Consider the following 71765-nt stretch of genomic DNA (forward strand, 5'->3'; position numbering starts at 1 on the left):
CGTTGCTCATTACTTTTGCAGCGCGAAGATTGGCAGGCGGCGATCCAGATACGATTAATTAAACGATCGTTATCCGTTGCGGTTCGGTGGACTGGGATGAGATTGATTAGAGAGTGAGTGGGAGAGAAAAAGAGCGAGTGGTCCAATTCATTAGGATGGGTGGGCTTGTTTTCTTTTCGACTGAATGTGGGAGAAAGTTACCTCCCATCTAAAGCTAGCGTCTTTGACTTACTTATGTGGTGGATTGAAGGGAGTAAGGTAATTGTTGATTTGTAGTTTTTCGGGGATTTTCGAATAAAACTCCCATTAGAGTTTGTTAATGATCTTCCCATTTTTCCGTTTTGACGTAATTTAGTGTGGGAAATGTTTAGCCATGTTTATTATGTGTGAATTTTGCTCCTTTTTTCTGTTTTGTTTCATTATAAAAGTAAAAATGTTGTGTGCAAGAAATGTGTTATACAATTTACACCAGTTTGGAAGTTTCGTGACTGTTGATGTAGAAAAATAATCCTTGTGCTCAAATATTAACGACATTTTTTTGCTACTTAAGAGGCAATCCTTTTTGTGGTCTTTGTGGAATTAGAACAATGAATTATTGAAATAAAATATCCCCCATTTCCCTTGCAAAATTTCAATAAGAAAAAAAATTAATTTGCATTATGAATAATCCATTACCATGTCTGATTAAATGTAAAGCTGCCTATTCTGCTGGACAGCACAATAGAAAGCAGCAAGAAAAAAAAAAATCCTTGTCTCACCTTAATCAGGCCTTGTTGTAGTTTTTGAACATCAACCGGACGCCATTACATCCCATTAATCATGTTAAATATCGTGCTTTTAAACTGTGGTGTTGAAATGCATTATCGATGCATAATTATCATTAGCATCTTTCGCCGACTCGAACCTACCGGAGAAGTGGAAGCCATCGTGTGCTATACTTGATAAGGAACTGGTTTTGGTTTCCTTTGCGTATTTATCGATCGGGAACGATTTCGTAAAATGATACGTGGCGTTATTATTCTTTGTTGTTTTGCTCTCTTTCAGTATTTTATTGTAAATCGCTTCCTCCTTTCATTTTATCGTCCATCCGAAGAAGGAAAACTCGGATGATTGCGGAAGTCTTTTCAGTTATGGACAGCATATCTTCCGTAATTGGCAATAGTATCAAGGGCAGTGGAATCCCGGGACTATACGAATGGGTTGTGGTTGTAGTTCTGTCATTGATGTACGTGTTCAATACTATGCGATTCCGCAAAATACGACTTCAGCGTAGCGTGGATCACGGCAAGACTGGTACGGAAACCAGTGCTGTTTTTTATTATGATAAGGAATAATTACATATTTAATGAGCATCAAGGATTACTGTTGATTATTGGCTTGAAACTCGTACAGTTTGAATTCTTGCATTATTTTTATAGTTCTCTGTAAGGAAAGAGTTATAACTAGCTTATTTCCCAAAACAACTTCGGTAATTTAATCGATTTTTATGTGAGACTTCAACTCAAGAAAATAATTGAATCCACACACAAAGTTGTTCTAAAATTCGCTGTATTTTGTAACAATGTTGCTCAAAAACGCATGTGAACAAGAATGTGCCCTCTCCACAATTGCGCATTCAACCGTTGAGTGTGATTATCGCTTCACTAGATGTGCAAAATTACATGGGTAAGGAAAACAAGCCGTCCAAGCTCAGTGAGAACAGATTTTCCAATAAGCTAATGCTGCCACATGCTATGGGTGCATAATTCTGGAAGGCACGGATGAAGACATTTCGGTGCTCAGCTTGTGTAGCAAATTACGACCGACTAGACAGGATAAATAGATGCAGCGTACACACCAGATTTGCACTCGCGTACGGCAGAGGTTGCGTGTCTGCCAGCAAAAAGGTTTACCAGAAGCTGTCACTGTCAAACGCAGGCAGCGAACGAACGAACGATCGGGAACGTCTTCGCCAATCGCTCGGCTGAAGCCAGAAATCAGCTTGCAATTTACCTAATCAATGTTGACCGGTTACAAATGATGGCTAGCCGCAACTGATGACAGGTTTGACAGTGGTTCATCATTCCGCTTGGGAAAGCGTTTGCGTGACAGCGAAATGTTTTAATCAGCACAAAGAAATGAACAGTAAATCAGCGCCTTTAATGGTTCGCTTGGGTCGGGGTGGAAGTGAATCTTTTATTCCCCCAGCGGGTGGTATTTTGTAGCGTTAAGAATATAAAAAACCCTTTCGCATCGTCACTTAACGCTCCGTTTGACGTGTTGCAACCACGGCCAGACGCATCCAGCAGGGTGACGCTTAATTACAACGGCGAACGCAGTTCCTTGGCCTCTTGATGCTAGCGATAAATTAACCACACCGAGAACAGTTTCACCGGTTTCAGCTCTTTTTGTTTCCTTTTACCTTTGTGGTAACAAAACGCACACACACACACAGGTGGACACCGTGTTTTACTTTTTTTTCGCTCCTTCCTGGCGTCAAGATCACGGTCGCCTGTCGATTCCACATAAATAGCAGCTGGGAGCTCCCGGAAAGGGGAGGAGTCTTTTAGGCACGTTGATATTTGTCTTTCCTTGCGCGCCTGATGCTGATTGTAATCAGATCGGGCAGCAGCAGCAGCATCAGCACTGGGCAGCAATAGGTTTGCCTTACGGTTTAATGGACATTAGCGGGCCTAATGGATCGATAAGTGAGAAGGCAATTTGTGTTGTAATTACGGTGCGAAGAGTTATGTTCCCGAGTATGTTGCAGAGCGTTCGGCACTTACCAGAATGGAGGAAGACACATTCCTGGTAGGTTTGGACTTTTATTTGCTTCCACGCAGGTTTGTGCTGCGGATCGGATTACGGTGGTAAACCAGGGAACGGGGGCACTGTACATGAGCGTATGATGTGATCTACAAGAAAAATGGTGTAGCTCATACTGTTACGATATAGATCGAGCGTGCACTGGTAACATGTCACTGTTTCCAAAGGGGAATTCAAACGGGGACCAGAGGTTCGTCACTTGTTTTTACTCGGCCCGTTGTTGCAGTCTTTTGTTCTTGCCCTTCATTTCAACACTTGTCAACAGCGTGTTGTGGTGCGAATAAATTAGTTTTCGTGCCAAATTTATTACCTCGTTAAGCGTCCACTTTTATGGTTCAATTCTTCACCTGACGCAAACAAAGAAGTGGTGTTCTGTTTTTGGCAAAAGGCCCATAAATCATGCAGAGTAAAAAAAGAAAATATTTCAATTTGCCAATCAATCTCGCATATGAGTTCAATGAGCGCATCTTATGGGGTTGATGACTTTATTGTGCCCGTTGGCAAAATTACTGCACAAAAGAATATTGTTTAAAGCTCGAGAACTCTAACTTCTCATAAAAAAACGGTTTCTGTTTATAGAAACCGGAGCGCACGATACGTAGCATACTGTGGTGTTCGTAGCACTCGCTCTTCGTAAAAACCCGTTCTACTCGACCCAACGAAAGTCAGCTGAGATCGACTTCGAAGCCTTTAGAGTTCCAGATGGTGTTAAAAAGGTTATTTCCCTTCTTCCCCATTTGGCATGGTTTGGCATTTGTTCTTTTATTTTATCACCACAGTTCGCCAGTGGACGGTAGCTTAACGAAACCATGTTCCTTTGGTGGCCGGTATTTTCGCTTCATGGGGGGCATGACCATGGCCATGATGCAGTGATTTTCCAGCATTTCTACTTCTCTACGCATTCCCGTTAATACCACCTAATGGGCCTGTTGGAATTATGAAGAAGATCGACCAATCCTCCGGCTTGCCAGGTGTGGAAGGTGTTTGCTTGGGGTCGTAAAATATTGCGAAATATCGGTTAACTTGGAATGAAATTAGGTGTTTGACCTGTTGCAGTTTGAAACAGCGTGGTGAATATGAAGTTTGACTTACAGAAGCAAACTTCGCTACAAAATGATCGTACTGGATCGTACGCAGAATTGGGTATGAGCTGTAATTGACACATGGTCTGTGTGATTGGCAGTGTTCCGTTATCGGTACGTGGTGTATTTGGTAATGGCAGGATTTTAAAGCTATGTCTCCTATCCGGTTCGTCGCTTAAAGGTACGCAACAAGTCCTTCGTTTCTTTTCAGTAACAACCCAACGCTGTCTCGCTGTTATACCGGCTCGAATCGTTTTATTATCTATCGACTATTCAATTGTACTCGAATTTGGATGAATTATTCATCTCTCGTTTGGTGCTCTCGGGCGAATATGTTTTACTTTCGCAACAATTTACGAGCCCGGTTCGTACCAGAACCATGAAAGAAATTCCTTCATACACTTGCGCCATTGCGTTACGCACATTACCGAGGGAATGTTGAGCCAGCTTTTTTTACATAGTGCTTTACTATTACGAACGAACTTTTAAGCAGTGCAACTTTTAATCATGTTTTCGTTCTTTCTTCTCTCTTCACAGGTGTTAACTTTCGCGACGTCCCTGCTTAGCATACAATGCCGTCCCCAGTCGATACAGTAAGTTTCGCGTTTTTGCCGTGTCTTTGTGTCTGTTTCTTTCAGTTTAATTTCTCAAGATAAACTAAACACAACAAAAAAGAAACACCATATTAGCATGCTATGTGTGGCTAAAAAGATGATTTTAGCGGTGGGCCAAAGAAAAGAAACGGGAAAGATGGGAAAGAAAAGAAAAACGAACGGAACATAAGAACACGAGGACGCCCCGAAAATTTACATTACAAAACTTAATACCAAAACGACCGGATCTGTGTGCTGGGTTGTTGCTGACGCCTCTCCGTTCTCTCCCAGCCACGCGTTTTCATGCTTTCCCTTGCTGTCCAATTGTTTTTCTCATTCCCTTTTTTGCGTGCCCCATTGTTGTGCGATTAAGTTACGAAAGAAAGCAATGTGATGAGCAAAATCAAGCATTCCTCCTCGTTCCCTTTCCTTGTAATAGATAGCTTTTTTTAGACTTGATATTCTATGTTTTTGGGGGTTGAATTCCTTTCTTTCTCGTAGATTTCTTTTAATTTTCACTGTCAATTAAATGCCAAGAAAAGAACTGCACCGATACAAACAGGCATGGCGAATGGCGATCATAGCATGATCGTGTTTGCGTGTTCTGATCGTTCGTTTCGTAATTGGATGTGTTTAGAATGTAAGCTTCTACATTACTCTAATGTAACGTATCTATTCTTTTCTAGTGTAATTCTTTTCTTCCTGGACTTATAATACTTCTCCTGCTTTATTCTTTGTACCGCTAATACTCTGGGGATGGGATGCTTTCTGTTGTGCTATTGGCGCAAAAGAGTTTCGCCCCGATGGGGATTTTCGATTCTCTGAAGTTTTTTTTTTCAATTCGTTTGTCGTGATCATAATAACATGTCTATCATTCGGGGGTTCGTCGTCTATCGTCTTGGCTGCGAGTTTTAAGTCTTCCCGCGTGGAAGCGCTTCGTGACTTTGCAAATTCACCGTATCCACCCTTGACGTCCGACGCAGAGTCGCGTTCCTTTAATAACCGTTAATCAGCAATAGGTAATCCGTCCACGGATGAAGTATCCATGGTGGAAGTATTTGGTGAATGGAGGCGCCCATACCGGGAGGTCTCATCGAAGCGTCCCGGAATCATGCCGAACGGGGCAGCTTCAGTTTGATTAAAGCGATACCATTGGAAGGCAGGAGAGCTGGTGGATTCTGTATTTCCACGGGCCTCCAAATGTGTGATTAGAACGTATGATGAATGGGTGAAGAACCGTTTATCGGCCAGCGCCATCTCCAAAACGGATGCGGTTGCCTTTGCGATTAACGAGCTGATTGATGCTAAAACCATGAAGCGAACAAAGGCTGCTATGGTGGAACTTTTGCTTTCGATCGAGATTTGCTTTTGTTTGCGGAACGGGACCCACCGAGGGAAGCGATAAGGATCTGCTCACATTTATGATGGTTGCTAACTTTGTTCCTCCCATTTTCAATGGTTGATCATCTGAAAGATAGCAACAGGGCTGTAATTAAAATGGGCACTCTCTTTTCGGGGTGCCTTCTGACACGCTTTTGATTGAGCCATTTTCCATGAGGAAGCGATTTCAATAGGCTTGATGTATCAATCAGCTGGAGGTGTTACTCACGGAATTTAATAATATCTTTGGTGCAGAGTGTTTTAATGTAGAACAATACATTTTATTCCAAGGTTAGTTTCTACTCGTTGGAGAAATCATTTCAAGTCAGCAAAAAACTGAAACATTTCCTCATTAAAATAATTTTTCCTGCAAAGGATTCATTATTACGCAATTGCCCAACGTGAAGGTGGCCTGTAACGACGCCAGCACGTCATGCGCTCGTTGCATCAATTCTACACCATCGATCTTCCCTACCGGTCGTTCAAGTGCGTGTTGGAACACTTCTGCATGACTGGCTCGTTAGACCAGTTAGATAACTGTACCTTTCGAAGCATCTTCCAACCGTCCGGACCGATCGGTCGGGCTGATGCTCGTTCTTCTCATCGCTTCATGGTGCTCTTTAACGCACCGAGCACCGTAGAGCTCTTGTTCGCTTGTTAGCGATCCCGGTAGCACCCTGGCTTTTCCAGCTGATTTTATGTGGCTTTTCATTTCTCTCGTGTATTCTTTGTTCAACTAACGCTATGTACGCTTGTTTTCAACTAACCGGAGTAGTGGCTCTAACTGTTGCTAATGTCTCTAACATAGCTATGCCTGCGTAAGTGCTCTCAAACGCACCCATCCTGTTCCACCTGTAGGCATCTGTGGTTGTTCTGCCGGTGTATTTTTCGTTTTATTGTTGTAACAGGGCAGGTTAAGGGGAATCTTCAGCTGAACAAGTTTAATGCGATACCAGTTGTCCAAGAGGTACAAAACCAGGCGTGACAGTCTTGCTTCTCGTACGGATTAATTGGGGACTCGCAGACGCCTCATAACGACTGGCATGATGCAGCTTGCCGGAGTTGATGTAGTTGGAGCCGATTTTATGAGAAATCATTGGTGTAATTAAAATTTAACTTCAGGCACATTGAAGCCCATTTTGTGTTACGTTTAATTGCACGGCATCATGCCTCCCATCGCCGCCGGGTGGGAGGGTCACGTAAAAAGTGCAGCATGGCGCGAATAGCCCGAACTAGGTGATTCTTCATTAAAACCGGTCACGACACGAAAACAATAAAAAAGCAAATAAAACATAGAACGCCGTACGCGATGTGAACGGCCATCAATCCAACCATGAGGTCGCGATCGATTGCTTTCGTCAGAAGTGTCCGTGTAGGATCGATTCAATTGCATGAAGTTGAAGTTCGAGCTCTCTCTTCGCCTAGGGGCTGTTTCCATTCGGCTTTCATGATCTTACTTAGAACAACGCTCAAATTTCCGTCTTTATTTAGTAATACGATCATGTCCGTGAGAATCAAACATACCTATCGGCAGTGTGTCTCTGTGTATGTGTTTAGCCAATAGTGGTTGGTGACTGTGATATTTTCTTCCACGGTGTGCAACGGTGCGTTCGTGATGGCGGGCGATAACAGTACGGCAAGCAGGCAGTGTGCGACCCTAACTCTTAAACGCGCCATAATAAACCCAAGCTCAGAAATAACACCAGCGTAGCTTCTAGTAACCAAACAAATATGTACAGGTATGTTTTACTGATCTCAATATTAATTCTAATAGCTTTATTTTACTTCCTTTCTCCAACAAAATCCTCATTATTGCCTCTGCTCTATGTGTCTTGCTGATTTCTTCTGTCTTCATTTCCTTAACGAATTTAAAACACTTTTCTTGAGCGTTCTCCTTTGATGGTGTGCTGGTTGTTTTTTTATAGAAATGTTTTATTCTTCCGCTTTTAAATCACAAGCTGCTGTTTGCAAAAAAAAAAAGAATTGTATCTTTATACTAGATCTAGATAAAATTAAGCTATTCAGTCCAAGATTATAAGTTTAAAGTTGCAAAAACCACACTCAAAAACCAATATAATTATTCCAAAAAACAAAAGCAGACCAGCACTCCGCCAGAGCGCGATCGCAGTTACTTATCGTTGGGCATTATCATAATTGGTTGGGATGAATTAATTAACCTTTTTTTCTCTCATTCGCCCTTCCCATACAAAGCTGATTTGCGAAATCTTTCTTCCTTCTTGATGATATTCGGAACTCCTCTATTGTCTGACTTTCTTGTATTCTATCATCCCAACCACCTCCTCATTCAGCCTTTCCTTTCGTCGTTCTGGTCAACTCTATTTTCTGCTTGCTCCGTTAATAAAGCCATACCGCCAACCATTAATGTGACGTTTCGTTTTGCTCTTAATTTTGCAGGATCGAGAAGCAGGTGATTCGGCTGGTGCCGGAGTCTCGTACTCTCGAACCATTGCTAACCAATCAGCGTGGTTCGATGGAGGAAACGGACCGCATCTTGCGCGAGATCGAGCGCATCAACATTGCGATGGGATACAAGAAGAAGGTTGATGTGGCGTTCCCTCGCAGTGGTCAAGATGCGTCGGGATATTTCTACCCGCGGCCGGCTTACTTCCCACCGTCGGTAGCACAGCTAAAGACGGCTCCACCACAGAAAGCATCCAAGGGTATTGTTCCTAACCCTTTCCACGCGCAAACATTCTTCTACCCAACGCCTTACCTTCAGCTACCAAGTTTGGCTACACCGCGAGCATTCCGACTAATTCCGCTAGAGACGGTACGAGCTAGCAAAGAACTTCGCACACCGAACCAGATCTACATTCTACCGATCAGTGTTCCGACCGCTGACGGACGATCGAACGAAATCCGTTTCATTCCAAGCACGATAAATTTCGGCTCGTTCACACCGGTACAGTTGCGCGGGAAGTCACTGGATGTGGATGGGACACGGTCCGCTGCGTTGAAGAAACCGAAGGGTGTGATGGAAGATGTGGCCGAAGTGGCCGATGCAGTACAAAGCACCAAGCTCGAGGAGGAACTGCTCGAAGAGATTGCCGATGCGGTGGACTATGAAGAGGAGGACGACGAGAAGCAGAATACGGGAACAGCTGCATCCGATGCGCAAGCCATTACAAACGACAAGTTCATGGGACGACCGGTAAAGACCAGCTCGGCGGAAGGCGAAGAAGAGGACGAGTCCGAACCGGACATTGAGCTGGTGATGCTGCAGAAGGTGGCCGGCAAGAGCTTCAACATCTCGAACGTGTTCAACAACTTTACGCACCGGTTCAACATTCTTTCGACGACACCCAGCACGGAGTTGTCGGGCTCGCAATCGGCAGATACGCTTCAGGATCTAAAAGACCTGAAAGAGAAACCCCTCACAGGGGAGGAAGATCTTCCAGCTCAGGATAAGGGACCGTTTGGGATCTTTGCCACCAAGCAGGCGGATCCTGGCAGCGGACTCATCATTCAGCGGCTACGCGTACGTCAGGGAGGTATCGCGATTGCCGGACCGGGTGGTGTAGCAACGGCAGGTAGCGGTGGTACGGCCATTGTCGGTCCGAATGGAACAGCAATCACACATCCGCGCAGTCTAACGATTGCTGGACCGGGTGCGAAGGTGTACGCTGTGCCGGAAACGGTCGATCTAGCAAAGACGATTAACGCTACCAAGCGAAGTCTTCCGCTGGATGCGGTTCTGGTTGCTAGTGGTCCCGTTGTATACTACCGGACATAGTCGGCGCAAACCTTCATGCGGGAGAGCGTGCGAATAATGTAAATATTGTAATTGTACAAAAATTCCTTCTTGCAAGCGAATTTGAAAGCAAAAGGAATTGACTTGCCATGGCGGTATCGAACGGCATCAGGAGTTTCCGTGGGCTGATGTCGGACAAAGGCTGCAAACGATGAGTTTCACAAGAATAAGTGTGGGAAGTGTGCCACTTCCACGATTTCATTCATCCACTAATACAGCTGTGCATTGTGTTAGCGTAATGTGTAGTGTGTAAGAATTTTAAAAGATCTTTGTTTGGGAGTATAATAAAGTGACAAAATTTTATTTATGAAGTAATTGCGTTTTATTTTTGGGTTCTAATCATTTCTAGTTGTATTGGCGTATATATTCTAAGTTTATTATTTATTAGTTATTACGGTTCTTAAGTACGTTACTTACCGATACTGGCTGCTGTCCATTTGAAGCTCCGAAATAGTAAGATCCCTATCGACAGGGAGACTATTTTAAAGCTCAGTGCTCAATGCTCAACACATATTCATATTTTCTTTGTCTTGTTTGCTAAAACCAAACATTTACTTACTAACGCATTGTGTGACAGCATCTAAGTAAGTGTTTTCCCTACTAACAACCGAGGAAGGAGATGGCCGCAACTCACCATGGAACTCGCTTGATAGGAAATGGACGCTTTACTATGCTAACAGCGGAGATGTATGAGGATGCTTATGCTTGTCGACCTGTCAATAACAGCCAATGCCTTAGATAACCTCTTCTCTCGCCATATGCGTGCTTGCCTGCTTACGAATGGTGAGATGAACCTGGAGCCTGCAGTGTGCAACATTCTGCCAACGCAACTCATCCTTCGTTCTATCCTCGTTTTTCCTTCTCCTCTACGAAAGCTTCTTCCCCTATCGACCGGCAGAGCTTCCAGCAGCGCCATATACATACCCTGCACATGGGTTTCCGATCGCGGGTCGGCAATATAGTCTACTACCAGTGTCAGTGCCCTTCCCGACCGGTCCATACCCACCTGGGCCGATACAAATCGGCCGGGGTACTTTGTCGGGGGCAGCACTGGAAGAGAAATCGTCAGAGATGCTACAAGAACCTAGTGCAATAAAAACGCAAACAAAAAACAAACCCGCACGGAGTAAGAAACCAAAGCGGGTTATGAACGCACCCTTCGTACAGGCTCTTCAACAAGCTGATGGGCAATTTAAGGTGCAAAAGTACTCGCTGGAATCGTCAGAAGTGTTACCCAAAAATGCTCCCCCGCAAACACTACTACCAACGCAGGAGCAGAACCGAAGGCCAGAAGCTCAGCGAGAACACCCGTCAAGTAATGCTAACCCAGTTGTAGTGACTGCTACCGGTTCTACGACAGCCGATGCACCAGTCGATGGTCGTGTACCGGTGGCACCGACCGTCTCTGAGTACTATCCCTTCTACGGTTATCCGATGACCGACAATCGAGAGGAGGCATCCCTCATACTGGAACCCTCGTCGAAGGCCATCTCCGGCAATGGAGGTACCGCCATCTCGACACCCGTCTCACACGCCATCCTGAAGCAGGGCAGCAGATCGAAGATTCTGTTCCGGCCCCAATCGGTTGCAATCGTCGGTGCGAACGGGCGTGCCCACGCACAGGCCGATCTGATTGTCGATTACGTGAAGTAAATGTGCCAATCCATTCCATTACACAGAGAAATCAACAATAAATCGCATACCAAAACATCCGCATCGCATCGTCACTCATTCGTGTGTATATACATATTAGTATACATATTATATTATATACATATTAGCTCATTTCATTGCTCCACATTTTATCCGATCGCTGCTTGGGGAATGGTTTGGAATTCCGTCCGCCATGCCATGTGTACAAAACAAATATTGGTGTTGAAATTGTCATCGTGTAAATAGCCACGACATCTTTCGAAACACAACCCCCAATCACATTCCTTCCTTCCGCATCTTTTGCTGCTTCGCAAAAGGTATAGTGCACTAGATCCTTCGTAGTTAGTATGCATGGCGTCTGCAGTTGCAGTTGCATCGACTTCCTGTCACACCTTCCTTCGACCCGTTTCCTGTGTCCATCCCGCTAGGTAAACTACATACATCCAACAACCTTGAAGGTGAAGTATTCAAGGTTACTGTAACACGACCGCCTAGCAGCGTCATCCTAACATTCGCATAGCTAATTGCAGTTGGTTTTCTCTCTCTTCTCCCATCGTGAATACCTTTCCGTTTTCAGTCCGGAGCATCGTACCGCTACCGATGTGCTAAAGCTGCCCTTCTATGGTGGCGCCCGTGGCCAGATTCTGGAGATACGCAAAAACAGCGACGGTACAGTGGTGAGCAAGATACTTCGCGGCGATGATGAAGACATGGAGCTGAAGGTGCAGCAGGTAGCGGACGAACCGACCCCAGTCAAACAGCTGTCCAACGAGCAGACGCTGGAGGCGAGTGACGAGGACCTGAAAGGGACGGATCAATCGTTCGGCGACTATCTGCTGAAGATACAAAATGCGGCCGCATCGCTCGTATCGCTGCAGGAAACTGTGAAGAAAACGGGCAAACTTTCCCCGGACCAGCGCAGGGTGTACACGGATAACCTGGAGAAGCTTGGCGTTGCCGCTCAGAAGCTGGCCCACATCCAACAAGCGGATGACGATCAGGACGCGATACGGTTCCTGTTTGATTGTAAGTATCTTGTGGGTGGATCGTTGTGTGTTTAGCAGTCCACATATAGTGCTGGAGGAGTTCCTTGTCGTCAACTCTAATGATCCATAAGTATCTGCTTTGACAGCCAACTACGAAACCACTTCGTCTGGAGACTCGCAAAAGAAGAAGGTGTCGGGAAGTAAAATTACTTCCTTCCCGGGATACAAGGGCAAGGAAGAAAACAAAAAGAAGGAAGAGGAGGAGAATGTCGGTGAGGATAGTTCCAGTGGGGACTCGGTGCAGGTGGAGACACAGGAGAAGGAGTCTTCCATTGCCGAAGCGAAACCTGTGGGTGAGTACGCTTTTGAGAGATGTTTGCTGAAGAACGATGTGTAACGCTTATCAATGCTGCATCCGTTTCAGGTCTTGCCATCGCTGGTGAGGGAGGCGTTGCGTCGTCTAAACCGGTGGCAACGGCCGTTGTTGGAGACGGTGGTCTTGCAGTAGCTCGCCCTGTAGCGACTGCCATCGCTGGTATTAAACCGAGTGAGTTGGGCAACCTGGGGCTCCCAATCTCGGTCAACAAGAAGGTGCTGACGAAGGGAAAGTACGGACTCGTTGCTGCTGGTGATGAAGCTGCCGGAGGAGTTCTCGTTGGGCCTGACTTTGAGGCACGTGTAGCACCGAAAGAGATCGAAGCCGAGATCGAAGACAATCGCCAGCAGGCGATGGCTAACTTTGATACGGAGAAGTTTTTGGCCAACCTGCGGCTGAAGACGGCTCCAAGTCCTACTCCAATCCCAAGTGCAGCACAACCGTTGGGCTCGTATCAACCGGCTTCGTACCTGCAGCAGACCGTGCCGTACATGTCAGACTATGGCGTTAGCCAGAATGCTTACCCGGTGTACACGCCAATCATTCCGTACTATAGCTGGTCGCCCGGATACTATCAACCGTACCAATCGACTCTGAATGCACTGACCGCCTACCAGCTAGCAGCCCTGCAATCTGCCCAGTACAATCCGTATCTTTACGGTGGCTATCAGCAGACACAGCTGCCACAGTCCATCGGAACGCAGAACCCCTTTCAGCAGTATGACTATCCTCAGCGAGCCCTCTACAACCCGACGCCAGTTGTCAGCGCGGCTTCTGCCTACCCGAACTATAACAATTATGCATCCTTCAGCAACCCTTCGCCATACCGATTTTTCTACTATTAGTCTGCTCATCGGTAGCGGCCCCGACGACCACTTCGTACTGAACATCGTCTCGAATGGGCCCGCCACCCAAGACTGATACGTCGGCCGACCGTTTCGGTCACGAGCATCTCACAATCTCACGTGCACGCGATGTGGCAACGGGAGATACACTCCATTTTAGTACCGTAGTTGACCAACGATATTTTGTAGGTCTTCCGATTGGCGACCGAGCAACCGACAGCGTTGCATACACCCCCTTCAACGGCTAATCCTAAGACTTACGAGACTGAACTGAATGACGATTATGGTGTTAGGTATCTAGGGAACAGCGCCAACGATGATGCAAGCCGAACCTGATCCGAAACCAGAGCTTTATTGGCCATCTCGGGAGTGCAGGGATCGGTTGTTCGGTTTCATCGAATCGATTGGTAGCAAACAAAAGCGTAACTAACGTACGATAGCTTATGGGATAGGACGTCCCGATCTGATAAGTGCATTTCTTCTAGCGATTAAGAGTATGAAATAAAAGCAAAACGGAATAGCTTCCAATTAGTGATTTACGTGGATAACGAAGAAAATTGCTGCAATGGTCGTATATTATTTTAAAGAAAGAAAGAAAGCATATATGTTGAAGAAATACCGTATTTTACTAACAAACTGGGAATTCTACAAGTATTTAAACTTGTAAATTTAAAGAAGTACATGGGGGCTTGAAGTTTTGCAATCGTTTGTCCTGAGGATAAACTTTGGGCTTGTCAATATCTTTACTAATAAACTGAATTAGCTTAGCACTGCTTATTTCAAGTAAATTCATGACAGGCGACAAAGACGCCAGATAACATAGGCAAAATGCCTGCTGAAAGTCAAAACATTAAGGGGGGCAGAGCAACTTATTGCTCAAATACCAAATAGCAAAGCCATTCAAAGAGCGTTGGAGAGATCGACAGTCGGTAGGCGAGCATCAGCGAAATTAGTTGTCCATCAATGCGAATAACATCAATGCAGTCATGAATGAAGAAGATAAAGAGGATTGGACTAAGTGTACTACCCTGAGGAACACCAGGCAAACCTTCAAATAATATCGGACAGTATTCCAATTTAATTGGATAGGGTCTATTCGATAGAAAGTATATAATCCAGGACAGCATTGGTCGTCAGGGAGACTAACTCCATGTGATGCGTTCAATACAAATGGTTTATCAAGGTCGCTTTCATACCTATCCTAATTACCACAAGTGATAGTCAGACCCGAAGTAAAAATGCATGAACGCATCCCTTTATATGCAGCAATATTGAAATTATTATGAACCTCCCATGTTATCACTGTGAAAGAAGAAGTAGACTTGTTGATTCGGCTTCGTAAAGCTTTGAAATGATAAACTCCAAAGCCACTACACACACACGATGAGGAATAAAGTGTTCTGTTTAGCTTTATTGAAAGGCTACACTACAGTCATCAAGAAATTAACATGACTGTTGCGAAACTTTGACGGTCGAGGAAGACACTTGCTAGATAGAAGGCAAAATTTTCTATAAAATCACCATACAAACGGATCTTGAAGTTTAGATCTCAAATGTCTTTGAGTTGTGAGTGAAGTGCGTGTCCTTGTGTCGACCAGACTAGGAAGACGCGTAAGTCAATGACAAAATTTAAGAACACATCACCTCACCAACTCACGTTGTTTGTTAACTTTCTTGTTAATTAACTAATTAATTTAGTCATTTTAGTATGAATTTGTATCTGTCACATTAAAACTCATTTCGAGGCTAAATACAAATTCAGCGATTCAACCGTGCATTCAAGCGTTCCAAGGAATAATGGGTGTAACGCTAGTTGTTGGTTGATTGCATATCTTTAGGCGTATTTCAATTTTATGTGCATAATGCTCTTCCAGCAATGAAACATGAATCGACGATAAAAGGACGAGAAAGATTGAGCAGTATCAAGTATTTATGAGTCTTCGTTTAACACTATTGAAAGTCTGAATATTCTTTTGTAAAACTAAATCATCGTAATAAATCAATTTAACAAGTACCAAGAAGCAATAATGAGTCATTTTACTGTCAAATACTTTTAAACAATCCTTATTGCTTCCTTGATCTCTTCACTTGATATTTAAAGTGTGTCGTCGACTATGAAAATGATTATCCTTTATTAAATTAAATAACATTTTAATCACATCATTATTTGAATCAATTGATTCTTCTGTGAATATTCTTCCGCGTAAAACAGCCCTAACACACTTTGTACACTGTACAGAAACATAACATTCTCGAAGGAACAATTATCAGCTTCCCATTTACTGCTCTATCATTCGCAAACAATTCGAGCATCAGAAATGAGCTGTCGTAAAAATGCAACCCGTCGCTCGTAAACGCTTCACACATTAGCGTGATGATTTTATCTTCGCCCAACGATGTGGGTTGGTCGTTTGAAACATCAGCCCGAAGAGCTCGGAAGATGGCTTGTACCTTGCAGAAGTCCGGTGACCAACAAAATCGATCACCTTGGTATCAGCCACTTCGAAGCCACCGACACTGTACATTCTGCATGCAGTGCAGGGAAGTTCACGCAACATAAAATAAACGCCACCGTGTCACCCCTTGTCGCACCCCTTGCGCCTTGTGTTCGGAAAGAAAACAAAACGAATCGGTAAAAAGTGCCCTCACCAGCACCCGATCCAAGCATAGTTGATGCTCCCACAAGCCCGCAACAAACACGTCCTGCAGTAAGTGCATTTTTATTAAGGTAAGGTTAGTGCTGCTGCCGTATTGCTGGGTAGGGATGGGAAGGGTGGTGACGGTCGTTCCGTTCCCTTGTATCCGATCGCAACCGGAATGCAATTTTGCACCGCTTTCGGGCAAAAACACAGGGGCGTGCACCCGCTCAGCTGATGATGTTCTGGGCAGCGGGAAGGCTCGACTACACGGGGACAGTCACCTTGACGGTGTGGTCAAGACTGCAATACCAGTGTATAAAACATTTTATTGACCGTTACCGTGGGTCTGGTAGCACAAAACGGGGCCGTCGCAATTTTGAAATATATGCAAATATACCGCGGAGGGTGGTATGTGGCGTCATTACCGTTTGCTAGTGCGTAGCTGATTCTTTTTGTGTTAAAGGTTGGTGTTTTTACTAACTGCAAGACACATGCAAGGATTTTTGCTGCATATTAACAAGCTCAATTAGGTGCACCATACCAAGTATTTTGAGCATCTACAATAATAACATTCTTCTGTAATAGCTCCAGATAAAGTTAGCAAGTTGTTATATGCTGTAGAGATGCAGGAAACAATTTTATGAATATTAAAATTGGTAGAGATACAGGAAAAGAAGCGTTATTAAATGTTATACTTCAATGATAACATATTCGGTTTTGTTCGGTTTCCTGAGAGTAGCGCTAGGGCACCTCAATACGAACATTTGCAGGTGAACATAGCGCACTGTACTATGGCTGTTCCTGGTGAAATAAAATAGTCAACTGAACAACAGTCCTATTTCCATACAATTCAGGTAGTTTGTAAAGGTTTGGTCGAAAAAAGTTATATAAAACCATCCTCAATCTCAACAAGCACCGTGTAGTCGCATGCGGCTCTTGAGTACTTTTGTTGTGGCTCTAAGTCGGAAACAATCCCAAAATGATAGCCCCTTTCAGCCTTTACCATCTGTGGCCAAGATAAAAAATTGGAAAAATTATTATCTATAATATAACAAGTATTTTTGCACATTGAATCGAATGGAACGTACTTTTTTTAATAAAAAATCTAACGAAAAAGCAAGTATATCCGTCGAAACAACATGCGAAACGTTCAGCGCTGATAAGCCATGATACGAGAGATTTGTCGGCTGGGTTAACACAAATATATAGTAATATATACCATTAGCATCTTAGAAAACCGTTTGAAGACTGGTCTTATCTGATGAAATCTGATCCTTCCAGCCATCAGCTTATTTTCCATCAGGATAACTTTTCCGTTTTCTTTCCCGAAGTTTCCCGAACTCTGGACGATGAGCATTCAAAAGAGAAATCATTTTCTAAAAAAAAAATTCTAGAAGAGATCTTTCGAATCGGGCAGCTAATAGTTAATAAACTAACCAGCTGTCTACAAACTACTACCAATAAAAATAAAGACACTAATTCTAACCAAAATGTGTTAGTACATCGACAAAAAGATTGCATGACTGTTCAACTCCGTGCATCTTTTGTTTCACATGGTGTAAACAGACCTAATGGATGAGATCGTAATATCTAACAAAGAATCCCTTGACTATCCGTGTGATAAAACAAAAAATTATAAAACATTACACTAGAAAGGTTAAATCAATATTGTTGCTACTTTTTTATATTAGATAACCTACATAACTGGCCTATAATCGAAAACAAACAACAAAACCATTTAAATGTATTGCATTATAACTCCGCAATCTAACTGCCGCTCATTAACAGGCAAACGCAAGGAACATTAATTTATAATAACCCGCTCAATCTGCCCGAGGTCCGGTTTAATTGCATACCGTGTCTTCTCCAGACACATCCGCATCCATCCCTTTCGCAGTCGCAATGCAACGTTCCCGAGATTGCATGGAAACGAGTTTCCCCAGCCGAAGAACTTTTATCACCGGGAAGCTTCAGCATTCGATCGAGCATTAACGATGTGCTGGATGATATTTCAAATAAAACTGCAAGCAGCAATATCAAAAGACACAAGACAGCACACGTTCCCTTTGCTGTGTCAATCAAGAACCGTGCGGTCAGAAATGGGCAAATGGCAGAGGCGAAAAAAAAACCGGTTCACTGTGTCCAGATGGAAATCTATCGTTCGATCGATCGATAAGTGAACTGGTTGAAAGGAAGCGAAGAAAAATGGACAAGCCTCTTTGGCCGGGCATAGGCAGGCCCACGATTGACACGAATGGTAAATGGGAAAACCCTTTTTTATGGATTATTTTATTCGTGCACGTTAACTGAATTGCACCCGGCTGGAAAGCTCCGTTAGAAAAAGGGGCTCGGGATGGCTCGTGTCCACAACGGGGTTTCCGGAGGTCCCAAAGGATAGAGAATGTTGTCTTAAAAAAAATACCCTGCATAGAAAAAAAGGCGTAGGCTGTACCAAACTCGGTGTGTTTGCAATCAAAACAACATATACGGGAAATAATAAAATATGCATTACTTTTTACTGTGGGAACAAGCGCAAAACAAGATCAAGCAGATGATCAACGAGTACCACCCTTCCAAGGGCTGTTGAGAGCGCGGGGAAAGCCGAAGGGGCGAACCACGCACCTAAGGGAGCTGCGTGTCGGTACAATTTATGGCGTGTGTTCTACCTGAAAAATGAATCTCAACAATGTTCCACGGGGGGAAAAACGAATAAAGCAACGATAACACCGTCCAAAACGGATATTGCATGAACGACTGTGTGCTGAGAAGGTGTTTTATTTTGCCCACATCTTGGTGAACCTTACACAAAAAAAACACCATAATCGGGAGAAGGAAGAAGCAACACGTCGACTCTTCCACCATCAACGCTGTCTTTCTATGCACGCCAAATGGTTAGTTTGTTTATGGTCAAGTTCTAGGTTCCATCTCTTCCATTTCCATGCGGCAGCAGCAGTACTATTTTTCATACCTCTTCCAGTTTGAACTGACCACCGCTCCCAAGGTGCGCACCAGTGCACCACCATTCATTGTTCTAGTTCGGAAAACGGAGCTCACCTTCACCAACACACCGACGGATGTGCGCATACCGATACACCAACGCAAAAATGGCAGCTGAGTTGAAGCGGGATGGAGCGTCAGATCTTTAGCGATCGTGTGCAGCTAGGCAAAGAAGTCACCCCCTAGACACGGCAAGCTTATAAAGGGCGTTCTCGGACGGATGCACCCAGTCAGTGTCTGCTAGGCTCCGGATCTAGTCGATAGGCTCTAGGCGTAGTGCAGAGTGCAACAGTATCAAGTGACGGTTGGCGAGAAATCAGTTGAGGAAGTGTGTTTCCATTTCTTCTAGGATTTTCCACAAACTCTAGTGCTCGTTACGTAGAGGGCGCGTACAAGAAAAACGTGAAGGTAAGTAAGTGATTAAAATACTGAAAGCGTTGTATGTGAGGAAAAGAAATTGTTAATGAGATTCAAAAATAAACAAAATCGAGGGTCTGTTGCTGTAGATAAGGCTATTAAATCCTTCAGACAGAAATATTTAAGAGTGTTAAGTTAAGTTAAGGAGTGATAATAGATTATTGTTGATTAAATGGTAAAAAGAATTTCCCTAATAGCTTTTTTATGTGCAGCTGAAATAAAATTATCCGCAATATACATTTACATTTAATATGAAGGAATACTTTCGGCAAATACCAATAACAATATCGTTTTGATACATTGTGAAACGAACTGCTCATTACATTCAGACCAAAAGATATGCAATTTTCACCACAAAAAACCATTGTTATAACGCTTGAACAACTGTTGGAGAAAACATTTACTTTCTTTAGTTAGTTACTTTAGAAAGTTCTCTAAGCAATGAAATAATTGCATTATTCGGGCATAATGACGCCATTATGAATTAAGCTAAACAGATTGTTAAAAAGGTCTCGAAACTATTTTCGTACATTGAAACATACAATGTCCTTGTGGTGAAAGACACACCAACTCGCAATCAAACGCCCTGCACACTGTTCATCCATTTCAAGCCACCTTCTGTTGGTGTTGCTTTCTTTACTGCACCTCACCTTCACCGTGAATGCGTGACTGCAGTTCTTGACCTTACCCACGCCATTCGATTACCAACCGCTCGGTACAGCTTCACCCAGTCGGTCTCATTTTTATTCCGACCGGAGACCGGTTTTTCTGCTTGCCAAACGGCAACGACCGAGTTCAACTTCTTCGGGCGACCCCTTTGCACAGATGCTGCAAAGATGATGATGCTGTGAAGTGTAGGGAAAGAGGCAAATGGAGGCTGGGGAATGAGGGGAGGGAGGTACTTGCTGTTCACGACTTGCCTGTCCATGATGGCGGAGGCCAAGTTCAATAGCGCAAATGGTAACATGTTGTTGTGGTTTTCTTTCGCTGGTACCATTTTAACCCGTTTTCTTTGCTTTCTTTGCTCTTCCCGCGATAGTGATGGGTCATCTTAGCACCATTGTGGTAGCCCTGCTGGGCACATTTGCCGTTTGTCGTGCGGCGCCTTCAGCTATTCTGCAGCCTGCCGCTCAGTACTACCTAATACAGCCACAACCCGCAACGCTCAAGATCCAACCACATCTGATCCAACCGATCCAGCAATTGAAACTGGAGCCGAAGCAGTACGTCTACTATTATCCCTCGCTACCGTTGGCTACCACCACGACCACCACCCATCAATACACCGAGGGTAAACCGATCCGGCTGATCACGCTGAAGCAAGATGAGGGCAATTGGTGGTCGTCGGTGTTTTCCTTCCTGCAGCCGCCCGCGACCGAGATGCCAACGTCGGAAGGCGAAACGACGGAAGCGCCCGCTGCCGGCGAAGAAGGATCCGGCGGCTCGAAGGCTCCCGAGAAGAAGCTGATGTTTATGGCACCGGCCGACGCTGAGAAGGGTCCAGAAACACCTGCCTCTACCGCCGCACTTCCACAACCACAGCGCTACTACATTCTGAGCGGTGCGCCTCAGTTCTACGGTAACTTCGATGCACTCCAGAATCCGCTCAGTCCGCTGTTTAGTCTGCAGCCACTGCAAGCCATCCACGCACGTGCCAACTCGGACATTCAGGCGGAGGATGGGCTCCAGCCCAAATTCCAAGCACAGATTGTGTCCTCGCTCGCCCCTATCGCACCGGTTCCGGCAGCCGTTCCGGCTCAGCTGAAGAACGATTTGCTGGAGTCGCATCAGGACAAGGAGCAGACGATCGATCGGGCCTGGGCACGATCGCTTGACGATGAGCAGCAGCCAGAGCAGCAACAGCAGCAGCAGCTGATGGTCATGATGGAGGACGAAGAGGAACCCGCAGTCGTCGTGCAGGGACGCTCGAAGGCTGCTGTCGATGAGGAGGCTCCCGAGATTCAACCCGTCCACCTTCGTGCCGCGGTGGAGGAGGAAAAGGACGGCAAGCAGGAGGGTGTGCAGCGCAGTGTCAACGATCCAGCCATTGCCGCCGTGAAACCTTCCGGTATAGCACTGGCCGGGCGTGGTGGTGTGGCTGCTTCGGCCCCCACCGGTACGGCGATCGTCGGTAAGAATGGTTTAGCGTTGGCTTCACCGTCGGCCACTTCCGTTGCAGGTAACTTCTTCGATGAGGACGAGGATGAGGAAAAGAAGAAACCACTGTAAGGATGGCGCTCGGACCATGGCTGAAGACAACTCCGCGGGAACTTCATGCAGTTCGCCGGACAGCAGGATATATTTGTATACGACGATCAAAATTACGACCAACTGTTCTCGATACCCCCGGCAACACTTCGTGCACGGCCTCTGGAGAATTTTCCTACCGGAGGCTTAGAAGAAGACCGGTCAAAAAGTGATACATTTCCTTCCATTAGATTATACATTAGCCCTTAGGAGAGAAGCGGACGGACAAAAGCGGACTGAAAATGGAAACCCACCTTCAAGAGTGAACAGGGGTTTTGACGGAACGGGTTCGGTACACCATATTGGAACCGGTGAAACCGTTCAACCACTAAACGATCATCCTTCATTATCATCAAACTCATGCATCACTCATCGCAAAACACATCATTAACATCACAACAAAAAATAACACTCCACGTGGAATAAAGTACGAAAAATGAAACCGCGACAGCGTCGCTAGTATTTCTTTCCGAAGATACCGCATGTTCCACCCATCGGTTTGCTCTATTCTCTCACACGCAGAATCAATAAGGGTTCATTTATTTGACGGTCGTTATACTCGCTTGACGTAGTTTAGCTCGATACGCTGCGGTACGTAGCGTACATAGAGTAGATTCAGATCGGCATAGTCGTAATACACAAAATCCGGATAGTTGTACAGTATGTTGCTGTAGATCATGATCAGCCCGGTCATTAGATCGGACAGTAGGTACGGATCGATGATACGGTAACTCTGAAGGTTTTTGCCACCGTGACCCTTCCCCAAGGGTAGTGTAACGTTTGCCGCCTGTATGCGTTGCTCGACTTCTTCCCGTATCTGGTTCAAAGATGGATTTTCCGCCAGGGTAACCGACGCCAGAAGTAGTACGGCAAATGCGACCAGGGACGATCGTTGCATGGTGGTATGTTTTGGATGTAGTTAGGTTAAGGTATTGCTTGAAGAAGATTATACTTCTTGGCACGTCCAGATTCGATGGCTGCTGCACACGGACTATCGTGGTTAGGTTTGGAGCAACGAAATTTTAGGTACCGTACCAAGAACTCTCCAGTCCAATCATTCTCGCCGAAAATCCCCCACTCTCGGTTGCTCGGGTTTGAAAGTGCAAGAGAAAGTCCCCACCGACCAATCGTGGTGCAGCATTCTTGCGGTTTGTTTTGGTGAACGGTGGACCGAGCGCCTTTCACTCATTTCGGACTTTGGGATGAAGAATTTTCATCAAGACGTCTCCATATGCGTGCATATCAGTGCGATTCCGACCGGTCGCGTAAGCAGACATATAGAAGAACAGAGTTGCAGGCACATTGTACCAAGTCCACGGTTAACACGATCATGATGATGAAGACAAATCTAGCCATTGTTCTGGTAATGCTGGCAGTGCTCACCAGGAAGCAAGTGTTAGCGGCGGCACCTGTAGCATACGACGGATATGACACGGACGGCGCGAACGGCGATTACGGAGGTGACGGATCGTACGGCGGATACGGCGGTGAAGGATCGTATGGCGGATACGGCGGTGAAGGATCGAATGGCGGGTACGGTGGGTACGGTGGGCACGGACGCAAATGGAACGATGTGGAGATGTTCCTCACTATGCGCGACAAGTTGATCCAGGCGGCGACGAACGCGATCGGTTTCAGCCAGCTGGCAGCGTTGAATGAGTTTAACTTTGATGCACTGGGCTTCTATTACGCGTTCCCGGGCAAGCTGAGTTTGTATGTGAGAGATTTGGAGAAGGTGCCCCCATACTACAAGTATGACTATCTGTACAAGAAATCGCCCCGAAGCGATGATGACTAAATGAGCTGAAAATAAAAAAAGGACACGGTATATTACTAGCGCAATCATCGCGTTTGTTTGTGTTTTATTGTGTATAGTCAGAGGAGAACGAGAAAAGTGCATTGTTTGTTTTTAAGATTCGACCCCACAATCAAAATGCTTTAGCGATTTGTCTTTCAATTTTTGGTTGTAGTATTTAAATTGGTTTAAAAAAATACTCTAATGTATTCTTTATTTATATCCTCTGGTAATGATTATGCGTCAATACCTGGCCGACTGGTAACGCGCAAAATTCCTATGCCTAATAATCTCTTTATCGTTAAGGTTTTCTTCGGAGAGCTACTTATTTGATGTATTTTGATTCGCCTTAGGACGGCAATAATTTATTTGTTAACTAATAAAGGTAAATAAATTTAACGTTAACAGTGTAATTATCATTGCTTTGTTTAATCGCAAATGATCTTTACATTTTTAATAAATAAAAAAACAGGAGAAATACAATACAAAATAATGTTTAATTCGATAAACGAAGCCTTTGAAAGTAGAAAGGCTTCCGTTGCCGTTTATCGAATTATTAAATAAAAATTATATAAAATTAGTAGTAATGAAGTAACAAATGAAGAGTATGCAAATTAATTCAATATTTTGGTCTCAATCTCCCTTGAATGAGTGTATCAGATAAACATTTTATTTATGATTGGACCAAACAGTTTTACTACATTTCATTTACAGGTGAGCATTAAGAGTAATAACGGTTTGTGTGTAAATATTAGAGCTTTTTTTGTTTATAAAAGCCTACAAAAGATTATTGATCTGCTGTATTACGATAGTACTTTTTGCGGATTAGGCGTTCTAATGATTGAAGAACGATATGAATGACATGCATAAAATAATGCTAATGACCGATAGTAACTGTTTAGAGGATTGTATTTTTTAACACTTGCAAAACATACAAGTCGGTTCAGCTTGGAGAATAAAGATTCCAATGAATCATGAATAAAATAAAAAAAATCTTTCATTACAGTTTGGCCTGTAAATCTAAATATATTTTCTTAGTTCAAATAAATACAAAAATGTTTAGATATGGCAATTAATTATTTTAGAAAATGGGTATTTCCTTGAATTATGTATAATAAAATATCGGAATTGGATATATCTTACGGTTTTGCCGTTTCGACCGGGTCGAATAACTTGATTTTAAAATGAGACTATAAAATGTCGCAAAAAACTATGTTACGGTTCAAAAACCGTTTCAGAGCAATAACTTATTCATTAGCTAAACAATAAAAATATTCAACAAAAATATATGAATAGCAAATACCTGAAATTGCTTTAATTAGATATAAAAAAATAATAATAATACATATAAAAGATCCAAAAGATTTCTAGTAAGCTGCAACGGGTGTTCAAATGTATGTAGTTACAGTTTTATAATATGATTCAAAACATTCTAATTTACAAAGAGATAAAATGAAATCGCATGATGGACAAGTAATTTTGACCTTTCCGTTTGAAATTTCCAGATTATGGTCTTTCGAAACTCTAATGAAATACTTTAACAAAATATACCGAGTTAAAATGATTTACAACCAAAGAAACTACACATAAAACAAAAATGGGGAACAATCATAACATATATTGATCATTTTAGGGTTTCTATATCAATTTTAACTTTGGTGTTTCTCACAATATGGAAATGGTAGTTAGTAATCGAATCATGAATTAGGCTCCGTTTTCTTTTACTATCATCCGTTAGTACAAGCAAGCGGTGAAGTAGAAATGTAGGTGTTAAAATGGGTTCGACATTTTGAATATTTTGCAGCAGAATTCTTCAGGCCGATGAAACCCTGGAATACAATCCAAAGTTTTGTTCCAGTGTATCCACCTGGGGTTCAGTTTGAGGAGAACATCTCCGTAAGCTATTTTATCGTGAGATGATAAGGTTAGGAAGGATTAAAGCCGCGGTGAGCTGTGGTTCATCAGTACAACATGAATACTCGATTATGTGATATCTGTAAAAGCCAACCCAAGGAGCCAGACGTAGCTGGAAATGTGATATATTGTCATGCACAGTAAATTACAATCACTGTAATGTTCGTATAAAATAGTTTATTTATCGCAATGTTTGAATTTTCCCATATCAATTTCAGTGCTTTCCAAATGGTGGAATACGTTTTCCGGCAAACTGTTGCACCGTCTTCAGCGCACTCTGGAATACATCCTTCGAATAACCAGATCCACCCCCCGGCTTTGGCTTGTCCTTATCAATCGGTTGCTGGATGTCGTTGTCGTAGAACATATCGATGCTGGCATATCCCGGCGGATAGCTCTGTATTGTTTCGCGCAGCAACTTAACGCGTTGCAGCGCGAGTTTGTAGTGATCGTTCATGTTATTGGACAGATTGATGAGAAACCGTAACACCAGATCGGTTCCTTCCGGCAGCCAAGCGATCCGGTTCGGTATATCGATGTACTGGACCACCTCCTCGGCCGGCGCTGGAACGGTCCACAAACCGAGCAGAACGATTACGGCGAGTGTGTAGTGCTTGAACTGCATCTTGTAACGGGCGCTTGCAGAATGGTGGCTCTTACCGTCCGGTGGCTTGATTTTGTTCCATTCCTGAAGCTGGCTGGAACTTTCACCGAAGATGGAAGTGTTGAAATGGCGTACGCAAGCAGCGCGCTAGTCAATATTCTGAACGGGTAAGAATGGAGCAAAACAGAGATAGATATACAAAATAAAACGGAGAGAGATGTTAAGAAAATTAAAACAAACAAAGCTGCTTTGTTTGCAAAATGTTTTAATATTTCGGATGGCATAAAATGGAAGGTCAACTAATTTTATTAAACTTGGGTTTTTAAATGCATTTTTCGTTTTATTTCCATCATATATATTTCTTTAAAATCAAGCAAACATTTTACGTATAGTATGCAATGTATTCCTTATCCCCGTTCTCGTTGTGTTTCTGTATGTCATCCACGAAACCGTTCGACTCTAGCTGAAGCTCCTGAAACACTCGCAACAGTTCCTCCGTCTTCTGCAGCAGTTCATTAACCAGCGGTAAGGTATGTTTGTTTGGCAGCTCCAGGGAAGTTTGCACCGAACGCCAATCGATTTTACGCAGGTTCTCCACCGTGGCCAACTTTGGACGTAAAGGATTGCCCAGGATCAGCTTGGCAAAGATGGGAACTTCTCCCGGTTCACCCGTCTCTGAAATTCCGCCCGATTTGGTTTTGACTTGAATTTTGGGTTGTTGTTTCTTGTGTTGCTTCACAAAAGCTTCTTGCAGCTTTGGCAGATTCAGGCCCCCGTCGGAAACGGGCGGAACGGCCTTAACTTTCGACAATTCTGCCAACGGCTTCTTGGGTTCCTCCGCCGGTTGCTGGAGTGGTGCGGCATCGGGGAAGCTTCTCGCGTATTGGTGGTTCGTGAACGGATGCTTTACGGGTGTCGATTGCAGGGGGGTTGAGGCCAGCCTTGACCACAGCCCATCTGCTAGCCCGGGAAGACCTTTCACCGTGACTGCTGCCATGCTCACGAACAGCACGATACACAGGCAGGATTTCATCGTTGGTATGCTTGGGACACGATCGACTGAGCGGATCGGAACAGAATGAAGTGAAACTCCATCAAATAGCCGCTTATATGGACCACTCCACCAAACCCGTCTCAGCAGGCTCGAATCGGGTAGTCTCGATGCTATCGCCTCGATTTTTTCGGCAAAGAGGCACCAAATTGTTTGCCAAAAAATCATATAAATTAGGTAATATAAGAATATTTTCGCGAATATGATCCAATCAACGAACGAGAACAAATTGTAATGAATAAATAGTCCCTAAAATAAAATAATTTAATTTGTAAAATTAATATACGTTTATCAAAATTTACAAATTACGATTGGACACGAAAAAATTTAGGTGTGGAAAGCTTTGGAAATTTAAACCAAACAATATTCTAAGCAACATTCTGTGTTTCAAACATTTAATACAACATTAAGCTACAAAAAGTACAATAAGTGCAAAAACGAATTTAAAATGTTTTCCTAAAAGTATTAAAAATAATGACTATCTAATTTTGTAAAATGACACTTTAAATTTAGAGAAAGCATTTATTTTCGTTTGTTCATGTGGAGAAACCTATTCTTTTTCATAAGAAAGACAGAAAAAAAGGTACACATTTCGTTACTTATGTGGTATTTCATTGCGTGTAAAATTTATTTCTTATTTATATTGTGGGCACATGTCTATTCCTTATCCTTCCGTTTGTTCTACAGGTTCCGGTTCCACCGGTTCCTCTTCGGTATCCGTGATATCAACCTTTGTTGCTTCGATAATTTCGGGCTGCTGATTGTGGAAGTACTGCACCGTACCGTAGCTTGGCGATACATCCGAAATCATCGCCAGCAGCTCGTACAGGAAAAGATTCAAATTCACAATGTCCTTAAAGTTGGCGAACTTTTCCACAATCTTGTCCATCCGATCGTCAATGATGGGTCGCTGGAAGGCTGCACTCAAGTTGCACAGTGACAACACCAGCAGAACACTCACTGACACGGCGCAGAACTTCATGGTGCTTGGTTAAATCGTTGGTCTGTTGCGTTTCGGCTGTACCTGCAAACTGCCTGCGTCGTTGCAATCGTCCGATTTGCTTGGCGGATCCTTTCTCTCTTGCCCGAGCGCTTTTGATGAACTAAAGCGCGTTTTGGGTGTAGATTCGGCTTTTGTTACGAATGGTCGAATGGTGCATCGTGCTGCGCAGTGGTACAAAGTGAAAGGCTTTCATGTGTGCGTTGGGAAGTTCTTGTAGCTCAATGTCGTATGCATTTCGCATACTTGGTATTATCACGTTGTATGTCCGTGTGTAGCACAAACCATATCCAACATTACCTTACGATGTAACTTTATCAACAATAGTTAAAAATCCAACATTTCCTTACTATGTAACTTTATCAACAATTGTTTACACGATCCGTCGTGTGAAAAATGTTGGCTATACCTGCCGCTCGATACTTATTTTTTTCCTCGTAGTCGGATTGTCAATCTTTGCTACGAGGGAACGATCCGGATGGGATTTAGTACCGGTCTAGTCGTGTAGAGTTGGCGGGGCTACCAAACTCGGCATGATTGCTCCATGCAGAGTAAATACTAACAGAAAGTCATATCGATGTAATTAATTAACCATAAACAATCTTCTTTTTTTGTTCTTTCTATTTCCTTTCCTCTGCTTTATTTCAGTTAGTTTTAATTCATTAATTGTTTTCTGATGACTTGTACTGTCATTTCGTTTCTTTTTTTTCAATCTGGTTATAAATTTTAATAATCTCTTACTAGGTTCGATTATTGTTTTTCTTTCTTTCACTTAATAGTTTGTTATACATTTGAACCTGTAAGAAAAAAAAAATTAGATTCGAATGTATAACAAACCATGAAAAGAAAGAAAATAGGTATATTTATTGAATAGAAACAAGAAAAAAATAAACAGGAAAAACATGAAATAAAACTTGATCATAAGTTGAAAGAAGTAAGATGTATTTAAGTAGGCTGTTGAATGGTTAATGATGATAACATAGTGCGTATTTATTTCGTCATTTGTTTTAGAATAGCATGCTGTTCCTGGATGCTTTATGCACCATTTTAAGGTTCCCAAATTGTGATAGGCAATTTAACTCGTAAAGCATTCAAAATGCAACACAAAATTTTAATACAACGTTATGAAACTTTATTCCTTGTTTGAGGTAAAAAGAAACGTTGCCCTTACCTCAACCATTTAAAAATTCATTCTTAGTTTATAATGTGGTACCATCTTTTTGCTTTCTTTCTCAACCAATTCCTGATCAATCCCAAAATACACAGATTGATTTGACTTAATCTAGCAATTTATGTTTATTTCCAATACAACAAAGATACCATTTGCTTAAGCTTTCTTTTCCGCAATGATCTTGAACGCATCCTTAATCTCCGGTGTTAGATTCAAAATGTTCTTCACGCTTCTCTTCTCCAAGGCCTTCCGCACCACCTCCTCGACCGGTTTCAGATTCACCCCATCACCGACCACCTTTACGATTCGCAATTTCTTGGCCAAATCCCAATTACCGCCGTAGTACTGCAGGTCCGAGAACCCTTGGTAGTAGAAATCGATACCGTTGTGCATGTCGGACAGCTTCGCTACCTCCGTGCCTAGCTTCTTCAGCAGATAGTTCGCCTTCTCGTAGATGGGGATACGTGCCTCGAACCATTTGTTCAACTCCGCCAGCCGATTGTCGATCTCTTCAGGGATACGGCCCGCATGGGAGGGTGAGCTAACAGCGAGGACAACCACGGCCACGAGCAGAGCGGAGATGTAGGAACGCATCGTTTCCGGACGTCTTGATTGTGGGATGGCTCGAGAACTTATGCCTTTGGTTGGTGAAATGATCGTTCATGAAACCTTCGGATCGGACGAAGAATCTTTTTGTGGCCGTCGGTTGAACACCTTTCACCAAGGGGGAGAAAGTGCGAATTTAACTTAAAGAGTGGGGATGATCAACTTCTCCTGAGCTGCTCAAACTTTTTCGTAAAACCATGGGTATGTTGCTTTTTTGTATGTTTATTCGTGAATTAATTCGTTTGCAAAGTGGACAAAATATCAGTATTTGTTGTGCAGGTAGGGATACGAGTCGTAAATAAATCGGAATTCCTTCTCAAAGCCCGACGACAGCCGAGTGCGTTCCAGGAACAGCCAACGGAACAGTGACTTGCGAGGTAGTTGTGCCTCCAATTCCGCCAAAACCAGCTCCAGATAGTCTAGCTTCTCCTCCACGGTTTCTGGAGGGGGCGGTGGATCCGGGAAATCAACGACGGCCTTTAGTTGCAGGACACCTTTCGGGTTATCTTTCGTTCGTTTCGGTCCACTGATAATGTAGCCCGACGATACCTGCTCGATGCCGACGAAGGCCACCAGTGCCAGGGCCAACACGGTCAGGGATGTGGCGGATTTGAGCATCGTGGTCGTGCTGGTGGTTGAGTAGGTTTTACACCGGGAACGGTACGTTGCAGAACTTCGTCTCGGTGGTTTCGGGGGTCGAATGGTATGGTTTAAACGTTGGTGATGGCCTTTATATGTGCAGTGGGTTGAGTTCTGGGCTTCTCCAATAGCTGCCCGGAGAGATTGGTCTGATTGGTGGAAGCGTACGATTGGGACTGATGGACTGGAGCGTGTTGGTATATTGTTAAATAGAGAGTTCTCAAGTTAAACAGGTTGCCGAACTGTGCTTATGTTGACGGTAGGCTCTTTGTTGCTGTAGGCTTTTCATTGTTCGGTTTGGATATTATTTCGAAATTTTCTTGTGTTTCGTACAGATATTCTGTTGATTTTTCATAACAATAATATGGTTTGAATAATAGGAATAGCATATTCGGAATATTCATTGAATAAAGTTAGTTATTATCAAAAAAGCAATAAAATTTGAAGTAAAGATCTATAACAACAAGACATATTTCAACAACTACTTTCTCTTTATAATATAACTTAAACTTTAACAGTTTAATAAGTCTTCCAAAATTTGGGCTGAACTTTATCGTAAATCAAAAGTGTATAGATCTTAAATCTAAACTTTGCAAAAGAATGCTAAAAAATTGCTTCGAGTTTAAGCAAATGACAAATAAATGACCAAATATTTTATTTTACACACTCCATTCAAATCGTATCATAGTCGTAATAGACTCACGTATCCTTTGCTAAATATCCTTCGATTATGATCTAACTACTTTATCCAAAAAATGTGTTACATAATCGTTTATGAGGAACTTGACATGAATGTTTGTTTTAGTTATTTATATTATATTTATTTATTTACCAATTAAAAATGTCTCTATCAAATATTCAGCTACCTTGGGAAAAAGCTTTTTATCATATTGAAGCCTCGTAATATATTATTGGAATTAATTAATAAAATATTTTACTAAGTCTACAACGAGTGATCTATTATTTTAACAAAAGCATATAGAACTCAACTTACATAAATTGCTAATTAAATGACGATAATTCTTTCAATTTCCCGTATAGCACAATAACACTAATTTTGAAGTAAGCATTATGGGTTAAGAGTTTATTCAAAGACGATGATATACTTGTTGTTCGCATTGCGGACGAATCGTGTGTAATTGCTCAGCAGATAAACGGACGAGTAGGATACATCAACGGCAAGATCCAAAAACTGCTTCGTGTACAACTCGAGCCGGTCCAGATTATTCAGGTCACCGCCCGGATAGTAGCCACCCCCGTGAGCATCCCGACCCTCGACACTGGACTCTTTCTTCTGTGCCAAACGTTTCGCAATATCGAACAGCGCGGAATGTTCCGAAACCGGTGCTAACGGGTCGAAATTGTTGTCCTCCTGTAGGACGTCGAGATTATCCATCAATCGTTCGGTGGAGCGCACCTTCGCGATCGGTTCGAACGCGAAGGCATCCTTGGCGATGGCAAAAAGCACCAATGTGCATAATAATGCGAGTGACTTCATTCTAATGCTGCCCAGAAAGGATTGGAGAAAGGGAGAAGGAAAAAGAGCGATTATTTCGAGTTACAAGGTAGACATTCGATATCACAAACAAGCGAGAGATGGCTTTAAACAAAACGACTGATGCTTACCGTGATGGGTCCGTACACTTCAGCGATCGGATGAAAGTAGAATGAAAGAAGTTTGCAACATGCTCACCAGCTTTATGCACTGGACCCTGACCCTGCTACCCGAAGTTGGGCATAGCATTCCGCTTCGGGTTGGTGCACCCGAACCTTCGTGGGCCACTTTTTTTTGGTAGTGTTCTTGTAGAAGTTTACATTAATTACACGTGCGTCCACGCGGTATCAGGCGTGCCTCTCACTTTTTGCACCGATCACACGCTACGACCGGTTGAAGGTTCATTCTATCGCCGAGTGTATATTCGTACAGAACGATTGGTGTTTTGTGAAGAAATCCAGCGTCTTGGAAAGTCATAGTAAGTAGCCCACCTCAATAGCGTACAACATTTGCTTCAGCAAACATTATTATGTATAATTTAACTATTTTTTTATTCAAAGATGCTAGCAACTAAGGAGTTGATTTTATGGATTGTCCTAGGAAGCTTTATTTGCACGATCGCTACTGAAGAAGTTGAAGCTACGACTACCCTGTTCGAAGGTCAAAACCTCACCACAACTTCCCCCACTACACCGAGTACAACTTTCTCCAGCACCACCACTAGCTCATCCTTCCCCTCGTCGAAAGCAACCACAAATGCTAGTGCACCGACAGTTCCTATCTTGGCACGAGCCAACGTCATCTCTAGCACCTCTACCATCAGAAGTATCATCAGCACAACCACCGCCGGAGCGACGACAAAACCTTCGGCAAAGCGTCAGATTAGCTTGAATGAGTTCCAACAGCTGGTGGCAAAGGTTAACGATGAGATAAGCATGCTACGCAACCAGTCGGCCAACCTTTCCCAAACGTACGAAGAGCTGATACGAAGATACAATGAGCGAACGGCACAGATCCCGATCGTACTGTACGATGTGACTGAATGTTCTAACAGCACTACGCTGCAGGAAGCTAGCACAACTCAGGCTATCTACACAGAGAGCACTGTCGGGTCGTCTACGATTTTATCGGATGTTACTAATGCTTCTGTCACAACAGCAAGAGCTACCACCGCTACGGACACCACAGTTACTACATCTACTACGATTGCACCCACCAGTGCTAAGACAGCTCCAGAGCATTCAACGCAAAAGATTACCCAACCGGAAACTTCTTCAGATCGGACTACAAATCTCGAAACAGCACCTCAGAACTCAGGATCTTCTCTTACACAAATCTACGGTAATAAGTACTACAACTATGTACACTACTTCATGTATCCACCTGGCGAGACCCAGCTCGAAGAAATCAATAATCCACCCCACGTTAACAATCGACGAAAGGGTGGAAATGATTCGCGGAATGTTGCACCAGTAAAGCAACGCAAGCAGGTTCCATATCTGAAAAGAAACAAATGGCAAGCCGATTCGCGGGAAGAATCGGAAGAGCTCGAACTGGATGTGGAACAATCGTCTGCTACTTTCCGTAGACGACCGCAGGCGTCAACGGGTGAGAATAGAATCAATCTTAGACCGAGTTCAATAGAGTCAAAACTACCCTTTGGAGGTTCGCTTCCTGCGATCGGTGGACCGTACCGTTTGGGTGACTCCTTGCCAAGAAAACCATTCACATCACCTAGCTTGGTTCCACCTTCGAAGATATTACAGTATCCCTTCGTAGAAGAACGAATTCCACCGAGAGTTTTACCTCGGGAAGAAAATGTTGCATCCCTTTCGGAAAATCAAAAGCAAGTACCACCGGAAGCAGCACCCAGAGCACAAGTCGATAAAATTGCCGCCTTTTTAGAACGTCGAAGCATCAACCGTAATGGTCCCACTCAGCGAACAACGATACCTTCGGCTAGACAAATGACTTCCTCAACAACCGTCACTAGAGCACCCGTAACACCGCCATCGCTCGACAGTATATTTTCGTTCAGTATGAAACCGGTGAACTATTCGATACCGACCACCGTGAAACCACGGACCGGATTCGTACGCAACGGTTGGGATGGATACGATTTTTCCTTCGTACGCAAGGCGCAGGAAGCAAAGAAACGGCTGCAGAGAGAGGAACGATCATCGCCACTGGACATGCGTGACTTATGATAGCGTTGATCGAGGGTGCTTGGGTTGGGTAATTCTCAACCCATCAAAACAATATGCTATTTACAGGTTAACAGGTATAATATTAAGACAAACAATAATTACGATCAAATATACTTACAAATGTGGAAATCAGGGTCGATATATTATTTTAAATAAAAGTTAAAGAAACCTTTTTACAGTAAATTAAAAAGTCAACATTCATTTGTAAGCCGGTTTAAAGGAAAGAAAAATGAAAACATTAAAGAGAGATCAACAGAAGATGGTTGCAATATTCAAAATAATTTAAAAAAATGGAATTGTTAGTAATAAATTTGTATAAATGACGTTTCAATTAGATTAGGTCTTAATCACACTAAAGAAACGATTATCAAAAGAAAAAGCTTCTTTGTCCACGAAACGTAAAGAAAACAATATGAAACGATAAGTGGTACATTTAAGCGGACATTTAATAAAAATCCGATTATGCAAAACAATGTTTTCTCCATTTGCTGCTCTCAATTCCAAAAGACTAAAGAAGCTTAAAATAATACAGCTCAATTGTTCTGTCGTATCATTTGTCCGTTAAAGACGTAGCAGAAAGGGACAATCCCTTCAGCTACCCCGTGTTATGATTGAAAATAAAGAAATAAAGAATAATTGAGTACATTCCTTTTTGGCAGCAAACAACCGCAATTTCGCGTTCGCAATTCAGGTTTGGCATGCACGAAAACACTAATTAGTGATTCTTGCGATAAAGCACGCGTTCTACATATTTTAGAAAGGAGATGGTCCCTTTCCCGAAACCTGCCCGATCATCCGATTTTTGTTGTTCAACTCGCACGATGATGGTGGTTAAATGAATAATAAATATAAAAAAAGACCTCAACTAACCGCTGAAACAATTGAGATGCCACCGAATGCCCCGTTATGTGCCCTTCTTCTTTGATCAACAGAAATCCAAGAACAAGAATCCGAAGAAGATCCGAATGTTTCCCTGCCAACCGATGTGTGCTTGCCTGTGGGCGCCTTTCACTTCCAGCGAATTTGTCCTGGCGGTAAGAACGCTATCCCGAACACATTAAGCTAAGAGCAAAGAATAAAAGGCGCTCATCAAAGCAAACGATATGCACTTCATTTGAAAGGTGTGAAGGGATCCGAACAAGAACCGCATTCGAAAAGAGACTGCAAATGTATCAAATTATCGTAATGGATGCTTCCTGTTCGTTTGCGGCATAGCGGTAAGAACGCTGCGAAGAACCTTCGCTTCCCCAATTCGGACGCGCTTCATGGGATCTTGTTGCGTGGTTATTTGTGTGTTTTTGGGCTCTTTCCAGCGTAACCGCGAGACCAGCTGATTTTCGCACTGCATCAACATTATGGCTCTTATCTCACCGCGAAATGTACCGTTCGTTGGGACCTTTCACTTGCACGCGGTTTTCACGATCCGTAAGGGATTTGGGCACACGTGTTTGTCGCCGCATGGTCAAGTTCATAGGCGCACTCGAACGCTTTAAGGATCAGGCCGGTTTGGTTGTTATTAATTTTTTAAAGGGTACAAGAACAGGATTGAACGGTGCATTCTTTTCGCACGGCTGAAAGTCACCCCGAAATGTAGGTTAAAGTGAAGGGCTTTCGTCGTTACTTTTGGCAGCAAGTTCTGCATTTCGACATCCACGGATTCGGGATTGACAGGATGCGGTAGGTAGAGATCAAAACTGAACTGTGCGCATATCGAATTTTCTCCATAGCCGCAATGTTCTGACATTCTCTTCTCGGTGCATGCAGCCAAAAAGGAACCGTGTGTATGGGAAAAAAGCCTCCAAATAAAATAGCTAATTAAATGCCATAAATATCCGACCGGTCCGTCCGGTGCTTCGCGAAATGCAGATGGTGAAAGAAAACCCAATTTGCAACCGCTGAGATAAGAATAATTTCGAGTTTACGGATCGTTAGCAGGTTGTTTAAGGTTGCTTTCAAAATTTGATCCGTCTCCATGGGTGATAGGGTGGCATGCATCCATGCGGGATACTTTGCTTTACTTTATGATCGTAATCAATGCATTGTAAAGAATGATGCCAGCAAAAGGCTATTAAGTCGTATTTTTGGGTAGTTTTGATTACTGTCAAACAGTCATTAATTTGTTAAAACTATTGATGAAGTAAAACTTAAATCACTAAACGCACAACGTCGCTGTGAATTTGGAGATGTTCGTTTCCGGTCCGACTTCAGTTTACGCAAACATTATCGAATACAGCGAATAGGAATCGAGTTTGAACCAAAGCTTCTTGAATCGACAAATGATTTCAATTATTCAATTCAATTATTAATTTATATATGCTGAATGAAATTCCTAAGCTATTTTTTGCATTGTTTTTTCAGTGTCCACGGTCTTCTGACATAAGCTTCTTTGTGAATTTTTCTCAAACTAAATTCGATTCTTTGCGTAATACAATGTATTTAGCTACCTAGTACTCCCGGGATAAGGTGCATCCTAATGGGGGAGATACAAATTTCTAATGGAAACTGCATAGTAAAGAGTATCTTTTGTAAGATATACGGGGCAGCCGTTCATCCAGAATAAAAAAGAACTTGTTTTTAAACTTAGACGTCTAGAGAGTTTACATAAAGCTGGTAATAATAGTGTTTATATTGGAAATAGCAGATAAGTGACACTTTCAATATTTTCAATCCATACTTAATCGTTCATCGGTAATACAAATTTATATCCATGAAATTATAGACCAATCCCATCGTGTGTGACCTGCTCCGCTACAAAAGTATACGACTGGGTTGCTCCTACGCTTCAGTAATGTTGAGGTTCGTAGGAAGGAAGACTCTTGTATTGTAAATCTATATGCCGGTTTCATAAATCTAATTCTTGGTTTACATTGATTGTACGTCAACGATATTTCCTGTGTTCTACTTGACCGTAACTGTTTAATGTATACAGATGATGTTAATTTTTTACAACCTTTGGTGACTGAGTAATCTGTCGGACCTACAAAATGCTCTCAACGTCTTCAGTAAACGGTGTAGTTAATGATAGGTTACCCATATGTGTACAAAATCTGTTTTATTGTATCGTTCTCTCGTGTTCACGTACCTAAGAATGTCAACTACACGCCCAATGACGACATCATACAGAGAAAAGACGAAGTTTTCGATCGAGGTGTTATGCTCGAGGTGCATCTCAATTTCGCACAACACCGCGAAGTCATGATTTCGCGAACAAACATAATATTAGGCATGATATTTTACCTCACCAGAGACTTCAACGACATGTGTTCATTTCGATTTAAGAATACGGATCAGTAGTATCGTGCACATCTGAAACAGAGCATCGAGAGCTTAAAAAGATAAATGACTTGTTACGCTATATGTAAATTACACTGGAATGATTATAGCACACTGTCACTTTACATCAAGAAACATTTCTAAGGCTAGGATTTATAAACACGCGATACGGTGCACATGATTCTATAGACAAGTTAATAATGTATACAACATCTTTGACTTTCACGAACCCCTCTCGTCTTTTAGGGAGATTGCGTTACCGTTGTGTAGGTCCAATTTGACGCTACTACTTAAGCACACTTTACTTGTTAAAGTGTTACAAATGTGTTCCTGCTCATATGCGTTACATGCAGCGCTTCTGAAACAAACCAAGCACACAGTAAAAGTTACACAAAGGTGAAGAAAATTTTGTAAGTGGGCAAAAATGTATTTAGCCTTGCCCAGTTAATTCGTCTACTAGTCGAACATTTTTACGCCTATATGTATGCAATGCGAGGAACATTCATCGCAATATTTTAAACTTGTTTGATATTTTTATAAGAAAACTGACACTGAATTAATGTAGGATTTGTCTGAATCTAATCAAAAACAACACAAATCTTAAGGCAAACTGAACGAAGATGGCTGAACTAGGTAAAGATAAAGCGCAGGGTTTCTATTATAGAGGAGATACGATGTAATGGTTGCACCACGTTTAGAAGCTAGCGAATGTTCAAAGTAATCAATTCTATCGTCCTTAAATGTTTCTATTTATTTTTCGTTTTAATTTTTTTTGTGTTCATCATCTCCAAGAAATCATGCATCTTAACCGCCTTTAACGTCTTGGGCGGAAGTGTATTGGTAGCGGCGTGGGTCTTCACACGGACAGGACCATTCCGAAATCACATCCGGATCTTTCCCCCGTAGGAAGGACCGACTATCAGGCTAAGTGATAAAAAAAAATCTAGTAAACCAGAAATGGCATGCTTGTCCTCGTAGTTCTTTACGCCAAGAAGTATATAAACCACCTGGCGGCCTGAATGTTTTATGACTGATTTTATATATCACTTCATTTCAGAAGTTTATGGGAAAATTTATATTAATATGCTAAATTTATTAATATGCTATCAGAAGCAGATATGGCGATGAAACCTAGTTTCGTGTACTCAAACGTGTATCATCTAAAACTAGTGTACTAAAACAATAGTCACTCGTCGTTTGTGTCGTCTGACTCTCATCGTTTGCATAATAAATACAACTTTTCTTTGATATAAATGTCATGTAGTTATGATCCAGCTGTAAATCGAAATTAATCAATAATTAAAGTGAACAGCGAAATACTTCCCCTAAACAAAATCCTCCCAAGAATCGTGTTACGACTCAACGTTGGATATGAATTGCAATGAAGCGTTCTTTCTCACGCAAACGGATGCACAAAAATAACTAACAAAACCACTTCAAGTGAAAGTTAAAGTAACGTTCGTAGTAGCGAAAGTTAAGATCCCGCGCGTTTCAAAGCTTCAGTTGCACATCATCATCTGAACCAGCGCAACGATATTCCCGCAAACATTTCCACCAGCGTCATGCGTGTGTCGACTGCCATTTGCTGTATTGTGTTGCTGCATTTGATGACACCTTCCGAGGCGATCGACGATGCAGCACAATTGGGTACGAAGCAGCTGATCATCATACATCCAGCCATCGACACACTGACCGGACTATGGAGTGCATTCCAAGGTGAAACAACAACGCGCGGCCCCAGTGTGCAACGTAGACCGATCATCACCAGCACCGAAGTACCGCCAGGACATTATGAAGCTTTGCTGGACCTTTTAGCCAGCCTGATGGAGGCAAACAAGGAGGTGTTCGCCAGTAAAGATATTTCAAGCAAATAATATAAGAGAACTGGATGTGAGACTTCATTGTATTGTTGATTTATTATAAACGGTGTTTTGTGCGTATGATCGTGTTTCCAAAGGTGTTCCTAATAAATAATCCTAGATGTTCGGGTGTGTTTCGCAAGTTTCGTGTTCCCTACTGTTTCGCCTCGGGCAGCTGGTCTAGCGCTTCAATTACGGCGCTTTCCTCGATCGGATCCACAGCTTTGACCTGCGCCTGTGCTGTTTCACTGTCCGTCTGCTTGGACACGTCTAGTTCCCTTCCGTATCGGCGGTTTCCACCTACCGGACGATTCCGCGCATAATAATCGTCGTCATCATCTCCTCCATGACCATACGACTCTGTGGTTGGTCGCCAGCTGGTAGTTTCGGGCTCCGTTGGTCTGTATCCACCTTCATAGTTAGGCCCATATCCTGGACCGTAGCCTGGTGGACCGTACTCACCATACGAACCCCCGCCATAGCCCGGTTTGCCGTACCAGTGCGGCTTGATGCGATCATTCACCTCGTCCATCAGGTTGTGGGCCTGCTTAAGACCGCTGCTCAGTGCACCCATCTTCGTCTCTATCGACTCTCTGTAGCCAGCAAGCTCCTTATCCGAGCATCCTTGCCAGTACGGATCCTCCCTGCCGTCCGCATCGAACTCCTCGCCGTTGAGGCTGTAATGAATCTTGAGCAGGGCACTGCGGATGTCACGCTGGGCACGCAGCAGCTCGCGGATGATTCGACGTTTCTCTTCCGTTGGCAATGAGTTAATGTCGTCGTAGTTCAGGTCACCCCCAAACACCGCTCCACACAACAACACCACGCCAAACAGCGGAAGTAGCAGCTTTCCTGTCAAACCCATCGCAACACTAATGCAGATTGGCAGCGTTAGTGTAGGGTGGGCAAATTAGAACAAAACACGAAAAAGAAAGCCATTAACATGTGTGCTGTATGAAGAATAAAATCGCCAATATGTGCCGTTCGTTGTGAACGTGTCTCACCTCATGCACTCCGTGGTGACAGAGAGTTCTACTAAAGCAATAAGCGTATTGCAGCGTTGTGCATTCGTTTTTATATGGACGTGCATTCGATATGCAACAAATTTCTCCAGGAGAATGTTCTAGCTCCTCCCATCGTCGAAGTTTTTGGTTTGAGGAGAAAGGTGATCTTGAACTTTCACCAATCAGGGTGGAAAATTAGCATGATCGTTGTTTTGGAAAAGAACCTTTACACTCCTTTTTAGCTGAAGCTGAAGTCTCTTTTTGAATTTTTAACTCTCTCCTGTCTCTTTTCGATGTGAGGGTCTGTTTTGATAACACATCGTTTGACAATAACATTGTAATCATCTTATTATGTTGTATATAAAGTTACATAAGTAAGTAAAGGAATGAAGTTACATAATAATGACATAGCAATTCACTATTACTTGTAGCAAACTTAGAAAAATTAAGGTAATGAATAAAAGAGAACTAAAATATGGAGAGGTTACAGAAATAAGACACAGAGAAAAAAATGGAAATTATTAAGAATCATACTGTTCATATGATTTAATAATTGTTTGATAATTGTTATGCCTTATTAGCTCGTTTAATTGAGTGGTTATTTGTTGGACTATTTGTATTTATATTACTGTGATATATATGAAGTAATTATCTTATTTCTAACAGTTTTTTTTATGTGAAGGTCGTTATTATAACATACTTACCATTAATATTAACGAAAAATATTGAATGAATTGATGTAAATAATGTTTTTCAAAGTTGTATAAAATAACAGCTTTGCTGTTCTACGGGATTTGGTTTTGAATGGGATTTGCACTTACACACATTTTAATATTGTTTCCACAACGAAACCGTTATGTCTGATGCATATCACCATTTTAAGTTTCGTTAAAGATATCTAAACAACTTAAGATGTCAAATCAATGTAAATCAATCATTTTTGAACAACTTAATAGGAGTTTGATATCTTCTATCATGTATTGAAACAAAGGTATAGCTTTAGAAATTTAAGTGTATAGTTTTGAAAGAAATTAAGCCAGTTGTAACATCAATTTATAATAAATAATTTTAATAATTACACGTTTCGATTACACGATTTAATTGAGTTCTGATTGTTTCCAAGTAATAATATACTTTTCAATGATATTATTAGATTTAAAGAAGTACTTTCAGAGAGTTTCTTCACTTAGGTTTTGCAACAAGCTACATTCCACTTAAAATTGAGTAAATTTCTTTTATTGTAAAAATAAAAAGGCTATGATAGTACCGGGTTAGTAATATTTAAGACACTATTTAATATGCACAGGTTAATTAACTAATTTCGGAAATAATTTCCTTTGCTATTTCAACTATGAATACTTAATTATTGATAGTTGAATAACGTTAGTTATTGATACTTTTCTTTTTACAGCATATTTACATCCACTACAAATCAATTCTTCATACGGATCTTCTCGTTGGGCTTGTTACGATGTATGTTTGAAAACAAAACAATAACAAAAAATCTCTACATGTAAAATGCATCGGCATTTAATGTCAAACCTACCATTTTACACATTGTAAAATACCTTCCAACTTATTTACTCCATTACTGACACACCATCGCTTTAATAGTTGTATAATTATATTTTTACTTGTGATATAGTTTTCGAAAACATACTCTTTCACACCAAATGCATATTACGTAGATTTATTTTTTAGCATGATTTTCCCTCCTTATAACCATTAACAACCTAAAAGTGAAATACTTAAATTTAAAGGCGAGTCACATCCGTTTCTGTAATTTCGTACAATGGTTCACCTAAACACTTGGTCGTTCACTACGAAGCGCATCCAGGGCAGCCTTTTGTTGGCTTAGCAGTTTGTGCATCTGCGCCATATCGTTGTAATTATATCCACCATGATCTTTATCCTTCCGGTGGTACAATTTCTTGTGCAGGGTTTCGATTTTCTCTCCCAGCGCAGTGAACTCTTCGAGGTAAAGGCGCGTAAACTCATCCACGTCTTCCACCAGCTTCTTGTACGAGTCGTTCGGTTTCGGCTGGTATCCGAAATATGATTTAGCCACCGATTCTGGATCGTTATTCGTAACAGATTCACTAGCTGCTGCCGATGAGACGGACGCAATCAGCAACAGGACAGTGCAGGCTGCTAAAAGAACGAGATGCTTGCAGGACATATTTATAGTTGTTTTATGTTTGTCTTTACAAAGAGATAAAATAAAATATGCACAATTATTAATACATTGCGAAAACACAACCACATCTGCGAAGGTTCCCAAGGATGCCGGAGGTTCTGTACTCACCGGTTGTACGGTACGTGATTCAATAACCCATTCGCATGCGAAGAAAATCTCCTTTATATGAACTTTTCCTTCGGGAGCGTCTAAAGTTTACTCCTCCTACGAATCGATTGACAATACTTTCACCAATCAAATTTGGTTGGTTGGGACTTTCTCCCACAATTCTGGCTGATTCTTTTTAACGATACCTTCTTATAAATGCATGTTCTAACTGTTCTTGTTCAAAAGTTTTGTACAAGAGTTGTGCAGGTTGGTAATGTTTGTAAATAATGTGCAAGATCTAAACATCTTAAATTTGATATAGTTTCTCTTCTTCAATTTGCATAAATGGTATATAAATTAACCACAAGCACTGAGATTAGCTAACCAAAGTATGTAACAAATCAAATATACCTTTTTTAAACATTTATTTACCATTTAAAAATTATTATATTATTATTCATATTAGGGTTTTAAAGATATCTTTTAAACATCATTGTCTGCTTATCAGTTCTATTTGTAATATTTCAAAATAGTGTTTTTCCGGTTTGCTCCTTTGTATTTCGATTTAGGTTTCTTTCTTTTTCTTTATATGACTGAATACATTTCTCTAAAATGTGTGGTCTTCTATTAATTAATTAACTACATTGCTTATTAACTACTTAGTTATATATATCATTAAAATTATATGATTATTATTCTATTACTAACACAAAAATACTTATTTATTTTTGTTCATTACTTTAAGAAGCATAACAGAAATGTGATATTTCGATCCATAATTTGTGTAAAAAGTACAACACGTAGTAATCCGTTCAGTATAACTTATATATTTGTACTGCTTTATTCCTTAGTTGCAAACTTCTACCACAAATATGGTGCATTTTCATAAAATAACCTTTCATAGCTTTGCCACATCGCTTTCTCGTGAAGTTGCTCAAGTTGTCGTACAAGGTGTGCAAAGTCCAGTATCTGCACGTTCAGCCGTTTCGATACCGTTCCCATCAGCCGCTTGTAGTCCTGCTTGTAGTCTTGAAATTCGTCCAGAATGCGAAACTTTTTCGTCTCCACCAGAACGATGGCAATTATCAGCAGGGTGGCAAAATGTGGCCAACCAACGACGGTGCACCGCATTGTCGTATGGTGTGCTCTGGGACAGGTTCTTCGTAATACTGATCGGTTCCAATAAGAAGATCAGTTCATTTATTTTTCAGACCACAGAGCCTCGTTTTGTTCTCCGCTGTTGGAGTTCTGGGGAATTTGTTCTCCGTTGATCAGTGAAAGGTGTAATGTTTTGTGTGCAGCAAGATGTATGAAAACGTTCGGTAAGCCGAGTTTGTAACTGGAAGGAATATCTCTGTTGACTGTTGAATCGTTAAAAGTTCAAAGAGGAGTATTTATGTTACCACATAACATTAATGAGTGATAAGGACCAATTAAGTATCTTAGCAGGATAGATTTACACACATCGAAAGACGTTTGTTTGCGGGAACTCCATGACTGTCAGATCGAACAGTTAGCTCCGCACTTGCACGAAACTCCATCACAAAGAATATTCTTGGATAGCATGCACACTCGCTTATTCGCTGTTCAGTTTGCGAAGAAAGTCGCTCAAAGCAAGTGTGGGAAAGAAATGATGTTTCATCACAAGGCAAAGAAAAAAGAGAACATTCTATGGCACCGGGCACTCCTTACGGAGCCTGTTACTGTAACCGAGCTTTGGAAAGCATCCCAATCCTGTTACCAGCTACCAGAACCGTTGCGTACGTGCTGCAGGTAAGTTGAAGTGCTTCGTTCTTCAGACGGTGGAAGCTCAGTGTTGGAAGTTAAAAAGGAATTTCTCGACAAAAGCAATGAAGACTGGCGTGTCAATATCGCTCCTCAGTTTTGTGTTTGTACTGATACGGCCGGGAATTTGTGAGGGAATAGAAAAAGTGTCCTATCTGCTACAGTACGGACCCGGTGTGCATACGGTATTCGAGCAGGGAAATTCACCCGAAAAGGTTACGGCGAACGTAAAAGATAGAGTAGCACCTTCCACAACGCCGTCGACCTTAACCTCGAAAACTACGACCAACAGTTCGGTCGAAGTGTCTGCAAGCACCACTACAGTGTTACCGCAGCCAACCACAGTGTATCACACCCTAGCCAGTGTTGGTAGCTTACAGCTTCTTTCCGACACAGCTGTAACGGAAAGCGTGCCACACACGACCGGCAACGTGACTCGCGCGATAGTGGGAATGCATTCGACTGAACAAAATAGTGACATAAGTTCTACGATTTTTACCAATGCGCTCACGCCTCCACACCCTCTCAAGCTCGACATCACGAGCGAAGAGAAGAAACGCCCTACCGATGCCGGATCATTGGCCCCGGATGATCGACGACGTAATTCAGTGTCCGGTGCGTGCCGCACCCCAGTATCCGTCCTTCAAAAGCTTCATCCCTTACCGCTACCACCACCGCTGCCCACCTTCGGGGCGATCCTCCGTTCGGATGTGATGGTAAACCTCAAGCCGAAGGAACTGCGCACACTAATGAGCACATACATTGGGCTGATCGAGGCGTACAAGAGCTTCAACCAACAGCAGAAGCGAAATATAGCCCACCTGGAGGAGGAACTGGCGCGCCACGAGCTTATCACGAACAGGGCAAATCGGTTGAGAAACACCAAGGTTGAAATATTAAACAAGTAACCAACAACGACCTGCAAAGACGATGGCAAACAAAATGGAAAAATGGGAAGGAAATAGTAGTTGGTGTTCCCTTTCTTCCCTTCCGATGTGTTTAACGCTTTTACTTTTTATCCGAAAACGATGTCACCTTGCAGGTGATAAGCGCCTCCAGTTGTGAGCGCATAAGGGTGTGCTTTCGCAACAGCATCAAGACGGTAATGTATGTATTTTACGGTTGGTGGTTGGAACCAATGTTTGCACTACCGATCAGATCCTCAGGCGACGATGTGTATCGTGATGGTTAGGGGCTTGGTGTTAATTTAATTTTGTAATCACCTTCACAACGGAGTGAACTCTAATCGTCTCGTCTAAAGCATTCCTACGAGGACGAGTTTTGCTTCTTCTTTCTCTGTGAAGGACTCGTGCGAACGTTCGTTGCGCAATTATGCTGAGCTCCAGCAACAACAACAGAGCGATCTAATAGAATTAGCATGCCCAATCCACCGGTGTTCCAATTCTTGGTGGTCAGTTTTGCAACATATTTGGCACAAATTATTCTTAAAGTTCTTGCTTAAAGTATGTTTGCATGAAGCAAACCCCACTATAAAACGGATATCGATTGGAAAAACTTGTCACTGCTTGGGATAGGTAAAGTATTTTTACTGATAACTTAAGTTTAGAAGACAAACAGACTAATAGAAACACCATACAGTGATTTATTTAAAGCTTGGAGAATCAAAATTATCTAATCGGACCGAATTGCAAAAAAACAACAACTCTACATCGTACCCGGAAATATCTAATATTCTCAACCGGGCAGTTATTTCGAGACATTCATTTATCGGAATCTGGTTTCGTATACTGTACACGAGTTTCACCATTTTCTCTTCTGCATGCGTTGCAGAAGGAACGTTTCGTGTCCAAGAAAGAAAAGAACCTGTTTATCTCATTTACATGCATCATGATCCTCCTATCAGTGGAGCTGCCAGTTTTTTTTTTTGGCAAACCAAAGAAAGTCTGCTAAAACATCTTCTCTTCAAAGCCGGTTCGTTTCGGCAGTTCGTACGGCAAACGGTACCGTCCTCAGAAACACCCCATTTGCGTATTCTTCCGCGTTCCACCAAGAAGAGGGAGAGTGACACATGTTCTCGAACTGCCGAACCAGTTGAAAATCCGTTTAGTAGCAGATTACCTAACGATCGCCTGGTTCTAATTTGTTCCGAAAACGTCCAGGAATGGCAACATATTCTCAGGTGCTTCAACTTCTTTTTTTAGCCATAAACAAATTTCACATCCAACGAATCTCAGAAATTATGGTCAGCTTGAACGATCTCCCGCAAAGAGGAACACGATCCCTACACCAGGAATACCGGGAACCAGGAACAAATGCGACTACTTTCGGCTTTGGTCGGCTGGACAACGTTGGATTTTTTTTTTTGGCAGAAAATGAATCGAAAATGAAAAATTAGCATAAGTCTATTGCCATGGTCCCGTGGGGGTCAGTGCTTTGGTGGGGACTGCGTTCTCCCACCATTCGGTAAGAAACGATGTCTCCGGTATTGCTTAACCGATATGGTCAATGTGATGGTCTTGAAAACGGGTTTGAGATCTCTCATCTGCCGGAGGCTGAATGTCTCGCGACGTGTGTTCTTCTACTCCTTCCTCCATTTTTTGTTATGCCTCTTTATTTTGCGGAGTGGGAAGACATGTTAGATACAGCATTAGATCGGTAAGCAGTAAGGGTGGTGGTAGTGTATTGGTGTGGCCATTGTGGCCAAGAACTGTTCGGGCAGTGCCGCTGGCCGGTTGGTAACAAAAAGACCAACATCCGGCTGGATAGTTGTCAGTCTCGGTACGGTCACGGAACGCGTCTTACACGGTTGTCTAAACAGTGCCTCAGGAAGGATCAGTTCGGTTGTAAGCTATAGCTCGTCCAGAATGAATCGTGTCATTGCGGTGTTGTGTCTGGTGGTTGTGGCGGTATCCTTTAGTGATGCGACGTTTGACCTGCTTCATAAGAAGAAGGAGCTGTTCGAAAAGCTATTCAGCAAAGGCAAGGGTGGTGGACATGGCCAGGCCTATGCTGCACATCCGCCACCACCGCCACCACCACCACCAGTAGCATATCACGCAAGTGTTGCCGTGTCTTACCCTGCACCGGCACCTGCCCCAGTGCACTACTCTGCTCCAGCACCTGCCCCAGTGCACTACGCTGATCCAGCACCTGCTCCAGTTCAGTATTCCGCCCCAGCTCCAGCCCCAGTACAGTACGCTGCCCCAGCTCCAGCTCCAGTTCAGTACGCTGCCCCAGCTCCAGCTCCAGTTCAGTACGCTGCCCCAGCTCCAGCTCCAGTTCAGTACGCTGCCCCAGCTCAAGTGTACAGAGCGCCACCACCACCACCGCCACCAGCTCCTGTGCAATACTCTGCTCCGGCACCAGCTCCCGTACAATACGCTGCTCCGGTTCCCGCACCAGTTTACGGTCCACCAGCCGCAGCACCAGCACCGTACCCGGGATGTGATCATGCAAGTAAGTACACGTGCCAGAGAAAGATTGAAAGAATCAGAGTTCCTGTAGAATATGTATTAACGCACCTGCTGTTATCTATTTCTCTCCTCACTAGGTGGCGTTCGACTTCATTAAGTAGCAATAGGGCAAACAGTGAATAAATTAGTGTACGAGAAGAGGAAAGCATACTACAGAGCGCCTACAGAAGGGGTACATATCTTTCCGTACACGAAGCGTGGGAATAAAGCGTTTATCACTCGAGCGTACAAAACAAGGAATCCTTTCTTCATTTCGACCGTCATCACGTTCGGTTCTCGGTTTGTGAGAGCGGATTGATGGGCAGTCTGCAATCCGGCCAGAGCTGCTGCTGAGCTCTGTGGATACTCATTGGGAGTGTGTTCAAAATGTGCAAGAGAAGCTATAGTAGATTGTTGGTGTATTATTTTTCTACTAGATGGTAAAATGTGACGCATGACAAAACAGAAATAAAGTTACAGATACCGAAAAACGATTTGTAGTATGGTATGTTGTTATCAGACTCATATTAATATTATTCAGAAAGAAGATATTCAGATCATTGATGCAGAATGCATAAAAATCGGTCAAAGATAAAAAAAATAAAATTGATTTAATATAGGATTTTATTTTATTAAATTCTTAAGCGATATTTCCTAAGCGAACCAAATCAATGACAACGACTCGTGATCATAAAATTAACCAAATCAGCCAAAAAATCCACATATCTGCTCAGATTCAGATTGTTCGGAGGTGTGAAAAGTGTCACAATCTGATTGCCACACAACTTACTGATGACAATCGTGTTCTTAAACTTTAAAAAAAATCCACCACCGACCATCGAAGAAGGAGTTGTAATGCTGCATAAATTAGCATCCCGCTTGTACTTGAGGTAAGCGGGAGAAGCATTTATCTTGTTTGACTGTTCGGTGTGATCGATACCTCGTGTGGACATTAAACGACTCCTCTGATGAATGAACTCTTCCAAACGATGATGTAATGGGCCGTGCCGAAACACAAGGGCTTGGCTGTGAGGTTGATAAATAGATAGCTTTAATGGTCGCTTACATTTGTCACCTGAGTAACACGGATGTAGAGATGGGCCTGTCGACGTCTGTGTATGTGAGTTCAAGAATGATAAAAGCAAACGTACGGCTTTTTATGCTAATGAGTGTGCGTGTGCCAATATCGATTGATTTTGGATCTCTTTTAGTCCAGCGTTAAGAGGAAAGATTGCGAAACCGGGACTCATTGTTGTGAAAAATGTCTTGTCTGAGAACACTCACATCCTCATTTCATATCGAGCGATTTTGGTGGAATATTTCCTTGTTGACTTCACCCGGCATAGTTACCTCAGAGGTTCATCTACACCCGGGAGGATCCAGTTCCTTATGTTTGCATTCAGCATGATGTAAAGCCTCAGCGGCACCGATTCATTGACCACTCACGAAAGTGGATACATGCCCGAAGACGCACTGGGCAAACAGGTATATTGATAGGTCAATATTGAACCATACCTTTGAACGAAGTGGACACTAGAAATTGAGCAAATTTTTTACCCCCACACCTTGAACTAAATCAATTGCGGTCGAACAAGCGGATGGAAGCTAGACTATGAAACGGATACGGCTTATGCTAAACGAGTGCTTGGAATGCTGACGGTATGAGGGAGGAGTGGTCTGAGCAACTTTGATCAGCACCGTAACACTCCGTCTCACTGGTAGCAGATCCATTTGGCACACCTTCGACACTTACCAACTCTTTGCCGGATTCGGTCAAGTTTCGCCAACACGTGCGAAATGAGCGTAGCGTAATGACCTAATGCTTGAACGACATCCTCGGGAATACATTCGGGTTCACGACACTGACATTGGCCGCGAAATACAGACATCAATGCATGCCGATAGATTTCTCACACATTCAACTTCATCCGCTGAACAAACGGTCTAGCATGCAGGACCGATTGGCATGCGACAACATCGAAAAAAGGGGAAAAGAAATTAGCATATTCATACGCATTGTCAACCCTGCTTCGAAGTGTGAAGCGACTGACGAAGAATTGGGTATTGCATTGCTAGTCTCGGATTTTTTGGAGCCGGGTTGTGTACGACCTTCATTCCCAATATCTCTACAGACATTTGACACTCCTAACCCGACCTGGTGTGGGCTGTTTAAAACCGAAACCCTCAGTATCTACGATGACCGAGAGCATCGGTAGTATAGTGACCTCGAGAAGAAATAGGCGTCGTGTGGGAAAATGCTGCTTTCTATTCGGTCAGTCAAGGGTGCACAGCATGCATATAAATTTTGGTTTGATGAAGCGAAGGATATCGGTTATCATGTTGCGCAACAGTGAAACATTTCCAGTTTTCTATTCGTTATGGAATGGTGGAAGTTTCATTCTTGAAAACAGAAGCGTTTGACAGGATGGATTTACACGAGCGATACCTCAGGAATTGATCTTCCATATGAGTGTCGCTTTGTTCTTGTTTACGATCGCTTGTCATTGACGTATCCTCTTGGTTTTCATGGTGAACACCTAAATCATAGTATTTATAGAGAACTAGAAGACCATGACTTATGGGGAGCAATTTTGATGTGACAAGCTTATTAATATGAATATTCATGTTCTAAATAGCCGTATAATATCGTGTCCATCAGCGGCACGTGGTGGAACATAATTGTTTTAGAACAGGTGTTTGTTACAGTAGCACGGAAGTAAAAAAAATATCAGGACGGACCGGTGATGTGTGTGGTAGCGGTGACGGTTCCAGCTGAAAGGTTGTCAGACGATGGCTATGTAGTCAAATTTTGTCTAGTAAGCCAGAAACGGTAAGCATAACCTATAAGGTGACTATGCCAAGAAGAAGAACGAGTTGATGAAACAGAAGAAAAGAGGAGAAGAATGACGAATTATAAGATGAAGAAAAAGGAGCCGAAAAAGAAGAATAATAGAATAGGAAATATTTCACATTTACAGTGACGTACAAACGACAAGACAAAACGACAAGACCTTTTTTCACATTAATTAAAATTGTGAAGAGATAAATAAAAACAGTGTTAGAAAGGCTAATTTATAATGCAATTTAACGCCTTTTCATATTTGTTCCAACACCCGATTATAATTTTCCTACCAACACACGACACACCATTGTCCATTCACTTTAGAAAAAAACCTGCTTAATGTATGAAACACGGACGTAGTTTCAGTAATCGAGAAGAATAGCTATATGGTGTGGTGGTAAGAAAACTATAAACAGGTAAGGATAACATTCCTTAGCTAAGCCCAAATTCTAATATAATGTTTTGGTTCTTTTTTAATTTAATTTCATTACCTTTCATCTACTTTATCGGCTAAACCTAGTATATGTTGCATGATAACTTAGATACTAATTTCAAAGGACAAACTAAACAAACAAAAATAATAAAAAATCGTAGTTTGGAGAGGGGAAGACAGGAGTAGTAATGTTTCTGTGTTGTTTATAAAATATTCTTTTTAACGAAAGAACACTTTAACTTTTTAATAAAGAACATTTTAATAAAATATTGAAAATAAAAATATAATCATAAAAAATACAAAAAAAATCTTAAAGAAAGCGTTACAAACATCGTGAAAAATATTGCTGTAGTGTCCGCTATTGTAAGTGTTAAAATATATTTAGCGTAATTTAGCGTGTAAAAAATAAAGTTATATGTTACTCGTTATTCATCGCAGATAGGATGTTAAAAAACAGTTTTTGTTTGTTTAGGATCTTTTTTTTTTAAATAAGCATGTTACCAACAAATATATTGTAAAAAACAGTCATAACCATACCTCGAACATTTCACGGGGTTTTTCGTACACATGAGTTTTTCTGGTCAATTATTTTCAGTTTCAATTATCAGTATGTAGATTTCATTAGCTTTAATAGTTCATTTTAGTAACAAATTAACAGAATGTTACTTGACCAGCTTTACATTAGTAAAGCATAAAACTTGCAGCGAAACTCAAATATTTTGCGGCGAAAACCAAACCAAAGGGAACAGCTTTCGTTGAGCTTTTTCGCCGTACGTTACAAGCGTTACGCACGGAATGCTTTGAAATGCTTTAAAAAATCGTTAAAATTAACGATGTGAAGAATGCTGACGTTATTCGAATGGATCAGAGATATCAAATTTGAAAGGGGAATAACATTATACGTGTCTTACGGATGGATTTTAAAACCACTGTAAGTTAGTAGTAAGTGTGTTAGGTAGTAGTAGTATTAAACAGTGTAAATGGATAATGTAAATATAATTTCTAAACCAACATGCATTAATTTTAATGTAATTTAATCTAACATCGTTGCGTTTCTAAAACGGATTTTTAGTTTTGTTCAAATAACATTATTTTTAAACATATCTTACACGTAAAAGAGACTATTTCGAATAAGAGGCGATTTCCAGCTGCATTTTGTAGCAGTTTTACATGGCGGAAGAAAGTTTAACTCCAAGTGAATTCGAGAATATTTAAAGTAATCAAATTTATAATAATGGAAAAAAAGATATCGAAAAGAAAACTAAGCAAAATAATAATGATAATGAGGAAAATTATCAGTACAAGAAAATAACAAAGGTTTTTGGCAAAGATAGCATTCACGCAATGAAGTTAAAAAATGTAACATGTTTTTTGTATGAATAGTAAAGAAAAAAAGCTCTGTATTATGGTCAATTTGATCACATGAAATTAAAATTTATAATATAAGTAGGTTAAAATTTTGTAACAAACACAATTTAAGGTGATTTAAAAATAATCCATGAACTTGCTTTGTTCGTCTAGCGGTCACTAGCGATCAGCAGAATAATTGTGTTTCCCCTGTACATCAAGCACAACATATATCCGCATTAAGCTACTGTCTCACATTAACATTAATTTAGCCTAACAAGTGATGTCCTAATTTCTTCGCCAAAAAGGTCATGTAATAATGAAAGAAAACGCACATTTTGAGTGCCCGATCCCGCTACAAACCAACCAAAAGTGTAGGGTGACATAGAATGGGAGCATGAATCATTCATCCCTGGTGCACGTTTAGCCCATAACAATCCACGCCCAGAAAAAGGTCAGCTAAAGATTATTTTCTTGCCCCACTACTGTCGCTGACAATCGAATATCATTAGCACATTTTCACACGCTTATCGAGACGCATCTGTCCGAAGGTGTTTGTCGCGACACACGTTACACCACCTTCATTTCTCGGTCACTCCAATTTCCCGCGTTTTCCTTCAGTGTGCCGAATCCGCTTAAGATAGCGGGTGGAAAATATTTTAAAAACGGTGTGAAGAGAAACAATGAAAACGCATAAGACTCAGTGTTGTACAGCTACATTTTATTTGCTTCCCGGACACGATTTATCACTTATCAAACTAATTCAGTCACGTTTGGTTGGGATTTTGGAAGAGAACGTTATTTTCTTTCCTTCGTTGTTAGATGCGAGACACACCTGGAGTTTCAGAGTTACAGCAATGACCACGCTTCCAGCGCCACCATATCCCAATCGATGGCCGTCTTCTCGGTGGGTCGTCGTCGGCGCTTCTTGCGCCTCTTACGATTCGTCTTGTGCATGTACGGATGGCGCACCGGGTCGTCCACCTCGACGGACACAGTCTTGATCGGTGTACAGAACACAGCTTCCGGTGCAAGTGGTACCGCCTTCAGCGCTGGCGACGGCGTGACCAGCTGCATCAAGATGGGTGGATCTTTCGCACCGACGATCGTTGTGTCACTGATCCCGAGCAGCCATTGGAAGCGGACCCAAAGGTATCGGAATGTAGATAGAACTCCATTGATAAGATCCGGTATGCTGATCTCGATGGGGAAAAGTAACCGTCCCACACCAGGGTAAGGGATCAGATCCGATGCACGTGAAGCACTTCGCACGATCAGCTCTGTTCCACTGGGCGGGTTTTTGGGAAACGATTGATAGGCAACGGTCACTGAGCATGCGGTGAGTAGCATAAACCATCCCAGACCACACAAATGCATTCTGCTGTCACTGTTATGTTGCTGGGACGTTGATGTTTCGAAGGAGTTACAGTTTTCTTTTCCCAATCACTTTTGCTTTCGATTGTTTCTTTCATTGATGTCACTTTCGTTTACTCTCTGCTTCTGCCTCGTTTGCAGCTATTTTTCGGCAGATCAAGCCCGGATGGACTTGTTTGGCGAGTTTCACCGGCACACGCACACAGCACAGTTGGCTTTCATCTGTGTGGCTTTTCCCTGAGCATTTCTGTTTGAGCTTTCTTCTTCACTGCCCAAATAGCAGCACTAAAACTTTTTCCCTTGTCTTTATCAAACCGAGTGACAGGGTCCGGTTTCTTTGGTTTGATGCGTTACGCAACAATCACTAACACACACACACACACAAACATTCATACACGTACACCAACAGCCACATGCACTTCACTCAAAGATAGTTCGAATCCATGATCGAACTCGAAGAAATGCGATTAATTCGGTTAGGCTTGTGTTGATCTTTCACCGCGCGCTAAACTGTTCCGATCGAAGCATCCGTATAGGTTGGCGGCTGGCACACGACTGAATGCACATTCCGGCGGTCCAGTCCGGTTCGGTATCGGATGATCGAATGTGTGGCCAGCTGGTCAAATGGTGCGTTCCCCTTCTTTTCGGGAACAGGGAAGCGATGAGCCGTCCGCTGTGCAACGCCTTCCCACTTTCTGGAGTATTATCGCTCCCGGTGGCGTTGGTGGCCAGATGGGGAATGAATTTATGTTTCGTTTCTTCTTTTTGATGTATTACAAGAAGCCAGAAGCTTATGGGGGTTTGTGGAATGGAATGGCTTATGGTTGAGGAATGAAAGATTTTTTCCTGCAAGCATAAGGTAGGCAGGTTATTTAAGAGCTTCAACAGTGGATGCAAAAGAATGAAATTTATGTATTTTGTTTGTTTTGCTTTTTTCTATTATGACTACACATCGCCGTATTATCAAAATGAAATATAGTTCAACTTACAAGGGTTTCCCATCTCTAAAGCATGTAAAAATAGGGAAAAAGAACAAAAAACGCACGAAAAGAAAACAAACGAAAGTATTTTTTTGATTTACACAAACACAAAAAAGGTATGAAAAACAAATAAGATAATAAATGCATTAAGCAAAGATGGTTACACTATAAATGATAAAGGCGATAAAGGTTTAGTTTAGCTCAAAACCGAAGCTAAAGCTTTTACAGGATGATGGATCATTCAAATGTTTAGAAGTTCTGACAAGTTTACTGAGAAGATAAGTTAAAATAAAATTATTTCGATTAGAACATATTAACGCTTAGAGCACATTTATACACTGTACAAACAAATCATTGAAATTGATAAAGTGTAGTGTAGTTGTGAAACGTTCGATTTTGTTGTATTTTTTATAATTTGTTCTTATATTTGCTGTTTTTGATAATTGATTTGCGATGTATCATTTAACTTCAGATTCTTGAATTTACGTGTAGGTTTAGAGGAGATAGCTCGTTTTGTAAATAAAAACTTATGTGACTCTATTCAAAAATAAGTTTAGGGAAAAAAATGAATTAAATAATACGCGAAAAAACGTAATACGAAAACGCTGTTACGTAGTATTTGTGCCTTAGTAGGAAAAATCATAAAAAATTTGAGCTATAAACAATTATTCAGAGCTTTTCGGAGCGGTGCCTAATAATGATTCGGAATTAATGAAAATCATCAGAATGAATTTTACCAGGTAAAGAGAGAGAGAGAGAGAGAGAGAGAAAAAGAAATGTAAAATTAAAATAGCCGGGAAAAATGTCAGCCCCACAGAAAAATGTGTTTTTTTTGTTCTGCATAACTTTGCACAGCATAATTTTTACCTATCTCTTCAATTTGTTTTGTTATTCTTGGTGTTTTATAGTTTAACCTTAATCGAACAGAGTTGTAACACACAACATAAGACATAAAGTAAACATATAATAATAATACATAAAAAATAAGATAAAAATAATATGTCAGTCTCTTTAATTGAAGTTAGCGCTTAAGCACTCAATGCGTCATTAAATAATTTTGTATTAAACCTTGCGTCTATAGCAATCACCTGCATTGTCAAAACTGTCACAATCACGCACATTAAAGCCAAACGGTTGGTATTAAATGTTAAACTTACTTAAATCTCGCATTAACGTGCCAAGCAATAATCACCCCATAACCGATTAATGGCACTCGGTTGGCAAATCGGCACCGATGTATCGCGAAAGCTCTATCTAAACTCAAACACCGTACAAAATAGAAAGAAAGCATAATTTCTCCATTAGTACCGCCATCTCGCCCAGCGACGATCGTCAACTGCACACGTATCGCCAAAATCTGCCTTTCGGCCATGGTGGTGTGGCAAATTTCCCGATGCAAACGGTCAAAACACAGGCAACGCGTCTCTCACAGCGTGCGGACGGTGATGACGATGGGCATATGATGGTGGTGATTAACTTTCACGAAACTGGGCGGTCGGACAATCGTTTCATATTAAGCCCTAGTGCACCCGTGGCGAGCGTGTGTTTCAAGCGGGTATTCATTTGAATACGGGGCTACAGAATGCCAGAAATCGAGACGGGTGATGACTGCCGTGCTGATCTGCAACGAATGCAGCACGCCTCAAGTGATTTTGGTGTATGAATTGTGTAGAAAACAAAACAACAGGACGTCCTCAGGCCGTTCCAGCTGGCATGTAAATATAAAGCGTTAAGTGACATATTTACAACGTGTGTGGAAACGCAAACGTGACATTGGAATTTAGCGTTAAAACTCGTGTTATATGTGAAATGGTCGGACACAAATTCGCATGTACCACGGATGGAGGAGAGAAAACGTTTGTATTCCACAACCGAAATTCCATAAATGTTTAAACCTGCACAAAAACTACCAACATTACCGAATGATTGTCTCACACATCCTCCACGGTATGGTCAGCTTTCCTGTTCCGGGAGTTTTTTTTGTTGTTGCCCCCCAATCCAGTTTGTCACCGTTGACAGATGGCGTTCACGATCACGTTCGAAACCACGTGCCATGCGTGCTTGGTGAACCGTACGCGAAACAAGATCGGACAACGGCCGGTACCGTCTGCTTTCCCTTTCCGTTTGCCCGCGCCCGGTGTGAGAGAGATGAGGAACGGTTCGCCAAGTGTGCTCAGACGCTTCTGAAAATGGCCCTGAAGGTGTTGTTAATTGCCAAACAAGATACCGAAATTAAGCGGCACGGCAAGGGTCTTTTGGCTAAGCAAAAGTGCCCATTATCAGCCGTGTAATTGAGTGGTTGGTAGTTTTCCTGCCGCTGTTACGATCACGCGCCGAAACCGTCTAGCCGACTACGCATCGCAACGGTTCGCGCTGGAAGCTGCGGAGCACCGGAAGCGATCGATTTTTCGTATCACTTTTTGTTTCAACCCGGTGCAAAAGAAAATACTGTAATCGAGCACCGATCGCTACCGTTTAGGTGCGTAATTAGGTACCCGGAATAAAGAGGCCTCAAATTGTAGGGATTGCAGGTGGATTGGTACGATCCCTTTTTGGGTTTTTTTTTGTTGGCCCGTTTTGAAACGCACGATGATGATTTAATACCGTTCAATAACCTTTTTGTGGTGGGTGAATTGTTCATCGTTCTTCAGGCTGTTGAGAGCTTTCGAAAAAAATGTGCTTAGAGCTTAGACGTGAGTGGGTTTTCTTTTGCTCTCGCTTTTCTTCAGAATTTTCTTTACCGTTTGCTTGATGCTCTGTTTGTTTAATACCGGAATTTCAAGGAAGAATGATTAAATATAAGTGTTTGGTTTGAAAGATAATAGATGAAATCAAAAATCGAGATTCTTTTCTAGGGACAAGAATCTTGGAAGTTCTTAGCCTGTTAGTGTTCATGAGATTTGGTATCAGTCCGACTATGTGATATCAGCATCGTCATCCATCCACCAAACCATCTTATTACACTCGTTATAAAAAACGTCCGGACATTGATTTGTGGTGGACATTACTATCGAAAACAAAAATGTTAGCTTCTCTTGACCGTCACTGTCAACGGTATTGGCATTGAAGTTATTTGGTTTGATTATTTGGTTTAGATTTGGCACAAAAAGTCTATCCATCGCTGCCGAATGCGATTTAGCAACCAATGGGTAACTTTACCCAGGTTCAACTTCTAGTGAGAACTCAGAGATCAGCCTTCGATGTATATTTATATTTTCTTCTGCACTTTACAGTGACGTTTTTTTTTACTGCGGGATTCTGTGTTGTAGTGTTGAGATTAAAACTACGACATGGCATTCTGGCCTTTCTGAATAGGCTTAAACCAGATCGACCATATCGCGCGAATGCAATGAATTTTATCACTGAAATCTTTTTCGCCCTAATGTGACATATGCAGTTTGAACAAATCTATGAAGGCAACAGTTCAAGAATCAACAAACCAGCATTAATTTATTCTCTGAGCCTGCAACTTTGTGCAGTAGCAGTCGAATTGTTTTAACAGTATGCTCCGCATTCTAATAAATAGATTGAGGTTGGCGGTATGGGTGTGTAGCCATAATTTGTTTATATTTTTGCTGCTTGAGTACAGGCAGTTCCCGAGATATTCGGTTCCTTTTATACGTGGTTCCGAGGGTGAAACGCGGTTTTTAGAACTGAACTCACTCAATCCTGATCCTTTTTAAGCTGTACAACATAATAATGTAGCACGGCGTGGTTATTGCGACATTAACGTCGATAATGATAAAACACTTCAATTGCTGGTAACATATGAAAACAAATCAATGAAATAATCAACTAAAATCACCGAAAAACCTGTTGATTTGTAACGGTTAAAATGCTCTCATTTTACATCGTTTAAAATCTAATGGCCCATGTTGGTATTTGCGAAACACCTCCAGCTCTGCCTGCTTTTTTCAAATAGTAGTTACCCAACGTCGTTGCCCTGCTCGACTTACTCCCGATCAGACTTCGAAGTGGATTGGATCCGTTTTTGGAGAATTTGCTTCGTTTAAAATAATTCCCCCGCTAAAAGTAGTTCCATCGAACATTTCTATCCACCCATCAAACACAACGATTGATGGGCGATGGTTATCTAGTGATAACCGCACCAGGAAACGCTTGAGACAATGAAATTGCTGCATTTAAGCACCGACCATTTGTCTGCTCACGTGTCCTATAAAATCAATCGTCAGCAGCAACCACCATTGGGTGCTGCAGCTCACTGCCCACGGGATGTGCGGGATGTGTTCAGCTGCGTGGAAGGCAGCCACAGAAAAAAATGAAGCCACATAACTGATAAGGCAATCAGTTTCAACCCGAAACCGTCCCGCCTGCCGTTGGGTGGGTTGGAAACTTTTAGCAAACGTAATTCCATTACCACACGCCAGAAGCTTTTTTGCGCACCGTAGTAATTTGGGTGCGTTGGCGCAGCAGCAGCAGCAGCAGCACAAGCTTAAATTATCGGGCACGTATGTTCCAGAAAGGCGTCCGAAAACTGTGCCCCAGTAGCATATTTTCTTTCCGTTCCTGGCCAGCGGGAAGATGGTTTTGGATGATGGTCCGTAGTGTAGGCTGGATTAATTGATAGATGTTCTGCTTGGGAGCTGTTTTTGTTTTATTCGTTCCTTCACGGATATTAGCCTGCTCTGGCAATGCTTTCGAAGGGAAGAGAACAAATGGAACAAATTCACTCGTATGGTACCGTTCTGTTATGTATTTTTTGCATCATCCATTAGAAAAGTGATCAGAAGGATGCAAAACTCAAACACGTACAAGAAGTCACTCCTGATCGAGGTGTTGCGAAGATGGGAACACTGGGTAGCGAAAGAAAGAAGAATAATCATTGGTAAACGATTTATAAATATCTTAAATTGAAGAATTGCAAACGGTGCTTGATCACGGGTTTTTGGGTAGGTAAATGATTCCATTCCAACCCGTTTTTACCATTTCCCTTCATCCTAGTGGAAAAGAAAATTCGACTTGGCTTGTATAATCGAATTCTTTTGCCAATTGGAGGTATCGATTTGAGTTCTGAGCGATGGGAAACATTCTTTGCAATTTCTGTGGGAAGGTTTGTCGATCAAAAATTATTGTTTAATCAAATCGCTTATGCTTCACACGATGAACGAAATAAATAATTTCTTGTGGCATTGGGGCTCTTTCATGGCATTTTATGTGTGCAATTGTTTAGTTTTTATTATTCAAATATTGTTTGTATTGTTACGATTTACTGTGCTATTTTTACTTTCAATTACTTGGGAAAAAGATATTTGACATTCTATGTCAAATATCTTTGTGACAACATCTGATTGTGACAACAGCTTTGCGAATGTTATACGTTTTATTGCTTTGAAATTCATATATTGCAATCGTGCATTATACGCAGCATGTATGAACAAGTGATGACTATTTTTATAAAAGAAGCAAAATGTAAAATATTTGTTAAAATTGGTGTTTAATTTGTCTTGGATTGAGTATGCAATGCTGTTACTAAATTATTTTCATACGAAGAGGAATGTTATGTTGTACACATTGCATACGTTTTGGCGTGTTGTCCATCGCTGGGCAAAATATTTGGTTTTTTGGTTATTTTTGCATAAAAATGTTTTCTCAGTTATTATTTAAATTTCTTAATCCCTTTTTTCTATCAAAAAAGGTACGTAATATTTTTTTAACGCCTTGCTTTTTACATTATTTGCAATTTGCCATTTAGTAAAGTTTATTTAAGTGCAACGATTATGATACTTCCTATGATACTGATGGATTAAAATTCGTTTCATGGAGGAACTAATCGCAAAGGCGTTAACAGGAACAATATGTTACTGAAACCCTTCATTCATGAATTGGTTCATTGCTTGTAAGTTCTTTATCTTGTTTGCTTAAGCAAGTCCGGTAATTGCATAATGCGTCTCGCTCTCGTATAATTGCATAATGTAATTCACTTTCCGTGCAGCATATAGACAAGCGCACAATATAGCCCTTTTCTTTCTCGCATCTCACCTGTTTTTATCACGTCATGCTTCAACGACCATCCCAAAACCCGATCCGTTTCTAGGTCAATGCGGGAGCGAAAAACTATCTGCTGCCGCCCGAGGAACGATGCTTTAATTCGCAACGGTACTGAAACGGTATATGCAAAGGGATTCTTACCGATACTGTGTGCATCATGATCATCATCATCGTACCTTCCATCATTCTATCCAGCTACTCATTCCCATAACATCCAACGGTCCGAATAGCACAGTGATCGATGGAGCGCACAATACTGAGAATCCATCAAACAAGGTACAGCAACTTCCCCCAATCATCAGATCCATCAATGAAAAAGCTCGTTTTTCTTTGCCTACCCGCTGGAGAAAGGTTTTAATATGGGCCAGCCGAAAAAAGTGCGGTGAAGGAGTATCGTCTGCGAGTTTGTTAATGTTGAAACGCGTTAGAACCCAAGAGAGAGCATAATTAATGTGTGTAAGTGAATAAAGGGCTCGAGGGTATGAGGGCTACAGGTATGAGGGAAATAAAAGGGCTTTTCTTCATGTTGTCTTAATGTTGGTTTTAATTCAGGTTTCTTTAGCTACAGTTTTTTTTTGGGAACATGTTGTACACAAAAAAGGAAAGTGTGTCTTAGTCCTATTTAAAATTAGGATTAGAGTTTGCAGGCCACCAGACAGAGCAACATGAAATGCTATCGCTATCATGAATGAATCAGCTGTCAATGTTAACAGGTTAATAAAAATAGGATGATATCCATTAAGAACGTTAACAAAAAAATTACACTGAAATTTCTTTGAATGCACCATAAATTACTTCAATACTGGCAAATAAAATAAAATAAAATTATATATGAGTATTAGATTGCAATTAGTATTCTTCACCAAAATTAATTTTGAATTCATTTTCCTAAATGGTGCAATGTGCACGAGTTGATTTTAATCGACAAGATATCAAAAAATTGCTGAATACTAATCTTTTCGCTTCGCTTTTACATTAAATATTATTTACAGGATTGTTTGTTTACAAAAAACTACTTCAAAACAACAAATCAACACATTTCTAATACAAACTATAGTAAAATAACATCACAAAAAATAAAACAATTAAACGATGTTACACAGTAACAATAAAACAGATTTTTATTAACTATCAATGTGTTACAAATAAATATGATAAAATAATTATAACCATTCAGTTAACACATTATACATAGTCACACGTTACTTATAACAACAAATACCACGTTAATGCTAGTAGTGGCTCTAAGCTAGTTTTCAGTCTCTATGTAACTTTCTTTTCGAAGCACTTGTCCATCTTTTTGTTTTTCGGTATAATTCTTTTTTACACCCTTCGGAATACACCACCCCAAAGTGAGTGAAATTTTTCTCTAATTTTCGGTTTCGTGGAACTTTGTTTCTTTTTTACGCACACTGCAGCATACATGCAGATTTCTACGCCGCATGCCATTACGGCCGTTAGTTGTGAAAATTAATTACTCTGCAGATATACCCGAGGGGGTAATTTGTTTGGATACTGGTAAAAAGTACTGCTTACACTACATTTTCACTAGTTTAAATTTTACGCTTCTCTTTTTAGGATAAATCACCCGCATTGCCATCGATAGGAGCACAAATGTTCACGGTCCATAATTTTTCTTAACTAAACACACTCGAATTCTTGCTGTTTGCATGCGAAACAGACCCGAAACAGTGAGATTACCCACAAAACATCGAAAACACAGATCGGGTGTGATGCGGGCTTGCCTACGCTCCGGGCGCTTTACCACAAACCGAGCGAATCGAGCGAAAAGAAATCATCGAATTCGTCGTCACCGGTGTACGCTTTCTTGCGACGGCTTTGCCTCGTTTTCGGATGGCTAGTGGTGGTAGTAAGCCGTGGACTTCGATTCAGTGTTTGTTGTCGATGGGAAGTGTCTGCTCTTCGTACGGGTTGACGTTTAAACGGTGGCTTCCAGTATACAACCTGTGTGGCACCCATCAGTGAGGTTATCAGCTTCCGAAGATCGTGCCCGATACTGCCAAACTGGTGCTTAATGTCGTGAAACAGTGACGGGAATCCAATCGAACCCACACCACGCTCGGATAGGAGCCTTCCTTCAGCGATCAGCACTGGAGACGAGTGTATCATCCTGCACAGCACCAGAAGCACCAGGAAGAACACGATCCGCACCGCTTGTATGCCTTTCATTTTCACCCGGAGTCACCGTGGTTCGTGCACGTATTTTCACTTTTCGCATCACTCGTCCAAACCGACGTGGTTCGGCATCGATCAGTTGCCACCGACTAAACCGTGGCCACCCTGCAACAGTCTACTATATACCCTGAACAGGCCGGATGACCATAAGACCCAAACATCCACGTACCGCACGTCGGAAAATGACACACCGAATGGGTGAAATTTCTTTTCTTTCAAATCTTCACCGTCGCACCCGTCTCGTCATGAAATTTCGGTCACTTACCGATCTCGCATCCCCCGCCCATCTATCTACCCACCCGCACAAACATTACGCACCCGCGATTCTACATGTTGCGTTAAATAATTAGAGAAAATCGCGCCCGCTTTAAATCGCACCAAAGATCCGACGGTCCCAAAAGTGAAAAATCTGAACCTCGAAATGAATCGAAAAACCAACAAAGCCGTGCACGGGAAGGCGTGCGCGGTGCGTCCGAAAAGCCTGACCACACAATACGCGCTGCCGTGCAGCGTACACGTACTACCATGCGCAACACCACAGGTCAGTTCCACATAATGGTGAGAGAAAGAAAAGAAAATGCGTCCATTTTTGCATTGTACCAGACAGTCCGGGGCCCTGCGGTGATGGGTGATGATTGTTTTGTTTTGCACCTGCAAGATGAGTGATGCGCGAGTGAAAGAAGACCTTTTTTGATGTTCCGTAGTGATAAGGTGATCTAGAAAATGGGTGTTCCGGAAGGTTGGGAAAGATCAGAGTGTGGAAAGTGAAAATTATGTTGTGCGTTACACGATTTTCATGGATAGTGGAATGGAACAGACGAAAAGAGGTTGTGATATGAATGAAAACCCCGGTAAGGTTTGCGATAAATTGAGTTATGTGTACATGTAAATGGTGTCCACATGGTTGCAGCTGAGCATGGAAATAATTGTTATTATGGGAATACGAGCAATGCTTACAAAATGTTGAGATTGAGCCTTTAGGTGGTAGACATAATAATGCCAAGCACATAGCAATGATTGTACTTGTTGGTATTTTACTACGTTGCTGTGACGTTCTGATAACTGTCCGTGCACCAGTTTAAGCTGGAGTTTATCTTTGTTTAATGTGGACTAAAAACGGCTATTAAACACCTATACCACATAAAAGAAGTCACATGATTCATAATCGTCATTGATTGACTCAGTCACTCTAAGATTTTTCACTAGAGACATCCTCAACTTTTTATGCAATAATTCAAAGATCAGTTGGTGTAAAAATTTGCCTTCTACTATTTATTGCAAACTTTCGATTTTTTTACGCACTATCCATAATGGTGCCTCGATAATGGTGAGAGACGTTCAAAATTTATTACAAAATTTATTATTCGTTTTTACTGCAACAGGAACAGGGATCAATCCTCGAAATGCGACACTATTCATCTACACTGACGGTGGCGCCCTCTTTCGTCATTCGTTCCGAACTCCGTTCCTTTTTAATGGGCAGGTTGTCATCGTGGAAGTGCAGCAGCAGAGCGGCGTGGCGTATTAATAACGAAGTTAGCAAAGACATCGTTTACAGGTTGCTTTGTAATCGAACGTCGGCATCGTTGTCGTTCAACTTTAGCTGATCCAAAAACTTTGTTAAGAGATTCAAATTACATCGAGTTAGGGTCGTCGCTAGAGACCGGCACTGATAGTTCGCGGTTGCGATAAGCCTGAAAGATTGTTGGTGCAGTTTCGTGAGAATTCGCAATGTCATTTTGATTAAAGCAGAATCCTTAAGCTTCTTCCATTTGCTCGACCCTTACAGACTTTATGCCGAGTAACTAGAAGCAATTAGAGTACTTTTTTTCATGCTAGCAAGTATATACTTTGCTCCTATTTGGCTATCAGCTGGCAAAGCTTAAGACAGCTTGCTCAGCTTATTTGTAAACAGCTACAATAGCTACTTAATCAAAAAACATTAAGTAAATAAGTAGATATTGTAAAACAAAGAAAGCGAATGAAAAAAAAACAATGCTGTCAACGTTGCTTTTCTCTGCAGGTGACATCCTAGACACACCAGCTCATGATAATCTGTACAAAATATTGCGATTAATAACACGCGATGCAGTATCCGTAGAACTGGTCTATCAATATTCAGCTACAATTTAATCCATCTATAAATAAATTCACACTGCACGAACTAGTGTCAGAAACGCTGTATTACGTTCACTGCAATAAACTTTTACGACGGCTTAGCGTCAACTTTTGCACACACCGAAACATGATCACCCGGACTGCAGGGGTAGATGTAGTTTCGCCAATCCTCATAAGTCAAGTTTGTTTTATTAATCGCTGCTAACCTACCGGGTAGATCTGCTTGATGACCTGACCGCCGCGCCCTGGCTTGCTGCTCTTTTCCATCTTTATGATTGTGATCATGATCAAATAATAAACCTGTTTCGGATTCTTCATTTAGTTCCATCCAGTTTCTCTTACCGGCTGATAGCCGGGTAGGCTTTTTACCACAGGAATGATATTTAGATTGAGTCAGTCCATTAATAATGCTACCGTTCGGATGCCCGGGAGAGGAAGTGCTGTGAAGCGCTGTCGAGGTGGTGGTGAGATAAATGAGATTCAATTTCCAATTTTCTACTAATGAGTGTTGCATCGCTTGGGGTTCGCTTTGGTAACATGGCATTAAGCGGGCGACCACCGACGAACTGTTTGGACTGCTGTGGATGTTAATAATATGTTATTAGAAGAGTAGAGTTTATTTTCGTAAATGTAAAGCAATGTCAAACAGAAGAACTTTGTTCGTTTGTCGATGCTATTTTACCACTTCCGTCCTTCTTAGGCTCATCTTGTATTCAACTACGATGAAACAATTTAAATGCCAAATCGTTGTGTTTTAAAACGTTCTGTTTTAAAAGCAAAAGAAGTTAATTTCAGTAAATAAAGAAGAAGAAATGCAATTCTGCGCCAGACAGTGAAAGAACCACCACGGGAAAAGAGTTTATTTTTCACCCGATCATTCATTTTTTATTTGTTCGTTTAGGTTATGTTTGACAATTCGATTGATTGACATACCGATACTGGCACACATACATACAGCATTATTGTCCGGATTTCGTTCAGAGATCTCGTTTCGGTTTCGTTTGCTCCCAATATTTTTTTGTGGTTTTCAGTTTCCATTCTATGCTGATATTCTTCAACACATTCTGTGACGTTGTTTCCGAATGTCTCTTCGGATTAGTTACGTTCCGTCTGCAACTTCTGCTTGGGTGAAACTTGAGCATCATGAACAGCATCAACCAACGTTTCGCCGCTCAGCACTGCCTTCAGCGATACCCGATCATCCACGGGCGCTGCTTTCGGGACGTTCGTTGCCTTCGTTTCCACCACCACCGATTCTTGGGGACTTTCGCCGAAACCAGCCCGGGCAGCCTTCTTGGCCGCACTTTCCGCCACCAGCTGAACGGGGTAGTCAAAGCTGTAGAAGAACCCTTTCGGATCAGCCGATACCGGTTCATCCTCGCTACCAGCTGTCTGTTCGTCCTGCTGTTCGTTGTTGCGTTTCTTCACACTACGTGCGAGTGCTTCCACGACGACACCTTCATCTTGGAGCGCATCCGAGACCACAATAGGCGAAATGTGGTCCGTGTAGGGTAGGCTCGGATAGCGAATGAGGCTCTGGTGTTGGTTAGAAACGGCCGCCAAAATTTCGTCCTGTTCCGGGTCCTCCTCTACCGTGTTCGCTTGTACCGCTCGGTAAGGTTCGTCGGCACCACCGGACGTAACGTCGGGGTTGGCACGGGCCATGTTGGCAGCTTCCTCCCATGCCTTCATGTGGGCGAGACGTGCCTCACGCACTTCTGGCGTCTCGGTTACCGGCTGCAGACGTATTTCGGGACGGTTGTCGATCTGGTGAAAACCGAGACCATCGGACCAGTACTGCACGATCACGTCCTCGCCGAGTGGGTTCACGTACTGGTACGAGCCACGGACTTCGCCGTTTGCGTTGCGAGCTTCCAAGCGGGCCTGATTGTGGTCACTGTAGCCAAACATAGCTCTACCGAGCCCATCCTAGTGTGAAGAAGTTTGTGGAGCAGATGGAATATTATGATGCGTTTGCAGAACCAACATTTATCGATGGGCTTTGTTCCATCTACTTTTTATAAATTGAGAATTTCTTTAGTGACTATTCTAATTAATAAAGACTCAAGAGAACACTCCTCCAAATTGACGCGATTCATCCGGTGGGATCTTATTGACATTGTTTGTTATAAGGTTCTTTAACTAGCCAAAGCCATAAATGCCGTTATATAATCAAAATTCGCATGGAATATTCGATTGGACTTAAAATTGGTAATTTTCAATACTTTGACGAACAATTTTCAATACTTATCGTCTTTTAAGGTACTTCAACTTGAGGCGAATACTACTTATGGTGTGTTGAATAAAACTGAAGTTGTCAGAAATTGAATATTTATATTTTAAACAAACGGTTTTTTTGTTAAAATATTTAAGTTTTTATAGAATGCAGTGTTTGATTTATAGGGGCAACTCAAGTGCGGGGTCGAATATTATTATCTTAAGTTTGCAAATAGTACAAATAAAAACTACTTCCAGTATTGATTTGGTAATTTGCTTTCTTATTGTAGCCTCAGTCATAAAAACGGATTTTATCACCCCGAAATAAAGCCATAAAACCGACCATCGCGCCTACCAAGGATTTACTGAGCGATGCGTCCTTGTGGCATTAAGCCAAACGAATACTATTTTGCAAATATGACTTCAAACGGGTCTACCAGACCCGAACGAAGGTCTGCCTGAAAATCCTCTCGGACAGGCTATAAATCTCGCTCGTCCAATTGTTGGCTTGTCTTGTGCATAATTCGTAAGTAAATGAATGCAATTGTTAGTGCAATGACGATCGCTCATGTGTGCTTACTAGAGATTGCGTGCACCGCATTCCTACCTGCCCATGGAACTGTTTCGCCTCGTACTCCTCCTCCACGTAGTCCTCCGGATTGTCGATAAGCCGACCGTTGTAATAGAAGGTGGCGAGGGCCGGATCCTGCACATTGCGCGTGTAACCCAGCGGATGTTCGCCCAGCTTTGCCGCGTACCGTAAGTCCAGGCTTTGCTGGGTGATGTACTTTTGGGCCTCTTCCGGGCTGATGTTGACGAGCTGGATGCGTCGAGCAAGCAGCAACGGTGTTACCAGCTGTATGTGGGAAATCAGAGAGAGAGAAGCAAAAACACAATGGCATCACATTAGCATCAACCAGACAGATTTGTAATTCAATTACTCCGAGCGGGTCCGAAACAATGCACCGATTAGCATGAAATGGAAACGACAACCGCCGGAGAAGAAAGTGATAAAGCGACAGTTTTTCTTTGACAGAATCGTAAAATAACACCGGTGACGGAAGTAGGAAATTTCAAACATAAATGTCATCCTTTCAATCCGACGCCGCTGGTTCAGTCGTTCCCGTTTCCCGTGCAGTACGAGCAGCTTTTCTTTAGCCAAGGGGGTTTTGGATGTTTTTTTTGCTCTTCTGTTTTGTCTGGCGACATTATTCTTGCGCCAAAAAAAAATTCAAACTCTTTTGACACACTGCCAACAGTGGTCGGGAGCCGCCAACTGGTGGTGCGAAGATAAAATAAACCGTGTGGACGCACGCAAGATATATGCTGCAGCATCGATGGAGGCTCTGCTGCCGCAGCAACAGTGGCTTTTGTAATGCGTTTGGCACGAACGGGTGGATCCAAACCGTTCCATAGATTGGGCGATATTTTTATGAACTTTTTGGCGTTCTTGCCTCTGCTCCCGATTTTCTCCCCACTCGGCAATTCTGGTCCCGTGAAGAAAGGGAAGATATAGTAATCATAAAAACGGAAAATTTCGGCGTTGCGCTGTGGCATTGAAATTATATATCGGTTCCGCATTGTGGTGGTGGTGGTGGTGAATTTTTATTTCTTGAAGCATTAGTCTCGTTTGTGAATGATAGAATTGTTGGAAATGGTTCAACCATGATGCATAATCATCGCGCGTTGGTATGCTGTAAATGTGCAGAGAAAAAAAAAGATCCATTGCAAATGATCGATGCAACTGGCTGCTGATGTTGCTGCTGGAACTGCTGATGGCCTTGCTTTGCCTGGATGACCAGCTTGGTGCAAAAATGTAAATTCTGTTACAACGAAATAACATCCCCCCCCGGGGGCATTATGTTTCAATTCATACCGCACTGGAATCGATTGTAGGATTCGTTCGTGAATAATGTGCATCGGTTTTGGCAAGAAATTTCTGGCGCCGTACGCGCTGAATAACAATGTGGCGATGTTTCAATTGCGGGACATAACTTTATCGTATTTCACTGTGTATCGTCATCAGTGAGTATGATTGATCACATAATGGGGGAGATCATTGTAACAATATTTGTACCGTATTTGGAGAGCTGTTTGTTATGCGTGTCTTGTGGTAGGACGGCTACATGGCTTGTTACTAGCATGGCCGCTTTTCACAGTACAGGAGTCCAGCTTCGACTTAATTGGGTCATAAAAAGGGCACATTAACATCCCTGAAGTTGAAACTCTAGCTCATGAGACCTTCATTATTCAAGTAACACTATCAATTCAAAATTGATGATATTTTATTCATTTTAAAGAAATATTACAACTAAATATAATGCATTGAATGATAGAGATCAAAGTTGCTTCAATTGGATAAGTTCTATTAGAACAAGAATTTGAGGTCTTTGATTTGAGATCGAAATGATGGCAAAATGAAATTTATGGTATGACTCAAAACTTGTTTGATAGCAATAACTCTTGCAATAATTATTCAAAAACAAATAAATTGCAAAGACGTTAAAATTTTCTGTTCTCTAGATTTTCCTAAAGATCTCCTAAATATTTCGCGTAAGTTGCAAACGATAGTCCATATGGTAAACGGTAAATTTAACAAATTTGCAAATCACATATCATTAAAAACACTCCAAATTATGAGGAAAAAAAAGTAAAGCGTTAGATAAAGTGGATTTAAAAAAAAACTGTACAGAAACTTGATAAGTCATTTTGAACAATCTACTCGTGAGGGATACATTGATAAAGTTTTTTTTAAAGGTAAACAAGTATGTTGAGGAGTAGGAATCTATAAATTTTTTATGGAAATTGGAATGGAAAGGAAATTTAAAATGTTGTAATCTATATTGTTGAAACCAATTTGTTAAAATTGGTCGTTTTTTTTACATAACTTTCTCGAATAACATGTGTGTGCGATGAAAATGCTTCATGTAATACTGATTCAAACTCCATTCCACTACAGCACATACTCCAGTTCAAATGGAAAATATTCCGGAAATGTCTACAACTTTATCACTCCAAATTCAAAAACACTCCTTAAAACGTTTTGCATTTTTTTTTTCTAATCCATATCACAATTTGGACTAATATAGCTGTTGCTTAAAATTTAAAACAAATTCAAAATGCACTAGACGATGGAAGAGTTGTAATGATTTAAACAAATAAGCAAAATAACTTTCTTCGAAGAAAATATTATCAGGAATTTAAAACATTCTACGGAAATTAGAAAGTAATATGTATACTAGTAAGTTGTTGTATTAAGTAAGTATATTAGTGAGTTCTATGTTATAGTAAAAAATCAATGTTAGCACTGTTAAGACTTGAAACATTGTATTTAAACCACTTTGGTATTCATGCTAATAAATTTTCTTCCCAAAACAGCGTTCGTATGAAAGCGTTCGTGTTAATTGACCATATACCTTTTTCCATTTCACTACATCACAATCACATTCCAGTACGGTACGTGCGGTAATGTACAAACGCATTCTTTTTACAAAAATCTAACAAAAGATTTATTTGCGATAGAAACAGGTGCGGTGCAATATGCACCTATTTTGCGTGTTAGGGTAGGTTGTGGCACGTCTGACCCGATATGGCTGACACCAACGCCTGCATGGGTCTACCAACGGAAGGGACACTCGCTTCTGAAGGAAAAAGGGAACGCAACCAGTGACAGTGAACGGCGATTTGTATTCACCTTGACAGTGAAAGAGGGCGAAATGCAGGGCTCAGCTCTCTGAGTTGGGATTGGCTTTAAGTGAAGTGGGCACGTGCGACTGAAGCGTGACAAAGTTGCATAATGAAGTAGTTCGGTATTGTCGATTGCCAAAGGGTAAATGGGACAAGACTCTCTTTTTTCACCTTCTTCGTCAATATGAACGGTACAAAAAAACAATTCATCTGATCCAGCCGGTAATCAATAAACACACCAAGAATCCTGTGCGTCAGCAAACACCGTCCGAAAGCAAAACAAATAGCATCTGAAGATTAAGGTCAAGTTAAGATTTTTCTCTTTCCGTTAAAATTGGTTCCATTTTATGCAAAATAAGATGTTGCCATAGGCTTAGTGGACCGTTGTTTCGGATGGAGCCGGGCCGAAGGATTAATGCATTATTGAGAGAACATTCATCAAAGCGATAAGCATCATTGAACTGTTTGGCGAAATATTCAAATCATCGTTAAAATATAGACATTGCTCATAACGTTGCGCATGTTGCGGTGTGTGAATGAATATTTCATCACCAAAATTGACTTTTTATCTTCGCTGGTAATTGACTGGCGGAAAAGAATGAACCAGCATAATGTGTTCGGAAGGTAACAGATTTTTTTGCATCATCCACAGGGAAGGAAAATAAAACAA

The 71765-nt window shown here is 41.9% G+C and overlaps 8 protein-coding genes and 1 pseudogene across 8 annotated transcripts in view; 5 read left to right on the forward strand and 4 right to left on the reverse strand.

Annotated features, from left to right (window-relative positions):
* The first annotated feature begins 2769 nt into the window (after positions 1-2769).
* Positions 2770-13492, forward strand: LOC128712792 (uncharacterized). The gene is made up of 6 exons (XM_053807665.1): positions 2770-2790; positions 4425-4480; positions 10508-11281; positions 11863-12311; positions 12403-12624; positions 12696-13492. Exons 1-6 carry the CDS (start codon positions 2770-2772, stop codon positions 13490-13492), a joined length of 2319 nt encoding a protein of 772 aa, XP_053663640.1.
* Positions 13493-20586: 7094 nt separating this feature from the next.
* On the forward strand, positions 20587-21774 carry LOC128714689 (uncharacterized). The gene has a single exon (XM_053809563.1). It carries the CDS (start codon positions 20587-20589, stop codon positions 21772-21774), a length of 1188 nt encoding a protein of 395 aa, XP_053665538.1.
* A 9882-nt stretch (positions 21775-31656) lies between these two features.
* Positions 31657-32311, reverse strand: LOC128715293 (uncharacterized; annotated as a pseudogene).
* A 316-nt stretch (positions 32312-32627) lies between these two features.
* Positions 32628-34274, forward strand: LOC128712793 (uncharacterized). The gene has a single exon (XM_053807666.1). It carries the CDS (start codon positions 32628-32630, stop codon positions 34272-34274), a length of 1647 nt encoding a protein of 548 aa, XP_053663641.1.
* A 5286-nt stretch (positions 34275-39560) lies between these two features.
* On the reverse strand, positions 39561-40277 carry LOC128715290 (uncharacterized). The gene has a single exon (XM_053810171.1). It carries the CDS (start codon positions 40269-40271, stop codon positions 39561-39563), a length of 711 nt encoding a protein of 236 aa, XP_053666146.1. The 5' UTR covers positions 40272-40277.
* A 1934-nt stretch (positions 40278-42211) lies between these two features.
* LOC128712794 (uncharacterized) lies at positions 42212-42589 on the reverse strand. Its single transcript, XM_053807667.1, has one exon. The coding sequence runs from the start codon at positions 42587-42589 to the stop codon at positions 42212-42214; it is 378 nt and encodes a 125-aa protein (XP_053663642.1).
* Positions 42590-44544: 1955 nt separating this feature from the next.
* LOC128715388 (uncharacterized) lies at positions 44545-45387 on the forward strand. Its single transcript, XM_053810280.1, has one exon. It carries the CDS (start codon positions 44545-44547, stop codon positions 45385-45387), a length of 843 nt encoding a protein of 280 aa, XP_053666255.1.
* A 1917-nt stretch (positions 45388-47304) lies between these two features.
* LOC128712795 (uncharacterized) lies at positions 47305-48010 on the forward strand. Its single transcript, XM_053807668.1, has 2 exons — positions 47305-47896; positions 47991-48010. The coding sequence occupies exons 1-2, from the start codon at positions 47305-47307 to the stop codon at positions 48008-48010; spliced, it is 612 nt and encodes a 203-aa protein (XP_053663643.1).
* Positions 48011-66286: 18276 nt separating this feature from the next.
* The window catches only part of LOC128713933 (uncharacterized), an 8637-nt gene continuing 3158 nt past the window's right edge, over positions 66287-71765 (reverse strand). Inside the window, exons 2-3 of the mRNA XM_053808805.1 lie at positions 68016-68264; positions 66287-67120 (exon numbers count right to left, since the gene is read on the reverse strand). Coding sequence (XP_053664780.1) covers positions 66287-67120; positions 68016-68264 — 1083 coding nt within the window. The remainder of the gene's footprint in view (positions 67121-68015; positions 68265-71765) is intronic.

The sequence above is a fragment of the Anopheles marshallii genome, chromosome 3 (genome assembly GCF_943734725.1).
Source record: "Anopheles marshallii chromosome 3, idAnoMarsDA_429_01, whole genome shotgun sequence".
NCBI lineage: Eukaryota > Metazoa > Arthropoda > Insecta > Diptera > Culicidae > Anopheles > Anopheles marshallii.

Excerpts from the sequence above, each read along its gene's own strand:
- LOC128712795 (XM_053807668.1), top strand. The coding sequence starts at position 47,305 with ATGAATCGTGTCATTGCGGTGTTGTGTCTGGTGGTTGTGGCGGTATCC. Across the intron at positions 47,897-47,990 it reads CCCGGGATGTGATCATGCAA|GTGGCGTTCGACTTCATTAA; the intron begins GTAAGTACACGT and ends TCTCCTCACTAG.
- LOC128714689 (XM_053809563.1), top strand. The coding sequence starts at position 20,587 with ATGGGTCATCTTAGCACCATTGTGGTAGCCCTGCTGGGCACATTTGCC.
- LOC128712792 (XM_053807665.1), top strand. The coding sequence starts at position 2,770 with ATGGAGGAAGACACATTCCTG. Across the intron at positions 2,791-4,424 it reads TGGAGGAAGACACATTCCTG|GTGTTAACTTTCGCGACGTC; the intron begins GTAGGTTTGGAC and ends CTCTCTTCACAG. Across the intron at positions 11,282-11,862 it reads CTGATTGTCGATTACGTGAA|TCCGGAGCATCGTACCGCTA; the intron begins GTAAATGTGCCA and ends TTCCGTTTTCAG.
- LOC128715290 (XM_053810171.1), bottom strand. The coding sequence starts at position 40,271 with ATGGGTTTGACAGGAAAGCTGCTACTTCCGCTGTTTGGCGTGGTGTTG.
- LOC128712794 (XM_053807667.1), bottom strand. The coding sequence starts at position 42,589 with ATGTCCTGCAAGCATCTCGTTCTTTTAGCAGCCTGCACTGTCCTGTTG.
- LOC128715388 (XM_053810280.1), top strand. The coding sequence starts at position 44,545 with ATGAAGACTGGCGTGTCAATATCGCTCCTCAGTTTTGTGTTTGTACTG.
- LOC128712793 (XM_053807666.1), top strand. The coding sequence starts at position 32,628 with ATGCTAGCAACTAAGGAGTTGATTTTATGGATTGTCCTAGGAAGCTTT.